The sequence below is a fragment of the Amborella trichopoda genome, chromosome 7 (genome assembly GCF_054954075.1).
Source record: "Amborella trichopoda isolate Santa Cruz 75 chromosome 7, AtrichopodaSantaCruz75HAP2 v2.0, whole genome shotgun sequence".
Lineage (NCBI taxonomy): Eukaryota > Viridiplantae > Streptophyta > Magnoliopsida > Amborellales > Amborellaceae > Amborella > Amborella trichopoda.
The window spans coordinates 29,528,003-29,600,091 of record NC_142342.1 but is presented as its reverse complement, the minus strand read 5'-3'; the positions used below and the strand labels follow the sequence as shown (position 1 = coordinate 29,600,091).

At 37.5% G+C, this 72,089-nt stretch overlaps 1 protein-coding gene across 38 annotated transcripts; it reads right to left on the bottom strand.

Annotated features, from left to right (window-relative positions):
* Window positions 1–29,666: 29,666 nt before the first annotated feature.
* On the bottom strand, window positions 29,667–62,086 carry LOC105420545 (uncharacterized). 38 transcript variants are annotated; one of them, XR_016059877.1, is made up of 7 exons: window positions 61,711–62,086; window positions 61,041–61,152; window positions 59,299–59,489; window positions 42,365–42,746; window positions 42,134–42,256; window positions 33,797–33,984; window positions 33,250–33,688 (listed from the first exon to the last, which is right to left on the bottom strand). XR_016059877.1 is itself a non-coding variant. In XM_088872775.1 (5 exons), exons 3-5 carry the CDS (start codon window positions 32,822–32,824, stop codon window positions 31,274–31,276), a joined length of 642 nt encoding a protein of 213 aa, XP_088728901.1. In that variant the 5' UTR covers window positions 32,825–33,688; window positions 59,299–59,489; window positions 61,711–62,086; the 3' UTR covers window positions 31,188–31,273. The 38 variants fall into 38 exon arrangements, 2 of the variants coding, with proteins under 2 accessions (XP_088728900.1, XP_088728901.1); XR_016059867.1 differs by lacking the exon at window positions 61,041–61,152 and adding an exon at window positions 36,592–36,741 and having other exon boundaries at window positions 42,109–42,286; window positions 42,365–42,606; XR_016059866.1 differs by lacking the exon at window positions 61,041–61,152 and adding an exon at window positions 36,592–36,741 and having other exon boundaries at window positions 42,134–42,286; window positions 42,365–42,606.
* Window positions 62,087–72,089: the final 10,003 nt, after the last annotated feature.

Below are 72,089 nucleotides of genomic sequence, written 5' to 3'. Positions count from 1 at the left end.
TTTCTTTGCATCATCTTTCTCATGCAGTAACTCAGAGTCGTAGCACCTATAGTCTTTGTTCTCTCTCTATGACACCTTCTCTCTTTTCCGTACGTTAAAGTCTCGGAGCCGCAACACCTGTGGTCACGTCTCTCTTTGCAGCCCTTCTCTCTGTTTTCGTGCGTTAAAGTTTCAGCGCCGCAGTGCCTGTGGTCCCGACTCTCTCTACTCTCCTCTCTTCCCCATAGAAACCCAGAACCACATTAAACATGTCGCCCTATCATCTTCTCCTTTCTCTTCTCTACTTCTTCTTCTCTATTCACTCTCAATCGCTCTAACCCTTGGACTAGACCCCCAAAGCCACCATATAATTATCAATTGGAGGACACCCTAAAAAGTATACCCCAAAGATCGTTTTTTGTGTGTGGATCCAAGTGCTCTGTGGGAAAGCGAGAGAGCTGAATTCAAACTGCGCTACAAGGACAATCAGAGGGCTTTCGAGATGATCTAAGAGGGCGAATTTCCCGGATGCGTCCCACGAACCCAACACGGCAAGGTAGGTGCTCGACCTCTTCTTTTCCGATTAAACTCTCTCTTTGTTGGTTCCTATCTGCACTACAAGCACACGCACGCACACACGCGTGGGCCCTACGATTTTTTGAGAGATGATTCCTCCAACAGGGTCACACTTATAACCGGACCGACCAGAGACGACGAGAAATCAGGCCCAACAAATCACCCATAGGTTAGCCATCCCCCGTAAGTTAGCTATCACTTGTAAGTTAGTTATACCATGTGTCTCAAATCCCCAAAGAGCTCAATTAATCAAAAGTCAAAGTCGGGGGCGAGCCTAGGAGCAATAACTATGATCAAAGAGTGGGATTAACAACGAGCAACTAAACCTTGTCTTGTCGTGAGCATATGTTCAAAAGTCAGGTTATGGTCAGGGAAACTTGTTCTAATACCACTTGTTGGGAATTAGAGCCTTTTCGCATAAATGCAGATGCACAACGGAACATGGATATATGGAATATAAAATTTGGCAAAGTTGATGTGCGTGTATGAGTGGCAAAACATGCAAATAAAGCAAATAAGAAATAAAACTTACTGACACCAAGATTTTACGTGGTTCACCTTTTCAAGTTACATCCACAGGAGAAAGAGGTAAATCATTTAATAGCTCAACGGTTACAATAGTCTTCCAAGAAACATACTTTCTTAAGCTCACTGATTTCTTCTAGAGACTTTCTATCTCTAGGTTTTCCCTCTCTAAGGCTCTTCTCTCTCTCGGAAACTTCTTTTCTTTCTAGAGGCTTTGTCCTTATAAAAGAAATGTTATCTCTTTCTCTCTGTTTACTTTTCTTCTCTCTCTATAAAGAAAATGCTTAAGAAGATTATCACTGGCTCTCTTTCATCTTCTTCTTCTCTTTAAGAAAAAAGATAACTTGCTCTCTCTTCTTTTTCTCTCTCTGAAAAAGATAATTCTCTATCTTCTTCTTCTCTTTAAGAGAATGATAACTTCATATCTTTTTTTTCTTCTTCTCTACAAAAGAAGGCTTCCTATATTTTTCAATACATCAGGAAAAGTCCACCCAAAGAAATGGCCCAAGAAATGTGCATGCCAAAAAATGACCGAAGAAAGGTGGCTTTGGTTAAAACCCATGAGCAAACACAACCCACCCATGTGAGGGCCTTTTACGATGTGTTCTCTCTCTAGAATAGATATGGTGGAATCTTTTGTCACTCTATTTAGCCTTATCTCATTTCATGTGGAGACCACATGAGGATATCACTTTAGAATAGTCAACAACCTCTCAAGATTTTGCCTTTGTATAGGTCAATGGTATATGATAATTATGAAAAGAATATTCTATAACCTCCTAAAAGATGACTTTTCTCTATCTCTTTTCAACTAAGAGATAAGATGATATCTCTACCAGTATCAATCATGTGAGACTTCCCATTTTCATGGGATAATGATTTGGTCAACAAGTAATCCCCTTTTGACTTTTTGAAATTGCCCTTTTCCAATTAGGCACATTGGTGCCCCTCCCTCATGGGATGGGGCTCTTAACAGGGATGTGGCACTCAATATGATTAGATGACCCTATGGAGAGAGAGATTTTAGGATAGAACACCTATTGAAGGGGGATATGGGGGCAAACTACTTAATCGATTTGAACTCCATGTCTTCCTATAGTTCTTTACTTTGAATTTAGTTAGAAATACACAGAAGTCTAGTTAGGATAAAGAAATTTCGCTTTAACAAATACTTCATCCGAAGTTTGGATTCAGTATTTTGGATGTACATAATCGAATATTTGAATAAAAGTATTCTACCTTGATTTAAGGAGCATGGATGTAAATGAAATAAGGGAACATTTGACCTTTGGAACTCCCCTGAGTCTAATTTTAATAAAAAAACCTTGTAATCTTGACACCATCAGAAGTGAATTTTGTTTCCCCAGAGTGTGAATTCTCTAGTTCATGTTCATTAAGAGTCTATTTCTCATTTCCTTATCAAGAAACACATTTCGGATATATCAATTTCTAGTAACCCCAAAGGAGTTTGCCTTTCTTACCTACTTTTAGCTGAAATCTCTTAGAGACCTAAAAATAAATGCTCTCCTTTAAGTCAAAAGAAACTCATGGTTGCATCCTTCTTGGATTATCTTTTTTAGAAAGAAGGAAATGTGGAGGCCATTATAACTATTTAGGAGAAATGGAGCTGTTTTTAGAGGGAGAGAGACTCATTGATAGTAGAGAGATGGTGAGGTTTGGATGAGTGCTACGAGCTCATATGTACCTCTCAAGGGACATGGCAAGCAGGTATGAAGACAAGATGGGAGCACTATGTTCAAGATCCTATAGGTTAAGGATGACATGGAAAGAAAACCTTTAAAGAGGTGGTAGGAGGTCATGGATCCTCCTTCACCGCAGTAACAAAAAAGGAATGGCATGGGACAAGAGGTTTTAAAGGACATGTAGGAAAGCAGGGGAGCTCATTACACAAAGTTTACAATGGAAAGGTAATGGTGTTAGGAGGTGAAGCATCATTAGCTTGGAGAGAGTTGCTTCAAAAGGCTTTTATCTGCTATTTCAGTCCTCCCATTGAAGGATTTGAGCGTGCTACCAGATTGGTGCAAGAGAATGTGGGGTTCCGCTACCACATGTAGGATTATTCCAAATAACAGGGCTTGGTCATATTTAATGAGATGGAAGATGCCAAATGCATCTTTAAGCAGATATTTTGAAAAGTGAATGGCTGCTTAATGACTTTGGAATGGTGGACCCTTGGAGCTGAACAATCTTTCTTGCAACTCCTAAGTTTCTGGCTTAAGATGGAGGGCAAACCTATTCATGCTTGGACCAAGGAAGTATATTTCGATATTGGATGATGAATGGTGGAGGTTGATTTGCAGTTTTCAACTAGCTACTACTTTGGGAGTCTTACGTATTAAGGTAAAGAAAATGCTAGGAAAGACTATTCATGAATCCTTGATCCTTAAAATAGATGATGATTTATTCAAGGTTTTAATTACTAAGAAACATTTGAATGATGATCGGGAAGAAGCAGCTCCCATGGTATGCTCCTTTGTCAATAGAGATACCACCAGATTGTAGAAGGCAAAGACTAAGCTAGCCCCTCCCAACAACCATGGCTGGATGGTGGTTTCTAGAAAAAGAAAGAGGTTTGGATTGCACTACTCGAACTGGTTTCTTCCTAGGAAAGGTAATTTCCAGCCTAAGAAGATGGTTTGGAGGAATAAAAATGGACATCCCCCAACCAATCACAAAATAACTTCCAGCTCGAAACCAACCAATCAATTTGTAGCCTTTAGTTCGAGCTCAAATTCAAATTTGAATCAAAGAATCCCAACACATTCAAAGGGTAACCCAATGGATATTAGCATTTGGGACCCATATGCATTAATGGTGCTTCCCAACATAACACGGAGGGACAGAGGTACAACTCAGGTGGCGCCTTACTTACTTCTACAGCGAAGGTGCAACCTGTTGTGCGCGAAAGCTCTAAATCTGATGGATTAATTTATGGCAAATAAAGTACAAGAAATAAAACATGAAATACAAACCACAAGAACACAAAGATCTACGTGGTTTACATTAAAAGGGTTACATCCACGCGAATGATAAACTGAAATCCACTATACCAATGAAATTTTCATTAAAGATTTTGGGACATAGAGTTACCTCTCTAACCTCGACAAAATCCAATCGAGTAAATCCCTTTTAAACCTCCTCTCCCAAATGACACCGCTGTCGACCTCTCATCTCTATTCCATAACTAGACCACTGTCTAGGAAGAGACCATAACTAGACCACTGTCCAGGAAGAGAACTTTGAGAGCAATTGAAACTTTCTCTCACTAAATGAGAAAACAACACAAAATCTCAATGGGGGCTACTTCTCTACAAGAAACTAGCATCTCAATCTTCAGGAGTCTACAAGAGGCACCATTGCAAAGCTTCTCTCCATTGGAAGCATTCTTACTTCTTTAAGGAGACCTTGCATCTTATGCACAGGCGGGTCCTAACCCCCTCTCTCTAGAGGAAACCACCTTTCCCATATGGTAACCCAAATTGGGCACACATATCATTCCTCTTTCATCTATATATATAAAGTTGGGAATCCACACTAAATAGGGAACTTCCTATAGGTCTTACATATATCTAAAAAAACAAGGGATATATCCAAAAGTCCTAATATTTTCGGATTTCTATTTCCTTTAGGAAACTTATCAATATCAATCTCAATCCCACATAATATGGGATTTTATTATATGTGTGATTTTAGATAACACCAAATCTAACAATTTCCATCTTGATATAAAAATCACCTACTCATCATGCTAACATCCATTGCATAGCTTCATAAACTCTTCATCTTTTGCCAAGTAAATTTCTTCACCATTATTGCTTAATAACGGTGTTTGCCATTATATTTCTACACCTTGAACCTTGCATTGGAAACCTTTACTGCCATATTAATAGCCCCAAACCGGGTTCTGATACCACTTGTTGTGCGCGGAAGTTCTAAATTCAATAGGTTGATTTTTGACAAATAAAATACGAGAAATAAAACATGAAACACATACCACAAGAACATAGTGATTTATGTGGTTCACCTAAGAAATGCTACATCCACAGGCACTACAAACTAAATCCATTACACCAATGAAAATTACATCAAAGATTTTGAGATATAGAGTTACCTCTCTACCATCGACAAAACCAAATCGAGCAAAAACCTTTTAGACTTACTCTCTCTAATGGCACCACTGTCGATCTCTCATCTCTATTCCATATAGACCACTATCTAGGAATAGATCATAACTAGACCACTGTCTAGGAAGAGAACTTTGAGAGTAACCGAGACTTTCTCTCACTTAAAGGGGAAAGCACCAAAATCTCCATGAGAACCACTTTTGTACAAGAAACCAACCTCTCAATCTTCAGGAGTTTACAGGAGGCATCATCTAAAAGTTTCTCTCCATAGGAAACTCTCTTCTTGCTAAGAATAGATCTCCATAGGAAGCTCTCTTTTCTTTAATAAGAAACATTGCATCTTATGCACAGGAGCTCCTGGCCCCCTCTCTCTAAAGGAAACCACATTTCCTATATGGTGACCCAAATAGGGCACACGTATTATTTCTCTTTCATCTTATATCTATATATAGATGTTATATATATCTAAAAAACCAAGAGATATATTTCTATCTCCTTTAGGAAACTTATCGATATCAATCTCAATCCAATATAACTTTCCTGGAGAGAAAGTTTGATGAATGGCTTTCAACATATGCACATTAAAGATACGAGACATGCAGCTCTAGATATAAGAAAGAGGATGGCAGTCTTTAGCCATGAGCCCTACTCGCATCACATCATTGAACCGGTAGGTAAGAGGATGGCGGTCTCTAACCCTGTTGACCTGGATTCCCTTGATGGTGTTTCAAAAATTCCATTCACTAAATGGAAAATTGAAAAGGTCCTTTTTGTTGCAAGTGCACCATGCGTAGCTCCTGTCATGTTTACATAAACTTCGGACTCTTTTGCTAATGATATTCTCCAAGATTAAAAAACTACTGCTGAGTAAGTCAATCTAACGAGTGGAGGTATGATCAAAAGATCGTAACGTGATTTAAGCAATGCAACTTCAGTTTAAGGGTGTTATCAGAGTGGTGGAGGAAGCTGTGGAGTAGGACGAGATGCCAAGAAGGGAGAAACCAGAAGGAGGCACAAATAATTTTTTATTCAAGAAAGGGAAATGCTGATGGAAGGCCTTCCATTTGATCCCATGTATGCAGGCCCCTCAGGGGTCACTACTACTCAAAATAAAGATTGCCTCATGGCATATTAGGAGATTGGGGGGAAGAAGAAATAGGACGGCTCTGCATTTGGTTGTCTACAAGTTTAAGTCACATATCCTCCTTTTGCAAGAAATGAAGATTCCCCCCCCCTGATGTATCTTTTCTAAAAATTTTTTGGAGACTAGGTCCATTAGATTTTGCATTTTTTAGGTTCTAGTAGTAGATTGGGGACGGTCTAAGATCCTCTTGTCCTTTCAGGATCCATTTTGAATGTTTCTGATATAATTTTGTCTATGTGTTTTGAGCTGGAACCCTCATTTAAATAAGTGCTTTCTGTTTCATATGGACCTAATGATAATGCTACTAAAGAAGGCTTTTTTTCTGCTTTATTAAGTTTAATCCAAAATATAAATTTGCCTTCGTGTGGTTTGGGTGATTATAACCATGTCAGATCGCCTCATGAAAAAGATAACCTTAATCGAATTAGTCCAGCCATTACAAAACTTGAAAAATTTATCCAAGCAAATGATTTATTGGATTTCAATTTGTTGGGAGCATCGTACAAATGGTCCAATAACTCGGCTATTATGCTTTAAATGTCCAGAATCAATCGAGGTCTAGCAACATTAAGCTGGACAAAAAGGTCTTCCTAAAACAATCTTGAAAGCACTCTTGCAATGGACCTTTGATCACATGCCTATAATGTTGTACACATAAGGAGATGAATTTGGGCCCGCCTTTTTTAGATGTGAACTAATGTGGTTGCAAGATAGTGCACTTATAAGAGTATTGATCAATGGAATGGGAAAACATTCGAGTTACAGGATGGAGGGATAATATCATAACACAAAAACTCAAGGGTTTGAAATATATACTCAAAACATGGAGTAAGGAGAGGTTTGATCCATTCTCTCATAAAATTAGTCAAGTCACAAATGACATACAAGATCTAAACATCCTTGAATAGGTGAATGGAGATCTAAACAAAGAACAAACAAGTGACAGGGATAACATGAAGAAAATATTGGGATATCTCCTTAGTATGAAAAAAAACGTATTGTTCTAAAGATCGACGCCTAAGTGGATTCAGAAAGGTGACAATAATACCAAATATTTGCATGCAATTACCACTTTGAGAACAAGAACTAATAGCATGAAAAGGTTTTCTTTACCAGGGATTGGAGACAATGACTTGCCAGTCAAAGAGAGAGCCATTATGGATTTTTTCAAACACTGGTCAGTAGGAGCCTAGATTAAGCTTCACCCTTAATATTATTCCTTTCAAATGATTTCTACATACAGTTCATATGAATAGGAAAGGGAGTTCGCAATTGAGGAAATCAGAGAATCAATCTTTCAGCTTCCTAGAGACTAAGCATTGGGACCTGATGGCTATCCTGTTGCCTTTTTCTAGGAATTCTGGGATGTTATCAAGAATGATTTGGAGGCCTTTATTACGGAATTTCATCAAAGGGGGATTGTTAAGAAGGCCATTAATTCAGCTTTCGTAGCCTTAGTCCCTCAAAAAATAGTGTCATGTCATTATAAGGCGTCAGACCAATTAGCCTACTCTCTTTAGTTTACAAGATCTTAGCTAAGGTGCTTGCTAACAGATTAAAGAAAGGTATTAATGAGGTGGCCACTGGTTCGCAGTTAGCATTTATAAAAAGATCGTCAAATTATGGACAACATACTTTTAGCCAAAGAAATGAATCGCTTGGTTAAAGGCCAAGGACTTAGGGGGTTGATGTTCACGATAGATTTTGAGAAGGATTATGACATAGTGGAATTGGATTACCTTGTTTGAATTCTTCAGCTTATGGGTGATAGATGGTGCAAATGAATTCAAGGCTCTCTTTCTTCAACCCATTTCTCAGTCCTTATTAATGGTAAGGTGATTAATTATTTTAAGGCCTCGAGGATTGAAGCAAGGGGGCCCCCTCTCCCCTTTCTATATACTTCAGTGGGGGAATCCTTTAGTTTGATGTTGAATGGAGTGGTAAGTAGTGGGCCTTTTGTAGGGGCTCCCAGCTTCTAACTTGGGACTAATTATTTACTTTGATTCTCTAAAGGCTTCTCTGGACCAGGTAAAGCACTTATGGTTGTTCTTCAAATATTACGATCTTATTTTGAGAGATAAGATTAATTTTCCTAAAATAAAGCATTAATTGTGATGAAGTAGTGATAAGGGATTGGGCATCTTGGATGGGATGCGGTTTCGATAATTTGCTAGTTAAATATTTAGGCCTGCCTCTAGTGGATAGCAGGTTATCATTTGGAGATCGGACTACTTAGATTAAGGCAACAATGTCCAATCTTCCAGTTTATTATTTTTCTCTTTTTAAAACTCTATAGCAATCTTTGGAAGACTTGGAGTTGGGGACCAGACAAGAAGAAATATAACCTTGTAAAATGGACCAAGGTATGTTTGTATAAGAAGGAAGAGGGGTTTAGGCATCAGAATATTAAGGCCTTCAATGAAGCCCTTATGACTAAGTGGTGGTGAAGACTAAGTTCAATGAAACTACACTTATGGAAACAGGTGCTTTAGAATAAGTATGGAACTGATCAAACAAGATTCCTGACTAAGGTGAAGAAAGGAGGAACTTCAGTAGTTTGGAGGGACATTCAAAAAGTGAGATCTGTGTTTTTAATGCATACCGGGATGTTAGTTGGGGATGGGAGAAAAATAAAATTCTGGACTACAAAATGGATCGGCAACCACACTAAAACTCTTGTTCCTGTAAATCTATAGGATTGCTTCCAATAATGCATTCCTAGTAAGAGAAGTACCATCTGGTGAGGGGCACAAGCCGTGTGGGAGGTATTTCTTATATACCGACAAATACTGCTTATGTGGTGTTGCAATATATAGAGATGTTGTGACTATGCGTAGACATTACTACTTCCCAGAAAGAGAAGACAATTATATTTGGGAATTGGAGCCAGAAGGAATATTCATGGTCAAATCCTTATATGTTTTACTTAGCCATAATAGGTAGTTTGTGTAGAAAGTCGGACCCTCCAAAGTGTGGGCTTTGAAGGTACCACTTCGAGTTAAGGCATTCCTATGGCTGGCAAGAAAAGCATTTTCCATTGAGCACTACAAAAAAGATGAATGATTTTAGCCAATGCGTGCATCTTGTATAGGAAGGCTTCTGATTCCAATGATCACCTTCTCATGCATTGTGATTTTGCAACAAACTGTGGTCACGAAAAATTCAGTGTGCATGGATTATGCCAGATCCATAAATCAGCTGATGGTGCCCATATCTTCAATGCCTTTCTCCAAGTTAGCTATGTCACGAAGGAAAATGATAGTGGGAGCAGTTTTATGGAACATTTGAGAAAAAAGAGAAATTTTAGAATGATTAAACAGAGGTGTAGGTTTCTTGAAACATTAAAGAAAACCATTACGTGAGCTATAATGACATGGGTGCTAGCACAAGAGGGATTAAAAAATGTCCCCAAGGAAGATTTTGAGATGACCTTCAATCACTTTTGTTCCTCAGGAGACAGAAGGTCAGAGAGGTAGAAACCTGAATCCCCCTCCTTTATAGTGGGTGAAATTGAATTTTGATGGTAGTGTCAAAAATAACGAAATGTAGGAAAGATATGGAGAGGTACTAAGGGATGAAAAATGCCTAATTATTTGGACAATAAAAGGTCAGCTACCACCTTGTCAGGTGATAGAGGCAAAGCTCTTAAGTCTCAAATACGCAATTTTAAACCTCTATGATATTTTCAACCAGGTCATCATTGGAGGAGATTCCTCCAATGTCATGAAATAGTGCACCATTCCCACTTCTAACCTTTAGAAATGGACAAATGCAATGTCTGAAATTCAAACGAAATTAAGGGGGAGACAGGTCATATTTTCACATATGAACACACACAGGAATTTATTTGCAGATGCTTTAGCAAAAGTTGCTTCAAGCTCATAACCTAGTTGTACTTTTCTTTTCCTTCTTACTTTCTTTATGTTTTCCTTTTCCTGGAGGCCTCCTCTTGTAACTCTTTAACCACTTAATCAAACTTTAGTTACAATTTACAAAAAACAATACTCATGTTTGCATTTAGATTTTCCTGTTGGAGACCCTTGTGCCATACTCGTCAACCAATAATAAGCTATAGATCTCTAAACAAGGGCCTGCCACCACTATGGAGCTCACCCCTGGATTCAGCCCACTTAAGGAATCACCAAGAGCAAGACCCAACTATAACCAAGAGGGGGTACTGTGTTAGAAAGGGCCACCTCTTAAAGCAAGATGTTGAGCTTGCCCTTGATCAATGGGGTAAGCATAACAAGGTGAATGTCACCTTCCCCAGCTCAGCCATTAGAAGCACTCAGGAGGTAGCCCATGCCTTTATTAGTATGGTTCAAAGGGCCTTGACTTCACCCAAGTCAAGGAGACCAGCCCTTATTAGTATGGTTCCAAGGGCCATGACTTCACCTAAACTCAAGGAGACCGGCCCTTATAAGAGCCTCAGAGTCTCCATGATAGCCCAAAACCCTGGCTTCAAATTTCGAAAGCAATGCATGCATGTTTAGGTGGAAGTTTTGACACCTCCTAGACTCTGCCTTAGTCCACTTCTAAAAAAGATTAAACCTTTCCTTAAATATACTCCTTAGGATAAACCAGGCACCCTAGTGCAAGATCTAGACAAAGTATCAAAATTATAACTTAGTTCGATGCTAGGGCACTTGTACAACCCAGATTTCATTTGCACACAGTTAACCTACCTTGACATAAACCCTTTGCTATGTGGACATGCTCTGGAGTGTCCATCTTAACAAATGCTTAGTGCTCTCCGGTGCAAGAAATACTTTTTCAGAATAACCCATATTTTTCATTGGTACACCTTGTCAAATACCCCCATTAAATTATTTAAACTCACAATTAATCAAAATAGGTATCATGAGGACCAGAGTGGCCTTGCATATTCTCAATGAATAACTATAATCCTCTAAGGTCACTAATCACTTTAACATAACGTGAAAGGGGTACGATAAGTATACAAGTGATTACCGAAGACCAAACCACTATGTTATACCGAAGACCACTATGTTATTCCACTGCTCCACAAGTGTTGTAATTGCTAGGCACATTAGTAATTACAACAGGAGGAGCTCACAAATTATCTATAAAAGCAATGTGAGAGGCAACTGGTGTAACACAAAAGAAAGAAAACAGAAGAAGCTCCTTGTATGCAAATGACATATAGTACTTTTCTCTATTTCCTTCCCCCTTGTTGAGCCATTTGTAACTAATTAAATAGAGGTATTTTGACCCATCCAATGTTAGAGGAAGTGAACGCGAGTAACAAGGTTTCTACAGGTGCCGTCAGATCAATCTACCCAGAAATAAATAAAGAGCTTTATGAAAGGACCATTTTCCTCTCAGGTGCCATATGTGCTTTTCTTGAGTTGATATCTACATAGTTTCAATTCAACTTAGAAGCTCGGTAGCCTAATAGGAGTTGGTGTTCTAGACCACATGGAGAGCTCCAATCCCTTATGGGATCACGCTTCCCCTGAAGTGGCTCATGGAGCCCAATTCCTTCAAATGGCCTGCCTCACCCAGTAAATTAACCGCTGATTTTGGCCCCTCGTTTACAACCAAATCTGAAAACCTCGTTGAGTTTATATTTCAAATGGTTAAAATTTATAGCCAGCAAATTATGGTTCAAAGATAGATTTTGAATTCGAAAGATCAACCCTCTTTGAGAACCATCGGTAGAACCTGCTTCAAATCATGCAAAATCCATAAAAAGAAAAAAAACAGGAAAGTAAAAAAGGGAAATAAACTGGAAATTAATTAAAAAAATAACTTACTTGGGATCCGACACCCTTTGGCTGGAACCCGGAGTTGGTGGCCCGAATTAGACTAACACTTAAAAGTGTTTTTATCCCCAATCTTAAAGCTTTGTTTGAATGAAAAATATTTAGGGCATGGTCATCCGAGAGTTTTGATTTAGGGTTTTGAAGATTATAGGGAATCGGGTGTAGATAATTGGCTTAGGGTTAGATCACCTAGAATTAGCTTATAGTTGGATCACCCAGGGTTCCCTAGCTCTATGATTTCTAGGGCCCCTAGGGTTTCTAACTAAATGGATTTTTTTGTCTAATTTTGAAGGATTTTTTCTTTTTAATTTCTATTCGATTTTTGGTTAATATTTTCCAATAGATTTTTTGTTAGTTTTCTAGGATTTGAAGGTCTCTAAATTGTAAGGATTTTTTGTTGCGAATTATGAGAGGCTAAAAGGGGGAGTTTGCATAGGCTTTAATTTAGGCACTAACCCAATTGGTATTAGGTCTTTTAATTAGCTTAAGAATAGGATTCCTATGGATAATTGGTCTAAATCCAATCAAAATCCCCCCAAGAATCAGTCAAAACCGACCCATTTGACCCCTAAAACATCTGGGGGCCTTTAAAAAAAATTTAGAAGATTTTGGAGGCCAAAGAGGGCATCAACATGCACTGCTTTGCTAGGCCCAATTGAGGTCAGTGACATGCTTCGCGTCACTAGATTAGATCAGCCCCTACCTGGTGCACGAAATCCTATTGAATCCAGTAGTGGTGGTCTAACCAATTACAACACATGTTGGCATTCTTGATTGATCATTCTATGAGATTTCTAAGTTGTTCTCGATCAACTTAGACTGATCTAGACAAATTCTAATAAGATTGAGTGGTTTAAATGGATTTGGGTGGATTTGATAGTTTTCCTAAGGATAGTAGACTACGGGGTTTGGTGTACTAAGCTAGTATGGTCCTTATAGAGCAGGGTTACAAGTTTCTGGCAATTCCTTGAGCCTAAAATTCAGATGGGTATCAACAGTTGCTCATCTTACTATTTTATTTGAGGAACAGGTGGGCATTAAAAAGTTAAAACACCAAAGTTACCAGAATTAAAAGAGTGAAAGGTCATTCATTCGAATACCCAGGTTATCTATCCTAGCCTTTAATCCCCAACACTTTGTGGCGATGATCAATCATTACTTGTTCACCTTTGATCTTCTGAGCTTTAACTACCAACCCTTCAAAGCGATGGTCAGCCATTGTTGGTTTCTAACCCTTCACCTTCACTGCCACTGCTTCGAGGCGATGGTCAACAATTGTAGGGTTTCGACCCTTAACGGCCAACACTTTGAAATGATGGTTAGCCGTTATCAATTTCCTCAGCTTTCGCGGCCCTTAACCACTAATGCTGGAGGGCAATAATAAGCTGTTGCCTACTTTTCATTAGCCTGGGTATTACTTTCCAATCGAATATATGAATTTGAATAGAACGATTTATGGCAACAAATTTTGCCCAATTTAATTTTCATTAGGGAAAGCTCTCTATGTTACCCCTACAACATAGAAGTTCTATGTTCTTTCTACTATCCAGCCGACCATTTTTTATTAAGAAAGTCATTCACCGTTTGATCTTAGATCCGACGTCTTCAAGTATTTTATTTTTAATTTTTTTAATACAATTTTTTTTTTAATATGAAATATGGTACGTGCCATCTTCCCATTGGGGCACACCTATAAAAAATAATAACAATAATTTTTCGATAAAAAATAATGACCAAAATACTCATTGATACTTTCAGAAGTATTTTGGTCAATTTATTTTATTGAAAATATATATTTTTTATATTTTTCGTTAGTGCGAGTTTAATGTAGGAACTTTGATTCGAACTTTCATTAACATTAGTATATCCTCATCTCCTTGTGCTAGGCTACTTCTCGGTTAAACAGTCACAGGCGAACCCTCCAACTTCTTTGTTTTGGAGAACATTTTTAGAGATTATTTAAAAACAGGCAGAAACGTTTGACATAGTACCTCATATTGATTTTAACAAAAAAAAAATTAAAATTAAATGGCAAGCTTTATATGCTTCTTCTACTGCATAAAACTTATATACTTCCCTTATTTTGAATGGAGGGCTAAGATTGCCCCAATCACATTATCACATCTCTACACTATTTTATTTTTAATTTTTTTTCTAGAAATTTTTTTTACACCAAATTTTAGATATCCAATCCTATATTAAACTCGCACTAGCAAAAATTTATTTTTAATATTTTTTATTGGTGCGCCCCAATGAAAAGATGCTATGTACCAAATTTCATATTCATACAATTTGTATAAAAAAAAACTAAAAATAAAATACTTTGAGATATCGGCTCTAAGATCAAACGGTGAGTGACTCTCTTGTTCAAACTTGAACGGCTGAATAGTAAGAAAAACATAGATCTTCTATGCTGTAGGAAAAATATAGAAACCTTTCCGTTTTGAAATTACACAACACGATATTTCAAACCATCCATCTGGGAATTGCTCTAAGATGGCGCTTGAAACAAGTAAGAACCAGAAACATTCAACTCATTTTGTCAGTTTTTGCCATCAAAAGGGGCTGAAAGGGCCTCTAAAGCCCTAAACGAGGCTCTTGAATTTTGTTGCGTGAATTCCACTTGCATCACCCACACTAGGATATGTGGCTGATGCCCCACGTCTCTTTATAGAAATGAGGCCCACAACTCCGTTTCTCTCTAGAGGACAGGGCCCACGCCCCATTCTATCTAGAAGACAGAGCCCTACTCTCTCTCTAGGGAAGATAGAGCCATACGCTTGATTTTTATCTAAAAGACAAGCTCACACCTTAATTTTCTAACTTCCATTGACAAGACCGGACCCGAGATTTTTTCTCTCTAATGAGAGTGGAACGAGGCCACGACCAACGAAATATGAATATGTATGGCGGAGCGTCTGATACGTTGGTGGACAACGACTCAAAGTTGGACAAAGTGATCTAGCACAATATATATAGTTTTTATTTTTTATTTATTTATTTATTTATTTTTTTTTTTTTCACATCGATATCCAATTACAATAAATTCAACTTAAAATAAACAAGTAAATAACCAAAAGAAAATTCTTTCATTTGCTGCGACTAATCACAACTTCTTTTATTCAATGAATAAAACTAATACAATGCTTTGTAGAAATAAAAAATAAAATACTGTAAATTATAAAGCATGATGCCGAAAGATTACCTAACCGGATTTAGTACAGTCTACACTGGGTCTCCTCCTCCAATGACACACGTGATCATTAGTCAATCTCAGAGCTTCCAAATATGAAAAAGCCCTGGCTAAACCCCTTCAAAAAAATATGATAGCAAACATTATTTGATCCAGCCAAGGGCACAAGGGAAAAGTTTATACAGAGCCGAGGCTCTAAACCATCAAATTGGTGCCCTCCTCAAATATTTTATTAAAAGAGGTTTTTTTTATGCCTAAATATCATCAAATTGATCATCTCGACATCAAGATGTATGGACATGAGTAAAATATATATTTCGAGTTTTGGAAATAATGTATCTTGTAAAATATTTTTGGACCGTCAATATTCAACATTTTCAAGTGTTCATAGATCAGCTTGATCTACACTATTTTTAAGCTTTAATTTTATAATTAAAGATAAAAATATATTTTAAAGCTATCACAAAGATTTCCAATATTAAAACCATATTTTTCGATACTATTTGAAGGTGGGCTCGAATTTGATGGATTAGAGCCTCGGCTCTATGCAAACCACACCCATGGCACAATGCCTTTGCTAATTTTATGAATGTGGCATGCCCCCCCCTCTATTGTCTCTTATGGGGGCATGTCCCTTATCTCTCTTTAGAGAGATGTGACCTTAGAGAGAGAGAGAGAAGAATTTCCTAGAGGTTGCATGCCACCTTAGAGACTTTAGAGAGAGAGATAAACACTATGTCAGTCACTAGAGAGTCCCCCAATGGATGTGCTCACTACCAAAGCATGATGAAGAGGTGCAGACTCAATATTTGAGTGACATCTAAAAGTTGGTGCTATAAAAGAGTGAGAAGAATTAGGATAAATGAAAATTCTAGTTTCTACACCACAGATCAAAAGCGTTCCTCTTGATCACCGAAGTTGAGGCCTCAGCTTCCACCTCTTTACGTGCAAAGACACGACCTTGAGTTTTAGAAATCCGAATCTCTTAAGACTCATAGAGCATATTATGTTTTAATTGACTTTCTCAACAAGACATGATCTATATTATGTGCATAGTGGGCCCCATGCACATCCCAATTGGGTCATGATGGGTCCCATGGGCCTTCATCTATCATATTTATTTTTAAAATAAGAAAAATGATTTTTAGTATTTGAGAAATAAACTTTATTTTCTTTGATTATTTGAATACTAAAAATTCAATATTTTATATTTTATAAATTCATTTGCAAAAATAAATTATTCGGAGACTAAAAAATTTTAAATAATCATTTTAAAAATCAATTATCATCAAAATAAATAAAACCAAATAAATTTGATGGGAATATGATTCTTCTCGATTTAGGAATTAATAATTATGAAGCACTTCGTCTTCTACTATGAACTATAATCCACACTTACTTTCTTAAACTAACTCAGTTGTTCTCATAGCCCACAAACCATTGCAATGATTCATGATTTGCGCAACCAAAGTCAGCCAATAGGTAAGGAGATATAATCTCAATCTATGAATTACAAGTTCTCTTTAGAGACGAATCCATGGTCACTTAGACTGGTTGCAACCATAACTCTAGATCATATATAGGGGTAATCTCGCGCACACGTGCATGCTGCATCCTTCTTGATATCTTGCTTTTTCGATACAACTATCATATGCACATACCGTGCGATGGTTCATTGATGAGGCTTTGGCTCTCGTCTGTAGAGGCCAACCATCATACACAAGGGTCACACAGTCCATTGGCTCACTCCTTTGGGCAACTTCAACCTCATCAAGGGATAACCCATAAAGCCTCATCCGTTGTGCTTTATGCCTAGGTATTTAGCGGTTTTCCAACTTGATTGACCTAGCTCGTCAAGCCAAGTCTGAGTATTGGAAAGTAGCATTTTCTTATCTTAGTCCCTTTAGATCATAACCTCTTGGTCCCTTAGACCACAATCTCTTGGTCCCTCAGGGTCATAATCTCTTAGCCCTTCATGACTATACTCCAACTGAAGTTCTTTGATCTACTATTAGATGTTGATTACATGCTCTCATAAGGCCTTTAATTGCCACAAAACCCTACATCTCTCACTTGGCCTTGGAAGACCTTACAATCTCTCTTCCATACATTTTCATCCCCCCATTATACACTTTCTCAAGCATTTTTCATTTATTATCTCTTATTACATTAATTGTGGCGAACTCTTTCGTCATCAATCCTTTCACAAAGGATGTATTGATGCAATGCCTATTTGTCTTTGTTGCTCGAATCTCATCCCGAACGTGGTCGTAGTCCATCTTACATGTCGCATTGCGAATCATGGACCAGTTGTCGTAAAAGATCATCATGTAACCCTCAACACATGAAGTCGCATCTTCAGGGGCTCAAAGGAGTTCTTCAATCAAGTTGCTCCCTTATGTAGCCATACAACTAGCGTCACACATCCGGATTTCATGAACGAACATTATAATATGTGTTCTAACTAGCCCGACAAACATAAGCAGGTGCTCCTGCTGGATTGTTGAGTTTATTTGGATCTTTCATAATAGAATACCTATATATATGAATATCCAAGCAACTAAAAAGAATCATAGGGCTGTAGCAGCACTCACTCAATTATATTATAGCACAGATAACATATACTTTCTCAGCATTTTCATGCATATGCCATGAGGTAAGGCTAATGTGAAAATAAGTAACTCAATGCCCATTGGTTTCGCAATATGCAAAACCTTCATGAACCATAAGGTTCACTCACATCAATCTTCTTAGTAGTAAACTCATACAATCCAAGTTATCAAATCCACACAGCATGTGTCAAGGAGGCTTACTAAGATGGCATTCCTTTGAAATTCCTTATAGTTCATGGTCTTAGATAATTGAGGATTCTAAATAATTAAAAAACATGGGTCCTTTTATTAAAAATTTCTTGACTTGGTATATATTTTCACAAGTAATAATTAGAAAATTGTATGGCGTTTTAGAATGATTTTTCACAAAGATTTCGTGGACCTTGCAAGACGATGGGGTTTTCTCAAAACCATATCTATAAACTTACGTTTTTCACAAATGGTCCAATTTAATTTTAAAATACATGCTTAGTCTTCATAAATCATTTTACCACATTCACATTTAGTTACTTACCAAGTCTTGTTTATAGCCACAAAAAAAAATCATAAAGTCCATCTTATGATTTTATCCAAATAAAACATGACTAAATAATGGTTACTATTGATAACCTAACAAACACTTCTTCTCGACAAATATGGAGACCTTATCATGAGATCATCATCACATGCAATAAATCATAGGATGGTCCCTAAAACCATGTTCCATCGGAACAGTCCCTTTTTGCTTACATATTTGAATGAGCCACACCCATCTCTCATGTTTGATACTTAGGTTCATAGTCATTGATCAAACCACATCTATATATGTGTATTACTATCTTAAGTAGTTAACCACATCTCCATGTGTATTACTACTTTAACTAGTTCATACAAGCACAAGGAGGTACTAAAAAAAAAAAAACATCGTGCTCTTTCAAACTTGCCAGCACCTATCAACAAATGTCCATACACTCCATTCATTCATAAACAAACAACCAGGATATAATCAAAGAAGTATATAAAACATAAATAAAAATTTATTGAATCATCTTTCCCTATATGACTTCATTATGCAATATGAGATATATTTCATACCTTAAAAATATATAGTGTGGTACATAAGTTTTTTTTATTCTTTGTTTTTCCTTGTTGATGAACTTTTGTGATCTTGGAATAGCATACAACTGATGAAGAAGCACTTGGTCATCATCTTTTACATGTCGATGAAGCATCCACCTCTTCGGCCTTTGTATTCTCCCTTACAATATATGACGAATACCTTCTCTATTTCGTCACACCAAAATTCACTATCTTGATTTTTTATTTTTTACTGATTGCATGGTTTCTATGCTGCTACTAAGGCTTCTATACATTGCTTCATAATGAATAGATACCAAGATGTTTTTACAGGTATTGTGTTTTTCTTCTTTCTACAATTCTCAGATTGAGCACTCTTCACATAGCGTGTCATATCTCTCCAACTTTGTATCACCTCTCTTTGAAGTTTTACTGTTATAAATCATGCTCATGGCAAACTGTACGACTTTTAAATGGGCCATAAAAAGACTGCCATTATGAGGAGTACAAAGCTGTGCCTTAACTTGCCATATCTTTTAATTTACTGCAGAACAAAAGATGAATATCTCATGATAAAATACAATATCTCTCAAATCACAAAGAGTTTATATCTGAAACTTTTCGAGTATTGAAATAGACTAAAAAATACAGAGTAGTGCTCAATGTCATCCCCAAATAATACCATTTAGTGATTCTACAATTTAGTAACATTCACGTCAACAAAAAATTGGGTTGCACATCTCTCAATAAAATAATTATTTCTCTCAATTCACAAAGGATTTCTTCCTCAAACCTTTTTTGTTGAAAACTAGGTTCAAAATCAAACCTTGAAATCACAATGTGAATCCTAAATAATTTTTTCTTTATAGAAACAAATAGTTTATATTTATATTACAAATAGGTCATACTGTAGAATTTAAAGATGAACACTATCTAGCAAAATTGCCTTTCCTCTCTATCCTCATAGAATTTCACTTTCAAACTTATTTTATTTGAAAGTAGACACAAAACGTTAATATGTATATGTCTACAGGCCTCATATGACTATGTTCGGTAGGCTTGAAAACTATAGATATTCACATCTCAATGAAACACACTAAACTGTAGAATTCATTATGACTTCTCTCCAATCTAAAATTTTAATTCCTTATCTCTCATGGATATTTCTCTCAAATAATTTTTAATAAAAACTAGACTCAAAATGGCAGTCTAAAAACTTATTATGCTCCCCAAAACATTCTTTTAAGAATGGAAATAAAATCATGATTTTTATGTCACTGAAACAGTTTTTCATTATAAAAACTAGTGTTTGTATACCCTTCAATAAAATAACTATACCTTGTAAGCCACAAGGGTTTTCTCTATGAAATTATTTTTATTTGAAAGTAGACTCAATTTGATGACTTATCGTCAAATTTTAATTAAAACTAAAATCATTTGATTGGTGGAAAAATTCACGGAACTCAATTGACAGTTCTTGGATTTTGTACGTTCAAGACTGATATCCTTCAACGATGAGTCCATAAATCTCAATTCCCCTAGGATTTCCCATTGAAATTTTGTAAGAAATCCCTCCAAAAAACACAAAATATTATGCATTATATAAACACTTTATTATCTTTTTCATATCAATGTTCCAAAACAGTACAAAATACCCCATTTTGCAGAGTGTTTTTTCAGTGTTTGAACATGCCAATAATTTTTTTCGAAGTATATCACTTGACTACAAAGTCATTAGCTTTCTTATCTATGATTCCCAACTCACCAAAAATAGTGAATTAAAAAAAATAGGGCAGCAAGTAAATCTATATCTGATATCAATGAAAATTAGATAAGGTGATCTAGCACGGTGTATATAGTTTTTATTTTTTTCTTTTCACACCTACTAGAACACTTACAATAGTCCAATTACAATAAATTCATTTCAAAATAAACAAGTAAATAACCAATAGTGGGTCTCACTTGTTATCACTAATCACAACTTACTTTATTCAATGAATAAAATTAACATAATAGTTTATAAGAATAAGAAATAAAATATTACAAATCATAAAGCAAGATGCCCGAAAATTACCTCAACCAGACTTAATATACCCCACATCGAGTCTCCTCCTCCCATAGTGCATGGAATCATTGGTCAATCTCGGAGCTTCCAAATATGAGAAAGCCCTAACTAAACCCCTTCGCAAAAATATGATAACTATAACTATTTGATCTATCCAAGGCATCAATGCCTAGGGCAATTTTAGGGGAAGGGGGTGCCCATCTCTATAGTTTCTTATGGGGGCGTGTCCCCTATCTCTCTTTAGAGAGATGTAACCTTCAAGAGAGATAGAAAGAAGAAATTCTCAGAGGTGGCGTGCCACCTTAAAGAGTTTAGAGATAAAGAGATTTTTGGTATGAAAAATGAAGGAGAGGAGGCCTCTATTTATAGACTTTTCAAAAGGATAGGGTTCTATGATGATAGTCATTCTTGTACGTTGATCATGACCAATTGATCATAGGAGACCTATTGGGTGAAAGATCCGAGTCATTCATTCTTTAGATGAACCATCATAATTCAAAGGATGATTCATAACCTTATTTATCCTACCAAATAGAAAATAAGTAAAATATCAAAAAGCATATGTTTAGGTAAATATCTATTTTGTGTAATTCTAATCCTTTACTCTTAGGACTCATATAATATATTATGTTTTAATTGACTTGCTCAATAAGATATTATTAAATCAATAAATCCTAAATAAGTGGAATTCAAAATTCTAGAGAATTCCTTGCTTAAAGTGGGGGCGTGCCAACTAGAGCTCCCATAGGTTGCCCCACTCACATCCCATGGGGTCCTGATGGGCCCTCATGAGTGTTCATATGTCATTAATTTTTAAAATAAAAATTTGATTTTTAGTATTTAGAAAATAAACTTTATTTTTTTTATTATTTAAATACTAAAAATTGAATATTTCTTATTTTATAAATTTTTTTTGTAAAAATAAAATATCCAGAGACTTACAAAAATTTAAATAATCATTCTAAAAATCAATTAATATGAAAATAAATAAAACCGACTAAATTTGATGGGAATATGATTCTTCTACGTTTAAGAATTAATAATCTTGAAGCACTTCATCTTTTATTATGGACTATAACTAACACTTGCTTTCTCAAACTGGCACAACAGTTTGCATGACCCACTGACCACTGCAGAAGTTCATGATTAGGCTACCAAGTCAGCTAGTAGGCAAGGAGATATAATTACAGTGTATGGATTACATATTCTCCCCTAGAGATAAACCTATGGTTACCTAGACCGAATGCAACCACAGTTCTATGGTGCATAGGGGTATGTCTCTTTTTTCACACATTTATGATATTTCTTTGTTTATAAACACCAATGGCGAACGAGTAAATTTTATTTTTAAAATAAAAAATATTTTAGAAATAAAAAACTAGTTTAAAATAAAAGATAAAAATATTTGTTTTGTATTTTTTTACATTGAGTTATATAAATTACTACTTCTATAAAATGAAAGTATTATTTTATTTTAAGCACCAACGAACTTTCTAGATTTCTTCCTCTCTAACTTGTGGTTTCTCCGTCTTCAAGCCAAGCACCTAAAGATCTTCATCTCACCTCATCTCCAATGTTCCCCTATTCCCCTACTTATGAAAAGCCAATTGGGCACTCCCATCTCTTGTGTTTTATGTTTGTTCCACCTATTATTCATGTAGTTGGTTTGATTTGAACATAAATATTTCTATTTCTTGCCCTTGTAAGTTTTAGATTGTTTACTTGTGGATTTACTTGTGGATGCCTCGGTATCTATTGTGGTGTGGTTTGGAAATTCTTTTAATTTTCAATGAATGACGACCATGGGTGTTGAACTTTGAATATTATTTATATGCTGATTGATCGTGATTTGTTAATGTAGACGATACGTACTTTCATAATGATTTGACCCAGCATTAGTGGGTTCGGTGAAATGAACCGCCTTGATAGTCTTTAAAGTTCATAGTACTTTGCCCAACAGAGTGCAGAAGTTGTCCTTGTCTACATTTTTAACACAATCTTTTGAAAGATGTATTATTGCCCTTGTCTTGATCCACAAAGTAATATTTTTGGTCTATTAATTTGTGAGGCTTTATTATTGTTAGACATATGAATTGCCGTATATGTAAACATAGACGTGAATGATATAAATTTCAATATATATATATATATATTTTGTGTAAGTGTCGTATCTAGATCACATTTATTTGAGTTCACATTTTTTGACACTCACATCTGTATCTTAAATAAATATGCATATCAGATTGTATGTAACATAGGCCACAACCCACTCTCTCTAACTTGGAGTTCACTCTGTTTAGATTACGGCCCACTCTCTTTCCCGGGCCACACCACACGCGAGAGAAAGACTCCCTTCACTCTATCGAGTCATTATCGATGCCTAGAGGGGCCCACGACTCTCATAGGAGGGCAAAAACCTTTTGAAGTGATCATTCCCCTCTCCTTAAATAACTCTACAAGGGGGTATCATTGTCTACTTACATAGTCCTAACATAAATATAGAGTGCTCTGCTGTGATCCTCAGAGGACTATATCGATGGGAGAGCATAATCTGAAGTATATTTCTTAACCCTACTCACTAATAAGAGGAGAGAGAATCAAATAAAACATATTCTCTTCATGATTATCCACAAGAGATAGTTTATCTTTCGTATGGTCACGATCATAATTGTCCTTTTAATTTGAAAATGTAAGAGTGTCATTGAATAACACAAAATTTCAGAAAACAAATTTTGAATTTCATGACTCACTCCAATTCATCCAATTTGATATCGAATGAATAGAATAATTGTGACTTCCATATACGAATAAATAAATGATCAAAAGATATTTTCATCGATTATAACACATTCTCAAGCAATAAATTCAAAAGTAATTACATGCCAACAACAAGTGGTAAGGGCTAGCGACAAGAGACCACATCTCCAAAGGCAATGTAAACTCAACCAATAGGATCCCTTCACCTAAAGAAGTTGGGTGGGTCAACCAATGGGAGCCCTTGACATACTAGAGGCCATAGTGGGAGTCTCCCACCTAAAGAAGTTAGGTGGGCTTTATAATGAGAGCCCATTGCATGTCTCTCTCTATAATTGATGGGCCTTACTCTCATTTGATAAGGCCAACTGGAACCAGCAGCCTCTCCCATCTCCTCTATAATAAGGACGCCTCAACCTCATTTGAGGGGTACTTTACAAGAAGTAAAGAGACAGGAGCTCTAAAGTTTTTATCAAAAGCAAAGCCCGAGGTGAAGTAGTGCGCCATTTTACCTGGGATTACGACTCTCAGGTGTCGACAAGGCGAAAGCAATGACCCCGCAGCTTTACCAACATCAAGAAGAAAAACTGAACTTATGAGGACTCTTGGCATGGAGTTCAGTACGGCTGGCAGTGGGCCGGTTGGTGTGGCGCTTGGCACTAAAAACTAGGGCCTGGGCCACGTTGTACAATTGTTTGAGGAGAGGGCTGGGCCAGGCTTGGGCCAGGGGTGCGATAGGGTCAGCCTCTTGGGCTGGTCGAGACTGTTTTTCTCTTCTTTCTTTCTTTTTTTGTTTGCTATTGTTGTATTTGGCCTTACCCTATCACGCCCAGCCCAATCTTGACAAGGCCCGGCTTCTTCATCCCTGGTCTAGGCCGGCCTACAGCCAGACTTGGCCCGGCCCGTTGCCACCCGTAGTGGCTGGCTTGTTTTAAGGAAGGGGCCATTCAATTGTCTATTTACACAAGATGCAACCGGCCCTACTTTCTGCCCATTTATTTCTAGCTCTTCTCCTCCTATCGGTTTCCCTTATAATTTAAGAGGTCGTTTGGATACTGGAAATATATTGTCTGTGAAATATATTACTGGCGTAATACATTATTGTGTAATACATTACATGCAAATGAATTGTTACTGTTTGGATAATATTTAGATGTAACATAGGAAATACATTGCAGTTAGATTACACGGTTTAATATGTATTTGTCTACATTGTATCTTAAATTTGCTCTTACATTGCTCGTACTGGATATAGCAATTTAATATGGAAGTGTCTCATTTTCGCTTGTCATTATGCCCCACAAAACGGCAAGATATCCTCTTTCACTTGGAGAAAAAATAAAAAGTTTTATCCCTGATTTTGATAACAAAAAGTATACAAAGAGACTATTTACTTTTAATACAAGGAGATCACAATCACTTTTGTTCGTTATATTTCAAATAAGGTGGATGTGAATGTGCCATTTATGAGCCTTAAAGCTCAAAAAAGAAAACTTCGAACTTTGTGTAAAAAAAAAAGTATTTTGTAAAAAAGCAAATGACCAAGATACCACTAAAACTGAGGGCTATTTTGGTCATTTATTCTATATGAATGATTTTGCATATTTTTTACATATGCACATCAATGAGGGACATATCCTCCAAATTTCATCATCACCATTCAATTTTGGGAAAAAGATCATTTGATGTTTTGTGTCAAATTCACAAAATCCAACAGTTGGAAAAGGAGAAAATCCACAGTGTCTCATTTTCTTGGGGGATTGAGACTCTTCCATTTGAGGGTGGAAGTCCACATTTCTCATCATCGAGAGTTGCCAGGCTTTTCAAAAAAATGGGTAATTTAATGTAGCGACCAAACGCCCTCAAAATTTTTTTGGGAATACGTTTTCCCACCTATAAATCAAAACTTATATGCGGGAAAACCCTCCACCCATCCCACCCTAACACTAGGGGCTCGTTTGGTTCATGTGTAACAGTTTGCATATTTATAACAATTTTTAAAACAATTCTTTGTGTAAGAGTTTTCCAATCGTGTTTTTTTTAGGTTTGGTTCACACGTCTGAGATTCCTGTGTAGCCCGTTTCTTATATTTGGTTTCCCATTGATAAATTATCCCCCAAAATCTCGACTAATGCCTATTTTTAATCATTCAATTGCAGTGTAGATGATTAGATATCAACGTCCATCCAATTAAGATGTTTATTTTTAAAACATTCAATTTATATTATATTTAAAGAAAATAGATTGTCTAAATCTTGGTTCACTTTATTATATTATACAAGCATCAGGCCTTGGTTAACTAACCCACGATTATTTTTTAATCTATACGTCTTCAAGATGGTAAGCCTCCATCTACGAGGTAGAATTTACCTGGAACAAATATGCCATGTATGTCAATGGGTGCATTGTAATAAATTTCATAAGTTTCAACTAAAGTTTTACTTTTCCTTTAAAAAAATCCATTTGGTTTCTCATATGAAATCATTTATTAAATTGACAAAACAAGCATTCTTAGAGGAACATGGCAATGGAAATAATCTTGCAGGTCATAAACCTCACGCTGTTGCATATGGAAGATGCACGCCCTGTTTTCATATGAATAGATTTTGATATTGCAGTTTGGACCTCCAAAGGTCTGACAAAGAATGATTGAATAGTTTGATGCCTGTCACACCTTTTTTTTTTTTTTTTTTTTTAACGAAGCTACCGTTTAATGCTTTTCATCTTTACATCTGCATACTATTTTGATAAATTGAGTCAAAAGTAATTAGAAAATTGTATCTCACTAGCTACAAGGAATAAGCACCTCCTGGACTTTTCCAAAGTGCAGTTTGTATAGTAAATTTATATTTTCTTAAAACTCCTCCTCTTGCAAGAGAAGCTGCTCCCAATTTTGAGTCTCACTAAGATTTTTGTCGTACCTTTGAAGGTCTAAGATTTTCTCTTTCCTCCCTATTTATTTTTGTTCTCTTAATTCCAGCATTGTAATTTCATGTTATTGCAATAATTTATCGATAAAAGCCCTGAACATTGTAAAGCAAAAATAGAAGGTCTAATACTTTTTATACTTAAACACCATGAAATTGATAATCCAAAACATATTCCCTCATTTGTGTCATTAAAAATTTCTAAAAAGCACAAACAAATCAAATCATCCTTAATCCAATATATATCAGGTCAACTATTTCACTTCAATTCTTTAGTTCTCCAATTTTCAGGAATGTTAGGTGCCGTGCCCGAAGTTTTCTTCTTTTTATCAATTTCAATTTTGCTATAACATTGCCATTACAAATCATATTTTAAGGCAACAAAAACTCGATGAATAATCAATAGGGAAAATTTCGTATAAAACTTTAATTCTTTGTATTATTTCATGGTAGATCTTATTTTCGTTTTTCTTTCAAGCGGTATAAGAAAAGCCCTAAAGATTTCACCATACTGCCTCATCTCTTATTTTCATCTTTTATTGACTTTTGATCATAAAAATTAGCCCCAACAAATATTTTTATTCAATTTCAACCCAAAAACTTTTTTAATGGGTGGAAAGGGAAAAAGAATGCAAAAAAAGTTTTTGGGATGAAATGGTATAAAAAGATTTGTTGGAGCTAATTTTTGTAGTCAAAATTTTATAAAAGATGGAGATAAGAGATGATGGGGTACAGTGAAATCCTTATGGATTTCTTTATGCTACTTGAAAGAAAAACAGAAAGAAGGCCTACTATGAAATAATACGAAGAATTAGGATTCTGTACGAAATTTTCCCCAATCAAAATATAACTCGTACATACAACTTACGAGTTTTAATAGTACAAATGGTGTAATTCAAAAAACATTATAGTGAAAATATATTAATAAAAAAGAGAAGCATACCAAATGGAAAAAGTAGCCATAACCCATATTTCCTTTTTCTCTTTTACTTTTTAATATAAGGAAAGGACTAAAGAAAATCATATAATAGAACTGTAGAAGAGCAATAAGCATTAAAAAAAAAAAAAACCAAATTCACCAACACAATATAGAACTGTAGAAGAGCAATAGTCATTAAAAAAAAAAAAAAACCAAATTCCCCAACACAAATCCTCACTAATTGAGCAACCAAATTTTTTGTAAAATTAACAAAATTGATAAATTGACCAAATGCAGCTAAAAAAGCGAATATAATATTAAAAAAGTGAATAAACAATGAAAAGATTCACACCCAAAATCAGGCCTCTCTTTGAAGTAGCTCTAAGCCTCCATTGAACACAAAAAATGGAGTTTCCAGAGCTTGCAGAGCCAGCTCCACTTGATCATTATCCATTGACCAATCCAATAAATATAAATACAAAGTGAGTTTTAATCGAATTACTGCACAAAACAAATAAATCTTGATTTTTTCCCTATTGGGATCTTATTGCAATAGAACTAGGAAGTCAAAAGTATTCTATAAAAAAAAAGCTGCTTCCATGGGGGAATAAAAATCTAAAAGCAAAAACCAAGAAAAATAAAACAGTAAAAACCAGTACCCAAGATTTTTTTGACAGGTTCAAATATAATTTCTATACCCAACACAAAAAAAAAAAAAAAAAAGCAACAATCTCATGGAGTCATCAACAGCCTCAGCTTGTGGATCTGTGAGAAGGAAGGGCATAGAGGGTTGAGAGAGAGGTAAGGGAGGCTTTCAGAGAGAGCAAGCAAGGCTTTGAGAGAGGGGCAGGGCTTTGTGAGAAGGTAAGACATAGAGAATTGCAAGAGAGGGGCAAGGGTGGCAAGAGGGCTTTGTGAGAAGGCAGAGCTTTGACAGACTTTGTGAGAAGGTAGGATGCAGAGGATTGCGAGAGAGGGGCAGGGGCTTTGTGAGAACACAGGACGCAGAGAGACATAAGGGTGACGGTTTTATTATTTGTCTGGTTTTTTGTGGTTTCAACCCTGCGGCAAACTCAAATGAAATATTATTTCAGACTTTATGAGAAGGTAGGACGTAGAGGATTGCGAGAGAGGGGCAGGGACTTTGTGAGAACACAGAACGCAAAGAGACATAAGGGTGACAGTTTTATTATTTGTTTGGTTTTTGGTGGTTTCAATCCTGCAGCAAACTCAAATGAAATATTATTTCAGACTTTGTGAGAAGGTAGGATGCAGAGGATTGCGAGAGAGGGGCAGGGGCTTTGTGAGAATACAAGACGCAGAGAGACAAAAGGGTGACGGTTTTATTATTTGCCTGGTTTTTTGTGGTTTCAACATTGCGGCAAACTCAAATGAAATATTATTTTAGACTTTGTGAGAAAGTAGGATGCAGAGGATTGCGAGAGAGGGGCAGGGGCTTTGTGAGAACACAGGACGCAGAGAGACATAAGGGTGACGGTTTTATTATTTGTCTGGTTTTTTGTGGTTTCAACCCTGCAGCAAACTCAAGTGAAATATTATTTCAGGTCAGAGGGAGTAATGGATCCTCGAGAACTTACTCTGCACCTTGTGGGATGGGGATTTCTTTTCACACAATTTGCTCCTTGGGGTGGTAAAATCCTTTCTAAGGAATAAGCTTTCATCAACTTTATGTATGAACCAAGCGTGCGTACCTGCATGTTTCATATGAAAGCTGTTTCATGATGCAAGTTTACTTTTCATATGACCCAAGCGTGTGTACCTGTATGTTTCATATAAAAACTGTTTCATGATGCAAGTTTTCATATGATCCAAATGAGCCCTAGGTATACCTACTCACCCTCACGCTAGGCATGTTGTCTGCTTGTTTGATAAGAGTGATGTCAATTCATGTCTTTTGTCCATTGTTTATTGTAACTGTTAGAGAATAGGGAGAAAGAAGGCTTACTTTGAGAATTTGTAGTTACGCACACAAAAGAGCTCAATTCAACTCAATTTCTTCACTCTACTTAAACAAAAACATAGTACATGTATATATAGACCATTTAGGAGCTTTCTACACTCTTTCTACACCATTCTAGTGAAGTTTTCCCTCGCATAACTTACAACCTATATGCTTGGACGAAATTAGAAGATTATATCAGAAAATTCTAGACTTCACTCATTCCCAATTCAAATTTGCATGCATTGCATGCTTTAGACTCCTCTCTTTCAATCTTGGGACTCTTCTCTCTCAATATTGGAAATCCTCTCTCTCAATATTGGAATTCATCTCTCTCAATCTTGGAATTGTGGTTTTGAAACTCTACACGATTCTTTTACATCATTCCAAAATTACCCTTAAAATAACTTTTCCAAAATGTTCCTTATATTTAAATCTAGGGAAAATATTTCCATGGACCCCATTTTCAACTTGCATTTCTTCTTGAACCCAAAACTTCAAAACCTATCTGGTAACCTTTCAAATAACTTTATCTATTTTTATCTCAACTTTTAACCCAAACAAGTTAAAAAAAACATCTTTTTTTAATACTCTCTCTCCTCACGTGTTTCACACTCTTTCCTCATGTGTTTTTCTCTCTAGACCGTCCAGGAGCTCAGCGGGAAACCTTACGTTGTGGCCGGAAACCTTGAGTTTTGGCTACAATCTTCATCAAAAACCTCTCTCTTCAGGTAGGCTAAAAATCCAATTGTTAATGGCGGCGGTCATAGGCTGCTCTGCTCTATATTCGAGGACCAATACGGTGGAAAATCAATTGTTTCATGGATTGAGATCTCATATGAAGGGATTCAACCTTTCATCCTCAGCTACAGCAAAAACAAGAACCTCGCCTTCATCTTTGAAAGAAGCTTTCTTGATTCATGGTTTTGATAGGCCTGAGTTGAAGAAGGTATTGACGAAAGGTGATACTAAATCTTCGCTAGTTTTGGAGGATGAAGTGATGGCGTTGCTGAATTTTCAAGATTATTTGGAAAGATACAGGGACTTCACAGAAAATGGTGATGGCCCTCCTTGCTGGTTTACTCCATTGGAGTGTGGTGCTCCCTACAAATCCCGATCAAAATTCTAGCTAAAATGGTGGAACTCCAAGCTTCTTTGGGTGTCTTATACTATAAGCCTTTTATGGGACACCTATACAGCAAATATATCACACAAGCAATAGGCTCGGCCAAAATTCCTTTGGCATTTCTTTTTCTTTTAACATGCATCTTGCCATATTCAAAACAATTCTATTCTTTCTTTGCCCCACACCATTTTGTTGTGGGGTGTAGGATGTGGTCATTTGGTGACAAATTCCATGTTCTTTACAAAATTTTTGGAAAGCATTAGAATTATATTCTCCACTTCTATTTGATCTTATCATTTTAATTTGAAAACCACTTTGTTTCTCCACAAAAGCTTTGAATTCGTTAAACGCTTCAAAAATCATGTTTTGCTACTATAATCATCAATAAAGGTTAGAATGTACTGACTTTTTCCATGTGAGATGGGCTCAAGTGGTTCACACACATCCGTATGCACAAGTTGGAGAGGTTTGTTTTCTTTTCTTGGTTTACCACTCTTGAAATTTTCTCAATGTTGCTTTCCCACAATGCACCCTTCACGTACTCCATTGTGTTGCTTTATCCATGGCAAACCATTCACCATTTTTGCTTTTGACAACAATTTCAAACCACCAAAATTAAGATGCCTAAAACGAAAATGCCATAACCATGAATCATCATTCAAAATAGATTTGAGGCATTTCACATTTTCACTTTTGATATTCATTGGAAACATTCTATTCTTAGTCATAATCACTTTGGCAATCAAATTGTTTCTTTGGCCCCTCAAGTAAAGGCTACCATTTTTCATAAAAATATTATAGCATTTTCTAATATTTGCTCCACACTCAAAATGGTATTTTTCATGTCCGGCACATAATATGCATCAGAAAAAATTGATGACTACCATTCTTCATTTTTATCAAAATTTTACTTTTGCCTTTTAAGGGTATTTTTGATAAGTCTCTAAATGTTACATGCCCATGACTTAATTCATTCAATTCCACAAACAATTCCTTTCTACCACACAAGTGATTGCTTGCACCAGTGTCTAGATACCAAATATCCATTTGATTATCATTCTTATCATTATAAACTAATAACAAAGTTGGTTCTCCTTCATCATTTTTCTTTTCAACAAAATTAGCTTTTTCAAATACATAATTTTGGGAATGGTATCTACACTTGGAACTATAATGGCCATACTTTTTACAATTATAACATTGAATTATAGATTTTCCATACCTTGAATGATTGTATGGCCTTGAAAAATTATCTCCTCCTCGACCTCTTTGAGCTTGTGGGTGGTTTTGATCTCTCACACCTCCATAGTTAAAGTTGCCTCTACCACATCCTCTCCTTTCATTGCCATGACCTCTTTGGCCTCTTCCTCTACGAGATTGTTCACTCTTTATCTTCACTGTAAGCTTTGTTTGTAGTGCATGCTCCAAAGAGCTTTGAGTTCTTTTTTGCAATCGTTGTTCCTGGGCTTGCAAGGTACCCATGAGTTGATCAATAATCATAGTCTCTAAATATTTTGATTATTCAATGGCTACAACAATGTGCTCATACTTACGATCTAGTGATCGTAGTATTTTCTCCATTACTCTTACACATCTATATTTTCTCAATTTCTTCTCACTTGGTTTACAACAACCAAGACCCTTGAGAAGTATTCCAAAATATTTTCGGATTCATTCATTTTCAATGCCTCAAACTCTACCCTAAGAGCTTAAAGGCGCACTTTTTTCACCGTTTCAACTCCTTTAAAAGAATTTTGAAGAATCTTTCATACCTTCTTTGAATTTTCAGCAGAATAAATTTTCTCAAAGCTGCTCTCATCAATTCCTTGGTACATAAGAAAGAGAGCTTTCTTGTCCAACCTTCTCGACTCCTTTAGCACACTTCTTTGATTTTGATCTAAAGCGGTTTCGTCTTGTGGGGTTGCCGGTTCTACATATCCCTTTTCAACAACATCCCAAGCATCTTGAGACCCCAACAATGCCTTCATTTGAATATTCCAATTCTCATAGTTATCTTTGGTGAGAAGTGGAATTTTTGGTTGGATCAAGAGGGCCATTCTTAAGCACTTTGTCTCTGATACCAGTTGTAGAGAATAGGGAGGAAGAAGACTTACTTTGAGAATTTGTAATTATGCACACAAAAGAGCTCAATTCAACTCAATTTCTTCACTCTACTTAAAAAAAAACATAATACATGTATATATAGATCACTTAGGAGCTTTCTAGACTCTTTCTATACCATTCTAGTGAAGTTTTCCCTCTCATAACTTACAACCTACATGCTTGGATGAAATTATAAGATTATATAAGAAAATTCTAGGCTTCACTCATTCCTAATTCAAATTTGCATGCATTGCATGCTTTGGACTCCTCTCTCTCAATCTTGGAACTCTTCTCTCTCAATATTGGAATTCCTCTCTCTCAATATTGGAATTCATCTCTCTCAATCTTGGAATTGTGGTTTTGGAACTCTACACAATTCTTTTACATCATTTCAAAACTACCCTTAAAATAACTTTTTCAAAATGTCCCTTACATTTAAATCTAATATCCAAAATACCCTTGAACATAATCAAAGCTTATTTTTAACAGTAACATCCAAACATCTTTTGATTTCTCTCAAAATTTAGAAACATTCCTAATAGAACCGCAAAAAGAGAGAGAGAGAGAGAGAGAGAGAGAGAGAGAGAGCGTATTTTGTGGGGACAACCTTTATTTGCTCTCGAAGTTAGTTGACATGGTATGTTTCCTACTCACGGGCAGTCGGTGTCCCACAGTTATATTACATATGTTGCATTTGACTTGCATTCTTTATCTCAAGGTTGCATGCCAGTTCTCGACCTACAGTCCAAAGCTTATTCATCTTTTTCGGAGTCACTGCAGAAGAAGAAATCAGGTCGAACTCTGCCTTTGATAATCACCTGGCAAATGATATCACTAAAGCTAGTTATATATATTTCAAAAAGTATGTTTTGTCATAATAAAATACAAAAGGAGAAAGATTCATTGCTATTAGTACATCTTTATACCCTTAGTTGATCCGAAAGCAACAGTTCCACACTAAGAGTATAGGGTCTAGGTCATCCTCACATCTTCAATCTTACTTTCTCAATAAGCTCTCTTCGGAGAATCTTTCCAGATGCTGATTTTGGTGCACTTTTTTCACAAAGGTCACCCTCCGCAATCTTTTGAATGATGCAATCACGACATTGATCAACTGGCCACACATGCAATCATCTAAATATAAGTGCTCACATTGATGTACCGCATTTATCCGACATCCATAATGAATGCACAAATGTGTGTGCGCGTGTGTGTGCACATTTGTGTATGGAGAGGACTCACACGTGGCATAAATTCAAACGTCCACCAATGAATCCTAAGGGGTCCAAAGTTATTAACCCATTGCCTCGTGAATTGGAGATCTTCATCTCAGCCCTTGGTTTCTAAGTTTTAACCATAGTTATGCTTTATGCATGTATAGTTGCATGTTTTCCGACATGCAGAACATTTGGGGAGTCTGCGCACTCTATACATGCAGGTGTAGAGAAAAACATACAAACACATATCAAGTGGAACTACATGCATCGCATTCATGACTAGAAGTCTGCATGCACCTGATCACACGATATTTTTATGTGAAAAAGTAGAATAAGAATTTGAAATTCGAAGTAACTTGTTTATCTGCTTTGGTACAAATTACTGGACATCTTTTTTAGTGAGGGAGCTTCCTTGGGAGCGATACACATATGCAATAGAAACCTCCCCTGCTTCTGCATTAGGAAAACTGCAGTAGGAAAAACTCACACACTAGGAACAAATTAATAAACTAGTAATCAAACTTTAATAGCCCTGAGATGGCACCACTCTCTGCTCCCCATTTCCCCCATAATGAGATAAAATAAAACTCAAACCCATCAGTGATAAATGTTTTCTCTACTTCTTTTCAATAGGAACTGCAACTTACGGGATGACAACAACATCCAGTATTTCAGGATCAGAAAGAAGCAGTCCCTCAATCTCCACATGTGCAACTTAGAAAAGGATCACGACATCAACAACTTATGTCTTACAAAAATATGCATTTACCATTTACAAACTAGCCAGGAAAAAGATGGATGATGAGCCAAAAACAGAGAAGATCTCGATAAGATAAAAAATGAATGAGATGTCTCCACTCTAGTATATTCTACAAACTAAACTACAGGATCAAGCTCATCTCTTATGCCCAAGAGCAACGGCAAAGAGGAAGATAAAGCATTGTTATAACTGTACCACAAGAATGTTCACAATAACCAATGTGATTATAGATGTATATGTACCCAACTTATTTTTATTTTACATCAATACCCATATTATTCACTATTAAGGGCCTTGTCCTAGATAAATGCTTAGTCCGAAAATTGCTTGGACCATACTGATCACACATTGTAAAGCCAATCTAAAACTTACATTTTATGTTGTTTCCGATATGTCATGAGCAGCAGAACAAGTAATGTGACAAAGAGATTCCAAAGCTCTTTTATTTTTTCTATTTTTTGGTTTTGGTGGGCGGGAGGCAGAGGAGGCGAGAGTGAAAAAGAAACACATTACGAAAGATGCGGGAGCCACGGTTTTACAAAGACGACACACCTTCTATTGCCCTCACGTCTGCCAGATGATTGGCCATTCATGGGACATGCTGAAAAGTGATTGGCATAGCTTGACAAAGAACATGAATTTCATTCATGAAGTTCTCTAATATCCAAGGGGGGTGCAACCTCCCCCTTGGCCCATTGAAATTTCATTCATGATGTTCTCTAATATCCAAGGGAGGTGCAACCTCCCCGTTGGCCCATTGAATAACATTTAAGGAGTCTCCTTCAACTTGGAGAGAGCAAGTGAAGGATATACAAACTAAGTGCACCCCTATGAGAAGGACCAATGCTTCAGCCCAATTGGGCCCCATCTATGCACTGCGAACAAACCCCTAGGATCCCTAATGGCAACCTCAACATCTGATGCACCCAGATTACCTATGCAGCTCCCATCAAAATTTTCAATAATTATAGAAAACTTGAAACTTTTATTATCTTTTATAATTCAATATACTAAAATAACACGACAATACTCTGCAAATACAAAGAAACAAAGGAAAAATTAAAGGCAAATGATCACACAAATATGCAATCATCACTTTCCCTTTGGAACAGAACACTACTCTAAAATATAAATATCAGATACATTCGCCCTCTAAATTCATGAAACTTGAGAGACTACCACCTCTCATCCCTCTAATGATATTTAGAAGTTATACAACAGAATGCAGAGCCATGTAGAATTTCTACTAACAATGCGAAGACCTCCTAGAAAGCCCACCCAGAATTTCAAGATTCTAGTTTCTTGATTGCTGCAAACAAACCCCCAAAACCAGCTGGAACTGGTTTTCCTTTAGCAAAGCCATGAGAATTTATCTTGAGAAGGTTTAAATTGAATTCTGATGACCTATGATGCTTAGCGCACCTTACAAACTAAAACATCTGATGAGAATCAGAGATGCAAGGGAATTGTGGGGTATGCTTCTACCCCTCATTAGCATATAGAGAGAAAGGGTATCTCTGTTCCCAGTAAATCAGAAAATGGAATCACTATCAGAGGAAGGATGTGCTTGGGTGTATGAGACAGTATTCCTAATAACAAATAACATGCAAAGATGAGAGATTTGTCCTTTAACATAAAGCAGGACTTTTGGGAGCTTAATTTAATTATATATCATTCAGCTGGATCTCATCATTGCTTTTGGCATAATGAGCCATTTTTTAAAAGAAGTCTGATGAAGTCATACCATGATGTATATCAACACTTATCCAGAGTGTGATATGTGCTTAAACTCACATCTCGTACTGGGATTACACATAAGTATTCTGGTCGGGCTGTATAACAAATAAGGGATCCAAAACAGAGTCCTGCATAACTTTAGAAATAATATTGCACCCTAAAAATGAGAAAAAGAATCAGCTTCCACATAAAGAGAATTCTGCACTAGCAGAGCATGGAATATAATGCAGCCGTTGAAAGTTTAGTATGAAACCAATAATCTCATTCACAAGTGTATAACTAAGTTTTACATTGAAAAATGTTATTCCGAATAGCATCTAAAATAAAGAAAACAATTTAACTTAACAAATATTATAAACAGGTCAAGTCATGGTTGACAGAATATTATGATTGTGAGCATAACTAGGAGTACCCATCACTGAGAGAAATTTATCAACCTGAAAGCAAGCTGAGAATGAATGATATGCATAAACCAAAGCTTTAGGGTTTTACAATTTGTATTCATTTTTTATGTCCGTCTTCGTCCTAAGGGATATTTCATTCATTATTGTTTTTTACAATTCTACAACCCTAGAGGTATGTTGGCCACAGCTAATATGAAAGAAATATCATTTTCGTCCTTCTCAGACTATTTTCTCTTTAACAGCACAACCTCTAGGAGAAAATTACATACAGTGGAAATAATAGTTTCCAATAGCATATATCTCAAGACCTGGAAAACTAACTTGGAGCTAGAGAATCTGTCAACAAAGTACATGCTAGTATATATGCCATAAATTGGAAATAGAGACCACAACTTTAAAAGACGTCCGCAACTCATAATTCCTCTTGCGCATGAGATGATTAAGGTCTTTCATTTTTCGGTTTGTGCAGGTCAGTGGTTAGGGCATTGATGGCTACAACAAAATTTCCAAGGCTCGACTTCGAGCCAGACTACCCAGAATAAAGAGAAGGAACTTAAAAGCTTATCCAAGCAACTCGCTTCCTTCACAAGATATAGTTAACAATATCCAGCTCTCAGGATAAGAAGATAGCAGTGAATTGTAGAGGTAATTTACATCACTCGTACAAGAAACATAGAGACCATCGACATTATTTCTTTTCATGGCTAGGAATCATGTCATATTGATATTCCATACTTAGGATACCGATAAATGATAGAAGGTATTGTATACTATATGAGAAATTCAATCATATATCGTATGCATTGCATGTATAATACAGTACAGGGACCAGTCATCTACTGCCCATTCGCATCGACAGATAGTAGACATGTGTCGTTGCATTGATGCACTTACAAGCGAACACTAGCTCATTTGTACCATCTGTTGCAGAGAACTGACAGAGAATGACTGTTCTCTGCAGCATATATTACACAAGGAATATTTATAAAACATTTTCCTATGATAGGTTACCTGAAATGCTTTGTACTTGATAAGCTGTCTAATTCTATCAACGAAAAAAATCTCCCTTCATCATCAAAATATCCAGGATCCCCCATAAGAAGCCATCCCTCTTGACCATTGTGGACTTGGTGGCCTGTGAATTTTTGAAGTAACTTGCCAAAATATTTAGCCAAGGTCGATGAGTTACTTGAGTCAGTTTAAACCAGTATGCCGGGACTGGCCTTGGCCAGGGCGAGTTACTCGGCGCAGTCCTAACTTGGCTGAGTCGACCAAAGGCCCTAAATAAATGTTAAAAATATAGGAAAAGATATTGCAAAATAAAAAAAGTAGTAAAAGTAAAATAAAATCGAAAACAACTTTAAAAAATTAAAATAAACTTAAAACAGTTTAGAAAATATTGGATTTTAAAAAAAAATGATTTACAGTTAGGGAGCAGAAAAATAGCTCGTGATCGGCCAACTTACCGAAGCAGAATCTGGGAAAAGAAAACAATGGAAGCTGTTTATTTTATCTTCTTTTATTTTTGTCAATCAACAAGAAAGATCAGAAGGGCTTCAGTCAAGTAACATGAAGGTGCAAACAAACATGCAAAACCAAAACAAAAGAAAAAGACGCAATAGACATACATAATATAAAGTTAGAGACGGAGAAAGTCTTGATTGAAAGAGTTCCCTGAAGACCCTTCGGAGTGAGGAAATGTGCCTAATTCCCGTGCACGTGATATCATAATACCACCACCTTTTCCTGTGTCTTAAAAGTTTCCCATGAGATATTAACAAATCTCTGAGGGGCAGTCTTTTTCTTGTCAAGCCTATCTAATGCCAATGGGAAAATGTCCTTCAAAGCAGTGTTTGCAAAACCGGCATGTTAGAATTGGAACCGGGTGGTTAGATCCCTACCGGTGGGGTGGCGACTCCTGTTAGGGCCGGTTTTGGGAGTCTACTCAGTAGCTGGTGAGCTCCAAAAAATTTGGGTACAAAAACTTGCCGGTTAACCCCTGAACCTACGGTTTTTTAGCAAAACCAGCCGGTTTCTGCTAACGGGACGGGTTAGCATATATAACGTCCGATATAATGTAAATAATGGTAGAGTAGTAAATAACGGCCGTTATTTGGAAACCGAGGCCGTTATTTGTAGCAGCCATTCTAAAATCCAAACTTTCACTTTTTTTATCCATTATCGTACCTTTTTTTTTTTTTTTCTTTTTTCATGATTTATTGCTGTAAATCACTATCTATAATCTATAAAACAAAAAATTTGGATTGAAACATCGAAAAACAAGAGTTTCTTGGATCGAAAGGTTTTTGAAAATTTCCGCCATTCTTTCAATAATTTCTTCAATACCTAATGGTTCTTAAAGAAATTTGGTGGTTTTGATAGATAATTGAATTATTCATCAAATTTATGTTTCAATTTGTTCAGAAAACCAAATATTATAGGTTGATTTTGGCCTGAAATGTTGTTCAAAGAATCTGTATTCGATCAAAAAACACAGTTTTTTTATCTATTTATTTATCCTTTTTTATTAAATTGAGTTGTGGATTTTTATGATCAATGCTTGATCACTCAAATAAAATAGGTATCTCTATTTATGATTGATTAAATGCTTTTATATGAATTTTTTTGTTGCACTATATCATGAAATTAAATTAAATTAAAATACCGAATATTTTTTTTGATGAATATAGAACGTGTTTTTCTATTTTGCTTAATAAAATTATTTTTAATAGAATTATTATTTTATTAATAAAATTATGTTTTTTGATGAATATGGGAAGTGTTTTTTATTTTTTTTAATAAAATTATTTTTTTTGATAAAATTATTTTTTTAATGAAATTGATTCTTGTTTTTGATAAGTGCATGATAATGTCGCTCGATTTTTTTTAATTATGTTTTTTAAAGTGCATGATGTAGTTTTATTTCTAATGATGGAAATGAGACATTTTGTTTGTTTAAGTGCATGTAAATATTTTGGTTGCCTTACGTTCAATGGAACACTACACCATCATCTTGTATGTGCATGATTAGTCCGATTCTGATTCGAATTTGTGAAAAGACCTTGTGAAAAACTGGAAAAAAAACCTTAAGATGCAATAGAAGCACAAGGGCATAAGCACACTCACCTCAACATCAAAAGAGACACAAATGCCTACAATATGAATGGTGGTTCCTAACAAGGCCCTGGTTTTTCATAATATCAATGATGAAAATTGTAGAAGAAAATGTCCTCTTCATGCAATTAATTATAAAAAAAAGAAACAAAAACCATTGATGCATGTGGCTAGCCTAGAATTCGATTTCTTTTCTGGGATTTTCTAGGATAAACATCACCCGTTTTCCAATACGTTCATTAGAACCCCAAAGTCCTGCCCTTCTTGTTACTTTACGTACACGTTATATATCCCAACGTATATGTGACAAAGAGAGCGTTTTAGTAAAATTTCCTCACTAAAATTTAAAATGAATTCAAAATTATGAGGGGCATCTCAACCAAAACCCACTCTCTTTCTATAAAAGCCCTCCCTCCAATATAACCCTGACCTTTCCCCCTTCCGTCCCCCTGTTTCACTCCCATGTAAAATGCTTTTTTGACAATCCCTAAAAAGGTTAGGGTGTGGTGAAGGACCAACCATTTGAATGGACTTTGATGGGTTGGGCTGAAAGTGTTAGCAGGTGATGGATATGGCACATGTCCTTTGATCGTCTTACTAACCAGGAAGGAGGGGGAAGGAGAGAGAGAGTTAGGGTATTTGAATTCGCTCCAAACCTTTGTGATGGAAGCATTCGCTACTTATTTATTTACGTGAAAGCCTATTAGGGGTATTTAAAGTTAAAGTATATGGCCAGAAGGATGGGGTTTGGGGTGGTTATGTAGTTCTAATGGTAACCCATTGGAAATTGGGCTTGCTGCCGAAGGTTAACCCATTGGGAATTGGAGGTGTTTCCCAAAAAAAATCCCATCTTTTGTTTCCATAAATGATGTGTTTAAAGAGTGGAACAACATCTCAAACTGCAAATATGCATAAAAAACCCCCCAAATCTCCTAAACCAACCTCTCCTCTTCATTTGCAATTCACGAAAAGATTAGGAGGGCTTGTGACCAGTATTTTCATGAATTTTGAATTGCAAGATATTACTACATATCTTCTAAATGACTTTAGAAAAATTGGAGATCCACGAGAGTCTCTAAAAAGCCCATTGCAGACCATGCATATAATCCTTTTAAGAATTTCCATCATAAATTGTTCCAATCACAAGACATCAAACCCCATAATCCATCCATTCATTAGCCACCTCAAGAGGATAGTATATTATCTGTTCATATACCTTGTGCATAGAGTTAAAGCAAATTATCTGTTCATATACCTTGTGCATAGAGTTAAAGCAAACATTAGTCCTGTTTGAGATACCCAAACCCCTAAAGCTGCAAAAACAAAAGTATGATACTAATGCCTATGAACACAAACAATCAGTACGATGGTGCGAAACACAAGCACATCCTCAAAGATGTCATTACATCAATTTGAGTGAGATGCACACATCACGCAATAAAGTTTATCTAAGACTCATGGCGAAGGATTCACCTATTTGCCCTCGGGTTATTATAGGCGTCGCATCATGTACTTTTAGATTTAGAGAAGACGTAGAGCTCAAGAACATTCTAGAGAGAGAAACTATCTTGATCAATTTTCATTAACAAGGAATGAAACCCTAAAAGAGTTTATATACAAAATACAAATTTAGTGTAGATCACATTATCCCTACACAAATATACAATGACAATAAAAGACAATTGAAAATTATGAAAAATATACATTTTATTTTTGTATACATATTATTACCCCCCCTTCAAGCTGATGCGGACATGAGTAAAGCATTAGCTTGTCTACTAGAAAATCATGACGGTTCCGAGTAACAGATTTAGTAAAAATATCAGCCGCTTGCACAGTAGAAGAAACATAAGGGAGAGATAATGTACCATCAAGTTAGAGATCACAAACATAATGACAATCTACATTAATATGCTTGGTCAGCTCATGAAAAACTGGATTAAATGCAATCTTAATCACACTTTGGTTATCTGCATATAAAGGTGTGAGATTTGAAATAGATATACCAAACTCATTAAGAAGAGCACGAACCCAAACAATCGCACTAGCAACAGGACATGACACGATACTCAGCTTCAGTGCTTGACTTGGAAACAATGTCCTGTTTCTTGCTCTTTCATGATATTAATGTTGACCCAAGGAATACACAATATCCTGTAGTAGAATGGCAAGTATCGCGATCACCTGTCCAATTTGCATCTGCATATGCACTGAGATCTAAAGAGGATGTGGAGTCAAAGAATAATCCATGAATGGAAGTACCTCGAACATAGCGTAAAATTCGATGAACTGCTGATAGATGTGGTCATCAAGGATCTGAAACAAATTGGTTCACAACATGGACATCATATGCAATATCTGGGCGAGTCATAGTGAGATTGATGAGGGAGCCGACGAGTTTGCGAAACATCATAGGCTCAAGAAGAGGATCTCCAACATGTGCAGAAAGTTTAACATTGAGTTCCATGGGTGTATCAACAACCTTCGCATCATTCAATCAGGCACTGGAAACAATATCAAGTGAATACTTTTGTTGATGGATGTAAATACCACGTTTAGAGTGAGAGATCTCAAGGCCAAAAAAATAAGATACTTCCCCAAGATCTTTCATTTGAAATTCTTCTTGCAATCGTAGCTTCACATTCTTGATGGAATTGAAATCATTAACAGACATAAGAATATCGTCAATGTATAATAAAATAATGCAAATTCCATGCTTTGTGGTATGAATAAACATAGAGTGATATATTTACTTTAAGTGAAGACAGTTGCAAGAATGACATCCTAAAAACGCTCAAACCACGCACGGGGAGCCTGTTTGAGACAGTAAATTGCTTTATGAAGTCCACAAACCAATGATTTATCTTGGGGAACAAACCCAAGTGGTTGACGCCTGTAAACTTCCTCTTGAAGATCGTCAGTAAGGAATGTATTTTTGACATCCATCTGTCATATGGGCCACTCACGAATAGATACGAGTGCAATAAAAGTACGAACAGTTATCATCTTAGTAACTGGAGCAAAAGTTTAATCATAATTGATGTCATGCCTTTAGGCATAACCCTGAGCAACTAATCGAGCCTTGTGCCAATCAAGAGTGGCATCAGCTCGTAACTTCACTTTATAAACCCATTTACTACCTATAGCATGCTTATCTAGGGGTAATGAGACCAAATCCCAAGTGTGATTTGCTTCTAAAGCTACAATTTCCTCATTCATAGCTATACGTCAGCATTGGAGGTTAGATGCCTAAGAATAAGAGGATGGCTCATGAAACAATAGATCAGTAATGGTTGTAGGAGAACAAGTATGATATGGGCTAACCACTGGTAAGTTAAGACGATCAGGTGGAACGGGCTTTCAAAGTGACTGCCGTAGGTGAACAGGACCGGTAGAAGGATCAACAACTGGAGGTGATGCATGATCAGCACTTGACAAAGACGGCTCATCAGAGTTAGTTACTGAATGTGGTAATCCTTGATTTTCATAATAATGAGAAGGAGGAATATCGAAACTAGGAAAAAAAAAGAAAACTCAGGTCCATGTGTGGTTGAATTAGGGTGTGGGCAGTGCTGCTGAAAAGGTATGTGCTCAAAAAAAGTAACATGCCAGGATATTCTAATACGATTAATTGAAGGATCAAAACAACGATATCTTTTTTTATTTATTGGATAACCTACGAACACGCATTTGACAGACTTAGGCGAGAGTTTATCAAGGGTAAAAGATGGTAAAAGCACATAACATGTGCACCCTTACACACGTAAATGTGAGTAATCAGGGGGTTTTTTAAAAAGCTTTTGAAATGGTGACACATTTTGTAAAATTGGTGTAGGAAGAAAATTAAGAAGATAGACAACAGTATACATCGCTTCAGCCCAAATATTCTTTGGGGAATGAGAGCTAATAAGAAAAGAACGAGTGGTTCAAGAATATGGCGATGTTTTCTTTTAACAACTCCATGTTGTTCCAAGGTATGAGGACATGAACGTTGATGAATAATGTCATTTGTACGAAGTAATGCTTGAAATTCATTGGATAGATACTCCCCTCAGAATCAGACCTAAAAGCTTTAATATTTTGCTCAAATTGATTTTTTATCATATTATGGAAGTCTTTAAAAATACTAAATACACTTGACTTGTAGTTGAGAAATAAATCGAAGTATATTTAGAAAAATCATCTATAAATATCACATAATAAGAAAATCCATTAATCAAAGGAACCGGAGCAGGGCCCCAAACATTAGAGTGCACTAAAGAGAAATGATGGATACTTTTATTATTGCTATGAGTAAAAGGTTGAGCAAAGTGTTTTTCCAACTTGCAACTCTCAAAAACAACTTCTTATCAAATTTTTTATGAGAGAAGACAGTAGGTAAAAGCCTAGAGTTTAAAAGAGAAAGCATTTTTTGAGAATGTGGGTGTCCTAACCTATAATGCCAAACATACCAAAGAGAATTTGATAAACTTATTTCAAGAAGAGAAGGGGAAAGATGACAAATTGGCAGAGCTTGTGAAAGATGGGAAGGAGCTTTGTTGAAACTAACTATGAAAAACCAACTCTGCTTAGTGCCTCTCCCAATCTCTTTCCCGGTTGCTAGATCCTGCACCACACAACCTTTATTAGAAAAAGAAACAAGGCACTTGTTATCAACTAACTGGCCAACAAATATTAAATTCAAAGGAAGGTTGGGAATATGATGAACATCTTTCAATGCTAAAAAGTTACCAGATGGATCAGAGACACTAGTATTGCCATAGTGGGTAACATGAAGTAAAGACCCATTAGCAGTAAAATAAGTTATATTTTCAAATTGGGGTTTTATCGAGGATAATGTGAAAGTTGTCCTGTCAAATGATTTGATGCTCCTGAGTCTATGATCCAAGTATTTGATAAAGGATTTGAGTTACCTAAAAAACCCATGGCAGCTAAAACCTGAGCAAGTTGTTGAAGTGTAGTTGAGTCAATAGAGTGAAGATATGGCATGAATACAGGAGTAAAAGATGTGGCGGCAGAATGAGAGTTACTGGAAGTGGCATCCTCCATGCTGATGGGACGAGGAATGAAGACGATTGCAGCCCAATGAGTCTGACTGGGGACAGGAGGCTTCCCACGTGCCTGAGGGCGTTTTCGATAATCATTTATTACATGCCCGAGCTTCTTACAATAATTCCAAAAAATGTGCCATTTGGACATAATTGGTATCCTTGTTAGGGAAATTGGATGTGGCTAAGGCCATATCAGTGACATCTTGTGAAGTGAATTTGAAACCCCAAGAGAGCTTAAGCGAGTTTTTTCAGTAAGGATATCTGAGAGGCAGTCATCTAATAGTGGAATGGGAGTATGATGAAGGATTGATGCTCTCATGCTTTCAAACTCTGAACCCAACCCTATAAGAAAGTGAAATAAACGAGACCGATTTCGTGCTTTAGTAGCAGCTTCAGTAGGTGGCTCTATCTCCATCGAGACCATCTCATTCCATATACCCGAAAGAATATTAAAATAATATTGAATTGATATGTCCCCCTATTGTGTTTTCATGCTTTCCTGTTCAAGGGTATACAGATGGGCAGTTTTTGCTTGAGAATAAATCTTTTGTAAATAATCCTACATTGCTTTGGCATTAGGTTGATACATGAGGTTGTGCTCAATTTTGAGCTCAACTGAATTCATAATCCATGTCACAATAAAGCTATCTATGGCAAGCCGGTAAGCCAATCACTACACCCATTCTCTTCCTTAAGCTGGGGAACAGAACCATCAATATAGCCCCATATAGAGATATGATCGAATCCTTGTTACTCTGATACCATGTTAGATTTAGAGAAGATGCAGAGCTCAAGAACAGTCTAGAGAGAGAAACTATCTTGGTCAATTCTCATTAACAAAGAATGAAACCCTAAAACGATTTATATACAAATACCAATTTAGTGTAGATCACATTATTCCTATGCTTTTCTAGTTTTGAGATACACCAATCAATTCCTATGGTCATACCCCATCCTGGAATTCTAAACTAAAGCATATACATACAGAAAGAAGGATGACATAAATAAAATGCACACAGAAAACAAGGTAATCTACAATCGTAATGGCATTAATAAGTGGTCGAACTAAAAGTGAGTGAGTACTTGAGCAAAATAGGCCTTTTTCAGACAAGAATATAGAACACATACAACTGGAAATTAGAATTATTGAGTGCTAATTTTCCTTAACATTCACAAGACCTTATTTCTTCAAAACCGATTAAGTGAATTGCATTTGAGAAACTATTGAATATTGCAAGCACAATAGGGCAACAACTTCCCTTCTTCTAATAATGAATATTGTATGCACAATTGGTCACAAAAACCTCGTTACTGTAATTTAAAGCTCAGTGATCCTAATAGGATTATTAGAGTAAAACCAATGGTCTGTACTAAACAAGATATAGATGAATTTTCAGAACAACTAAAAGATCTCCTAGAAAAATGATTAATTGAACCTACAACTAGTCCACATTCTAGTCTTGCAATTATGGTTAGAAACCACTATTAAATAAAAAGAGGAAAAGTTGGAATGGTCATTAACTAAAAATGGCTAAACCAAAATTTAGAGTTTGATGGTTACTTTATTCCAAGAAAAGATGTGTTAGTTAGGCAAACTAAACATGCAAAATACTTCTGTGAGTTTTATTGCAAATCAATTTTCTGGAAAATCAAACTAACTGAAAAATCCAAACCATTAACAACGTTTAGTGTCCCTTATGGATACTATCAATGGACTGTTATGCCCTTTGGATTATGCAATGCATCACAGATTTTCCAAAGATGGATTGACAACATTTTTTCTGACTTTAAAGATTTCTGTGTTGTTTACATTGATGATATTTTGGTATTCTCTAAAACAAAAAAAGACCACAATAAACATGTAAAAATAATATTTGATAAATTAATAGAAAATGAAATTATCCTTAGCCCAAAGAAAATGAAAATAGAAAAAACTTCTATTAATTTTTTAGGAATGTTTTAGACCAAACTAGAATAAAACTTCAAGAACATATTATTTCCAAGATCAGGAATTTTCCTGAAGATTTAAAAGATAAAAAACATCTTCAAAGTTTTCTTGGTTAACTTAATTATGGAAGAAACTTTATAAAAGATTTATCCAACAAAGAAAAACCTTTATTGGAAAAATTTAAAAAGAATAAACAATTCTTTTGGTGTGAAAAAGACTCAGCAATTATTAAACAAATAAAACATGATTTATTAAATATTCTTTCTGTTTACACTGGGAAGCGATTTTAAAAGCATTTGAAAATAATAAAGAAATAATATGTGGTTACAATTCTGGAAAATTTAAACCAAGTGAGATTAACTATATTACCTATGAAAAAGAGCTTATTGCCATAAAAAATGGCTTAAAAAGATTTCATATTTTTCTTGCTCTTGAAAAGTTTCTTATTAGAACCGATAATTACTCAGTAAAAGATTTTTTTAAAAATAAAAAGGAGAAGAAAATCCCAAGAGAATCAGATGGTACAATTTTATATCTCAATATACCTTTGAAATTGAACATATTAAAGGTATTAACAATGTAATTGCAGATTTTTTTAGCAGAAAAAGGCCTTAAACAATGAACTATGGGAGATAAAAGAAAGGGTAAACACCCTTACTATCTCCTCAGAAAAAGGAAAAACTTTACGAAAGGATCCCTAAACCAGTGAACATTCGGTTTAGAGAGCCTAGACAAGCCTTTCAGCCGCATTAGCATTTTGCTCAAAACCCAAATACTCAACGGTTATCTTAAACAGATATTTTGAGATTACAAGAGCAATTATTCTTATCCCAAACTAAACAAGTTGTGAATTTTTATTAAAACCCAAATATCACTTCTGAGTTCTATCATGAATTAAATGCTCTACGGAAATCCCGTATTTCAAAAACTAAAACACAATTTAGAAAAAACATGAGAAAATTTTCTGAATTGTTAGCAAAACAATCAGTTAAGACCAGGGATTTGGAAAACCTGTCTTTTCAGATTATTAAACAAATGGACAGTGAAACATAATTTGCTAATGAAAAGATGAATAATTTTCTAAAAATTTCAGATGTGGGACCTGTGTCTCATTCTATCAGTTGTGGAAAACCAAAATACCGGTACTTGGATTAATAAGATGGATTCTTACACCAAAATAGGGAGACAGAGAGAGAGCTTTAGAATGAGACTCCGGTCCCTTACTGAGAGGGGTATCCTATATTTATAGGCGAAGAGTTTGATCCGGACTTCAAATAAAAATTTCAACTCCACTGAGGTGATGGCCTTTGTCGATAATTCGATGCTTCTTCAGATGGTTACTGTTGGCTACAGTAATTGGTCAGGTGAATCATCACAAAAGAATAATATTTTTACTATTCGATATAGTTCCTATGGATTCGTGTATTGAATAGTATTTGCAGTCGATCATACATCTCATGATCATTTGGTAAGTCTCACTTGTATAGTGGTCTTTCAGATAGTGCATGAAAGAAGATTCATTGTTTTGAATAGTTTTATGCAAAAACTCGTGGAGTTTTGTATTCATTGCAAGGTAGACCCTTTTTTCTTTTTTTTAGCATTCATTGCAAGGTAGATCTTTTTTGTTTTTTTAGCATTCATTGCAAGGTAGACTTTTTTACATTTGTATTCATTGCAAGGTTGACTACATGCATATGCATATATTTTATTAAAGAAAATATTTGCATACTGTCTTCTTTATCCAGAATGTACGGATTTAGTCTTATCTCGGGTCCCATCTTGCTTACGTGTGTCAGCCTTCCATCATATTTTGTATATTGGCTTCGGCTACATTATCGAAGCTGAAGCTTGGCACTGGACTATTTAGTCCTTCTGGTTTATCAAAAAGAATTAGATATTGTGGGATGTCCAATTAGTGTTTTATATAATTGTCTAGGAACTCTTGGACTCCAACCAACTATTACTTAATTCTTTTATAGGATACTTCAAGATTTGTTATGAACAGTTTTCTACCATCCGTAACATTAAACCAACTTTCATCATTTTCAAGTAAATTTTTGGTCTGTTAAGCTTCATTTTTTATGATCTCAAGGTTTTCCGAACAGTTTATTGAGCAAAAAGAGAAATTAATATCTGTGGCATTTCTCAAAAGGTAAATCTGATAGGGTTGAGAAAATCTTTCTCGGCTAGTTCAGCCTATTGTACTGAACATTTTTAAAGTAATATAATTATAAACCTTCCAGTTTTTTATAGTTTTATAAATCATAGTTTTGATCATCATTGGAAAATTTTTAAAATTTATCGGATCTTAATGGTAAAAAAGGATTTTATCCACAAGTCCCCATTAGATTGGTTCAATTTCTCAATCATCATGATTAAGAAAAAAATACAATTTTTGGGTTTTTGTTGGATTCATAAATAAGATTACCGTTATACTCGGTTAGTATTCTGGTAATATTTCTTTCGGGCTTGTTTAGCCTATTTTCAATATGCTTATGAAAAATGTCATATGGGAGTTCTAGTTTTAGTTTTTCATAAAGACAAATTCTTTTAATTATTTCAAAAATAGGATATCTAGATTGGCTATCCGGGTGTTCTGAAATTTCTAGAAAATTATTTATCTTTTCATAAGAAAATTCTGTTTCCCAATCCATTTGTTTAATAATCTAGAAAGACAGGTTTTGCAAATCACTAGTTTTAACTGATTGTTTTGCTAACAATTCAAAAATTTTCCCATGTTTTTCTAAATTGTGTCTTATTTTGTGAAATATGGGATTTCCATTGAGTATTTAATTTATGATAGAACTCAAAAATGATATCTGGGTTTCTGTAAAAATCCATAACTTGTTTAGTTTGGGATAAGCATAATTACTCTTGTAATATCAAAATATCTTTAAAAGATAACCGTTGAATATTTAGGATTTGAGCAAAATATTGATGTGGCTGAGAGGCTTGTCTAGGCTCTCTAAACTGAATGTTCCCTGGTTTAGGGCTTCCTTCATAAAGTTTTTCCTTTTTCTGATGAGGCACTAAGGGTTGTTTACCCTTTCTTTTATCTCCCATAATTCCTTGTTTAGGGACTTCCCCTACTAAGAAAATCAGCAATTACATTAATATGATCAATTTCAAAATGTATATTGACATATAAATTTGTACCATCTGATTCTCCTGGGATTTTCTTTTCTTTTTTTATTTTTAAGAAAATCTTTTATTGAATGATTATTGGTTCTAATAAGAAATTTTTCAAGAGCAAAAAAAATATGAAATCTTTTTAAGCCATTTTTTATGGCAAGAAGCTCTTTTTCGTAAGTAATATAATTATTCTCACTTGCATCAAATTTTCCAGAATTGTAACCGCAGATTAATTCTTATTATCTACACATGTAATATTTGGTGCTCTGATACCACCGATTTGGTGTTCCACAAATATACAGGTAAACCCCAGTATTTCATCCTTTAAAGATGCATTTTATGGAATCATATACGGCATCTAGAGATGTACAAGCATACTGGGTAGACAAAATTGGTCAAAAACTCCTCTTCAGATATTCTCAATTTGACTATTGTGAACTACTACGGGTGTATAACTATAGCCAATTTGACTATTGTGAACTACCACGGGTGTATAACTATAGCTACAGTATTTCTTGTGGTGCCTTGAGGAGCAAAAGCATCCACAGATTCATTACTCACTCGATATGTCTAAAAGTGACAAAATTGGAACAAATACATGACATCTCTTCCAAGACATCTTCCAAGACATCGGCCATCACCTTGGCTATTTTGCTGTTCTGGTAACTTAAGCTAACAAACTAGCAAAATGACCTTCCACTATAATGTTTTCTAGAATTGACACGAGATGTTGAAAACATATTAACAATAACGAGCCTTCAGCTTCATTCCATTCGCAACATGGTAATGGCACTGGGTAAGTCATGCATATCCTGAGCTCATAATCTCAGCCCAACCACCCCCGCCCCCATCCCTGCAGGTCCAGCATTACCTTACACTGATATCAAAATTTTGATCTATTAAGCTTCCATTCGGGGTATCCATGTCGTACAATATGTGTTGTTAACCCATTCCTTGCACTAGAAAAAATTCATGAAATGTGGACTCTTGCAGTTCCATTGCAAATATCTCTTCCCTTCAATTATACACTAAATTATTTGTAGCCAGTTAAAAAAGAATCTCAACATTTGCAAATCATAAGGCATGATGACCATGTAGCTGTAGGCAATGTAGATAATTCACCATCCAGGGATCTAGATCTGCAAGGGTCTTGGGTGCATTGCCTACGGGGTTGGCGGCCAACCAAGACAGTGATTGCAATAGGCGTCTGCCTTTTGCCAAAGGCAGGTGCCTGGACGGGCATCCAAGCAGACAGTAAAGTGGATGCTTGCTCAAATACTAGAGAAAGATTAATTTGCTTGAATGTTGTAGCAGAATAAAAAAAGCCGGCTCAGATGTTGTCCAACCACATAAGAATTAAGAAGCCCGATAGGGAAGAGCAAGAGATTGTGAAAGAGTTGAGAAGCCTAATCAAATGCTAGAGAGGAGTGAGATAGAAGGAGAAGCTCTCTAGAACGTTGAAGGATTACTTGGTTGCCCACCACATAGAAGAGAGAGTGAGGAGAGAGAAAGAAGAGAGAGAGAGTCACATGGGTTTTTCTGCTTTACATATGTAGGTATATACAGGAGTGCCAACAACTGTCCAACCTTATCACATTAAAAATAAAATAAAAAAACAACCCCCCAACCTAATTAGATAAACATGCATGAACTAACCCCCCCCCGGCACTCTACAACATGTATGCCCCCCTTGTCTAAACCCCTTTCTTTCCTCCTTCCCCGCCCTCTAAATGGATCCCCAAGCAACCTTCCTCCTCGCTACCATCCTCTCACTCTCCTCTCCCCCACATACATCTCCCGCCCCCCCCCCCGCCCCCGATCCTTCTTCCACCTCTGTTGGCCCCAACCTTATGTCCCTTCTTGGTGAACGTACCACCGAAACGCAAATTTCCTTCAGCTTTAGTCGGTGTTTTTCATCCCAGTCGTGATGAAGTTAGAAGCATCAAGAAAATGGAGCAACGCATCGGGAAGGAAACAGACCTCGACAGCCATAACCTTTTTGAAGGTTCTATACTATTCTGCTTCCCTTCAGAACACAGTGCCCTCTAGGCCATTCAAAGCCCCTCACCTCCTCCTTTTAGGGGTTGCAACCCCCACCCTAGAACGCTAGTCCCAAACCCTCAGGGCTTTTAGGAAACAAAAGATCTAGCTTAGGGGTTCCCAGATCCCTCTCCACACCTAGAACCCCAACACCCTCAGGCTCATCGGCAATGCATGCGGTTCATTCATTGCCATCCACTGAAAGTCTTTTGAGTTTCTTCCCTTGGAACTATTCCCTTGGCACTATTCAGCTGCTGATATAGGTTCTTGATTCTCAGCTCACCCTCCACAAGCTCTGGCAGGAGGTAGACAGATTTTTTCTGTATCTCCATCTCGTGGGCTACAGCCTCACCACCCTCCAATCGCCATCTACAGCCAAAGGAGCACGATAGGGAGCCTCCTGTGGATCGTAATCACAGTATCATGACATCATAACAAGCAACCAAACCCTGTAATAGTCCCATCAGAGGGCTCACTCTCCCTTAGCCCCTATCCTCCCTCATCCTCAACCTCATGCAATCCCAACGTAGGGTCCTATGCCTGACACCCATCTCCCCAATCCTCTGCCAGACACCACCACATCCCCCATGCAACAATCAGCGATGCCCTCCTCCCCCTCTTTTCCTTTCTCCCTCTTCAATGTCCCCTCTAACACCACATCCCCCGTGCAACATGCATCAGTGATGCCCTCCTCCCCCTCTTTTCCTTTCTCCCTCTTCCACGTCCCCTCTAACACCTGTACCGATGCAGCTCTCCGCCCCCCTCCCCTCCCGCGTTGTCTAAGACAGTCCCCCTAACGTCCCCTTCTCTCTGTCCTTCCTGCCTCTTCTGGATTCCTCTCTTCCTTCTTCTCTTTCTCTCCCCACTCTTCGTCCCATTGATTCTTCCCCTTCCCTTCCAATCATCCAACAAGGGTGGGGTCAAAGACCCTGCCAATTGGGTTGGGTTACCTTAGCGGCGGCAAGCGAATCGGGAGAGATTTAGGTCATCTAAGACTAGGGCTGCAAGCGAGCTGGAGCTGGGCCTGGGCCGGCCTTACCCAAGGCCTGGAAAGCCTGGAACTTGTTTTGGGCTAGCCCGATAAGGCTCGGCCTGGAAATTTTCAGCCCGGCCCGTTAAGGTCTGCCCCGGAAATAGGCCCTGGTCGCTAAGGCCAGAAAATTAACTCAGGAATCAGGCCCGGAAAAGTGTAAGCAGAGGCCCTGCATGACCCATTAATCATAGTAGGCCTGGCCCGGCCCTTCTTTTTTTTTTTTAACTTTCTCTGGGGACATTTCTTCTTTGAAGTAAGGAACAAAAAAAGTTCAAAGGCCCATTGAGCCAAGCCCGGCCCAATCTTATTAGGCCTCTGTCTAAGCCTGGACTCTTGCAACCCACTCATACCCTCTTCGTCTACATCTTAAATGAAAATACCATAACACATCAGTAAGGGAGAAGAGCCAAAATCTACAAACTCTTGAAACCAATGGTTTAAAAAGCATATCGAAGACCCGGATCGGGCACCTCAAAAATCGATCCGGATCAAGAATCGGTCAGATCAGTGTTTAAAAAAACACCGTGTCGAACCAGACTCGCCCGGTACGACTCAAGAATCGGCACATTCCGTGCTGGTCTTGGTATTTTATACGGAATCACTCAATTCCAAAGAAAACCGAGAGATTCTGTATAGTGAACCGTCGATTCACTGTATCAAATCGACGAGTCTCGTGAAGAACACGGGCTGCACAGTGTTCTTCACAGGTTTCTTCAAATTTTGTCTTTTTTTTATCATTTTTCTTTTTTTTTTTGGCAATGTGATCGAATATTCAGGCTTTATGCAGCTCTTTTCAGCCTTTGCATGTATTAAATGTTGGAAAATTTTCAATTTTTTGGATCATGAAAGTTGTGGGTTTTAGGGTTTCCGATTTTTCGTTTTGGTTCATGCAAATAGGGCATGAATCTATGAAAACTTTGAGGCATATTGATCGTAAGTGTGTTCATTAGAAATTTATGTTATGAATTTGTGATTATCTTTGAGAAAAACAGATTAATTTGGAGATTGAAACCACGGGGTTCACGAAACCAGATAAGAACTTTGCGTTTTTTTTTTTTCCCGCCATTTGATCAATTTCGATCCATATTTTGAAAGTAATCAGTTAAATTTGTAGGGTTTTAAATCTTTATCGTGTTTATTATCATTTATTATATTCAATTTTATTTAATTTACTCAAGTACAGCCTGAGTTTTTAGAAATACACAGTAATGTTTGAGAAAAAAAAAATTATGCTGTTTTTATTTTTTTATTTTTCCGCCTTTCAATCTATTGTTCACGATATATTACAAAATATGTGTTAGATTTCTAGGGTTTTGAATCGTTATAGTCTTGTGTATAATCAGATGTATTCAATTTGATCTGATTTATTCAATTTGAGTTTCATTTTTTAGATCTAATGACTGTTGTCTGTGAAGAACTGCGTTTTTTTTTTTTTTTGCTAAATTTAATCGATTTGATTTGATTTATTGGTGATAATGTGTTCATAATTTAGGGTTTTGATTCCTTATAGTGTTGTTTATCAAAACATGTACCCAATTGGATGTAATTTATTCGTTTGGAGGTGGATTTTTTATTTGAAAAGGCCGATGTAAGGTGGCTCTGTGAAGAACAGATTTTTCTTCTTTTTTTTTTGTAATCCATGATCGAATTTTTTGAAAATTTGTGATTTTTCGAAAAGATGAGAAAATCGTGACAAGGTTTTGATTATCATGAAGTATTAACAACCTGGCCTGTCCAAAATTACACTTAACCACATGATGGCCTGGCCCGGCCCTCTATCCCGATAGTGGCCCATTACCAAGCCCAAAACCGGCCCGAACTGGAAGCCCGAGGCCTGGCCCTGTCCATTGACAGCCCCATCTAGGACCCAACAATCCATGCCCTAGTTTGAACTCGTGCGTGGAGCCCTACCTTTGAGAGACCAACCTTTGAGAGACCATTGAATCATAGGTTTCGAACTTTTTCAACCTCTCCTCCCTCCTCCATACCACTTTTCGCATCCCCTAGGGTCCAAACCTCATCATTTGGTACCCCTCTCCTTTGGGAATCTTCTCGAGCTCCTCTTTCTACCACAGGCTTCTATAACCGCTCATTTTCCCTTTTCTCCCACTTCCATTATTGCTCAGGCCTGGTCCTCGCTTGCTACCCTTAAATTTTAAGTCTTTAAATAGATAGCCCTGTCCGAATGGCCAACTCCAATGAAAGGGTTTACCCATCCCCAATAGATGTGTGATATGTATAGCGAATGAGGAATCCAACTCTCATCTCTTTATCCATTGTCCCCTAGCCCAGGAACTATGGGGAGCCATTCTCCAAATTGTTTGGATGGCAATGGGTTACACCCCAAAGTCAAGCCCTCCTTCTTTTCAAATCCCTTCAACCCTTTCCTTGGCCCAAAGCAGGCATCATTTTGTGGAAGGCTTCGTGGTAGCCACTCTTTGGGTCATCTGGACAGAAAGAAACAGTCGGATCATTCGAGGAAACAGTCGGATCATTCGAGGAAAAAGATCCACTCGCTTGGCATTGTTTGACAAAGTTATATCCATGGTCGAGTCCCCCACAATGATTTTATCCAAGATTGGCTAGCTTTGCTACCCTCAAGGTAATACCGCATCCCTCAGGCCTCATGTGGAGACCGCCTGAACCAAGCCAGGCAAAGTTAAACTTTCATTGTTGTTCCCTTGGCAACCCAAGTCCCATGGGCATTGGAGGTCTTTTCAAAAAGGTCACATACTATTTTCGTTCTCCAAACACATAGGCCATTCAGATTCTACATATGGTTGGGGCCTTAGCCCTTCTCGGGGGGCTTAAGAGCTTTAATCCCCAGTGGGCGTCAAATGTAATCATCGACATTGACTCCAAGAACGTCATTCGTTGGGCTTCAGGTTGTTCCCCCTGTCCTTGGAACTAGCACACATTTTTTACGACTCCCATTTGCAGGCCTATGGTCGTTTCATGGAGGCATATCTGATGCAAAGCCAACACGGCAACAGACATCCTCACTAAGGAGAACACGGCAGTCAACATCCTCACTAAGGAGGGATCACTCAACATCACAACATGAGTTTTGTAGCACTCTTTCTTTCTTCTATGAGCTTCCTATGATGCGGGGCGCATCTGTTTTATGTTTTTCCCTTGTCAATGTCTCGTAGATTTTTTTACAGGGCTACTTCCTCGTGGGCAGCCTTTTCTTTTTAGTATAGAGCTCCAGCCTAACGGGAAGCTTATTTTTGTATAGAGCTCCCAGCTTGTGGGAACCTATTTTTGACAACTTGTATTACCTCCTCCTTTTTAATAGAACAGTTAACTCCTTAAAAAAAACAAAATTAATCTATCTTGGTCTTTAGCAGAAGACATTCTTGTATTAAGCAATTCTCTTGGGTGTATATTGACTCATATCAATAGAGAGGCAAACAATACAGCAGATGGGCCAGACGAAGAGACATAGCTATCTACAAATACAGATAAGTGCAGGTACATGACCCCTCCATGCATCTAGGAGATCAACCCCCGTCCCCCTAGATCTCTAGTCTCCCCTTTGCTTTTTTTCTTTTTGATCGTTATGCCCCGGTTTGTATGCTTTCTAAATAAGCACAACTTGAACTATGTTTTCACATTCTATAAAAGGGTTAATTATCTAAATAAAGCGTTAATTATCTAAATATAAAAAAAAATTAATTACGGATCATTTACCGGGGAAAGGCATATATCATGATGGAGCACCACAACAAATGAAAGATAGTATTTTCTTAGCCATTATTTTTGTATACCTCAGTATGCTGCATACCATGATGAATAAGTCACAACATAATCACCTCATTTCCATTATCTATGTTGTTCATCAAGATCATACTATAGCTTATCTAGTAATCCAAAGATCATTATATTCATGGAATTCATATATAATTAGAGCTTTAAAGCATGCTGATTTCTAGTATCTTGGATATAATATCGTTCAAGGTGTACTCTATAATAAGGATGCCTGACTGACCATCCATGTTTACTATATTCATGTACCTCAAACTATGAAACGTTGGGATGCCTCACATGAGGAAAATCACATGTTCTTTGTGTGTTTGGGTATGACTCGTAAGATCTCTGTACATGTCGAGTTAGATTGACGAAGTTAAAGAAGACATGCATGTTTTGCATCCATCAGCAAACCATCAATCCATCCTTGGTGTTTGGTAGACATTATGAAGGAAATTCTTGTTTTGAGCAATCCTATTGAAGGTATACTAAGTCATGTCAATAGAGAGGCAAATGATATGATTAGATGGGCAAATGAAGAGGAAGCGAACGTAGCTATCTAATCATACATGACGAGCCCATTGCTTGGTCCATGACCCCATTGCCCGCACCTACTAGATCTCCCCACAACCCCCCTAGCTCTCTTGTCTCCTCATTTCTTATTTTTTATTTTGGTTATTACGCCTGAGTTTGTAAGCTTCTTAAATCCGCACAGCTTGAAGTATGCTTCCACAATCAGCGAAAAGGTTATTTATCTAAAAAAAAAGTAAACTATAAATCCTTTAAGCGAAAGGGGCATGCATTATCACAGAGCACCACAGCCGATGAAAAAATAGTGTTTCCTTATCCGTCCTTTTCATATGACTATGCTCCATGCCATGAGGAATGACTCATACCATAATCACCTTATTGCTATCATCCATCTTGTTCATCAAGATCATACCCTAACTTATCTAGCAATCCCAAGATCATTATAACCATGGAATTCATATATATTTAGAGTTTTAAAGCATGCTGATTTCTAGAATCCTTGACACAATACTGCTCAAGGTGTATTCTGTAATTAGGATGGCTGACTATCCATCACGTTCCTACATTCTGTAGAACATCTAGATGCCATACACAAGGTGAGTCACAGCTTCTATGTGTGTATGTATTTGAAATCATAAAATATCCGATGAGCCAAAAAGCAATATTGCCTACCAGAACTCATCACTTATCAGTGGATTAGGAAACCACAAAGGCTTTAAAGAATATCCGAAGTATTCTCCTTGAACTAATAAAAATATGTGAAGCTTCAAAAAACCTCCAAATCCCCCAAGTATATAGTCCATTTAATGGATGGCATGGGTCTATCATGAAGGCACTTTGGAGAAAGTTTGAGCTCCAAATAATTTGCTCATTAGAGGAGAGTGATCCAAGAGCGGAGATGGATTTAGGGACCCACACAAGAGTGATGGATTTGGGGACGGACCATGGCTAAAGTGTTCGCCCTTGGGACCATGCAAAATCAAGAGCATGGAGCAAGATTGAGCTCCAAATAATTTGCTCATTAGAGGAGAGTGATCCAAGAGTGGGGAATATGGATTTTGGGTCCTATGTGGGTCTCACTAAATCAAGAGTGATGGATTTGGGGATGGACCATGGCTAAAGTGTTCGCCCTTGGGACCATGCAAAATCAAGAGCGATGTTCCTCACCACAATACTACATCACCAAACAAGAAATATAGAGGGACCCAAAATATGTTTCTAACATCATCATATAATTTCTTATAAAAATGGAAGAAACCCACTTTCATTTTCATCTAACTCAAAGAAAAAAAAAAAGAGAAAAAAAATTAAAATCCAAAGAAGTGAAATGCAAACGTTCTAAAGTTGTTTGAGGAAAATGGTCAACCGAAAATGAATGTTAACAAAAAGTTTGAGATATACATATTCTGTAATGGGCTTATGAGCATCTCCATGTATGAGAATCTAGTTGAAGTTAAAACAATTAAATCCAGAACCAAGAAAACATAAGATGCCAGAAGAAATCATTTTTGGAATTTGGTAACCTTCTAATTAAACAAAGATGTCCTAGTATAATCAAACAAAGTATGATTTGCAAATTAGGCACTTATGTGGTATTAGACAAATATTCATAAAGAAGTATGATATTCAAGTGCAGAGATGAAGATCATCCAAACATGATCTTCTATAGGAATTTCAATAAGGTAAAGAAGGATTTAAATGGAAGTCCTACCTTACATTATATTTGGTCCACGAATCCATATATCCCCTGACTAATTTAGGAGGAATAGACTTCAACGTGTCAACATTGACTATTCTAGCTTCAACACCTGGAAAAAGAAATCCAGTGGATCCAAAATAATGCTTTCCCTTCATTCTCATTTCAAGTGAAACAGTTCAACATGATTCCAGCATACCATACCCCTGCCATCATGGAACACATGAAATGTTGTCAACCAGTATTATCTCAAAGATTATTCTTCATCTGGAATAATATCTCAAAGCATGCATTCTTTGTGATCTACAGCGAATGCATTTGATATTAAATATTTGTTTGACTCAGAAATGACATCACTTTATAATTATACTGATCTATGAATTACAGGAAATCCTCCAGTAAAATGTTACAAAAAGGGAAAAATAAGGATAGAACAAACATAATATAACCCTGAAGAAGATAGAGCTATTCTTACAAGGATCAATTAAATTATGTAGCCTGTAAGAATTACCCATACATACTCTAACACCACCCCCAAAAACATGAATAGGTCTGGGGTAAAGACTTGACCCATTATGAAATATTTTAGATCAGCTATCAAGGTCTCATGAAGATATCTGCCGTCGACTGTTTCATGGTCTGATGGAAATGTAGGAAAGAATACGTAGCATCCTTCAAGTCTACTATTTTTAATAAAAAAAAAAGCAAATTTTATGGACTTGGTTTCTCAAGGACAGGTTGCCCACTATATTGACAACATTAGTGTTACAATGGATATCAGGTTGCCCACTATACTGACAACATTAGTGTTACAATAAGAGACCTGAATACCAGTGTTTATAAAATGGGGCGCCTTGGAGCATAGGCAGTGCCTTAAACCCTGAGCAGGTTCCCTCTAGGGGCCCTCCTAGGCTCAGGGAGGGCCTAGGTCTCTCCTGGGCACCATGTAATAATTGGGGGGAAGGGAGGGGGTGGCGGGTTGATGGGTGGTCAGGTGCACGGGTAATGGAAAAAATTATATTTATTTTTAATTTTTGTTCAATTTTAAAGAATGTATATTTTGATTTAAGTTTTAGGATTTATTTTTAAGATTTTAGTTTTTAAGAATTCTAGGAATTTATAGTTTCTTTTATTTCTTTCATTGATGGATCAATTAGGGAGCTTTAAGATATTTTAATTAATGTTAGGGAGTTGAGTTTCAAGTTATATAAGAATCCTAAGGTTTGAGCCCTATGTGGGAGAAAGCATTAGGGTTTCTCCAAAATTATGTGCTTCTTGCTGATTTTCTAAGTTTATTCAAAGTTCTCCATCATCAGTGAGAGGGGGTGGAGGGCTTAAATCATTGGTATTTTATTTAGTAGTTTAAAACATTGGTATCATATTCACTCCAAAGTCTCATTGAGGGTATGGCCCTTGATAGAGCACACTAGCATAATGGGATTCATGTAGCCAACATAAAATCGTTGGGATAAAGCTTTAATGATGATCATATCCTTCCAAAACTTCTACCCTCTTTTAGCATTGAATTTTGAACAGTGGCACACTCAATTATGCTTCGTTTACTTTCCTATTTATATGAATGCACTCAGAAACTGCTAGACATAGATGAACTGCACCACTACATGTGTTATAGGTTCTTTATGTAGTTTAAGTGTCATACCACCATAACTTCTCTATGTTGCATGTGATTTAAATGTACAGTAGTGGTATCTTCATCCTACTCATTTTTGCGTAACAAATATGCAAATCATAAGTACCTCGTCGCCACCATCTGCCGATTTCCTCATGGTATCCATTTATTCATAGATAAAGGACTCACTATTTTGTGAAATCCCAGTTTTGGTATCATCCGTTTCTACCATTCATGTTCTGCATTTATTCATAGATAAAGGACTCTCATTCTTGAGAAAATAGGATGGCTTCACAGCAAAAAGTGGAAGATAACTGGTACTTTCTAACCATTCTCATGTCCAAAATTAAATGAACTTAAATGCGGCTCACATTGAATTCCCTGTCCATATGAATGAAAAGATGAAAGAAGCTCAATTCAACACAAGTAAAATCGCTTCACAATATGCATAGCAACATAATAAAAATTCATGATAAGTGGTTCCCAGTTACATTTCATTCAAGAAAATACATGCCTTTTGTTTCCCGTGCAAAATCGAAGCGATCTAACGATGTAGATCACTTAGATCTGACACTTTAAACTGATAAATAAAAAGGAAAGCAATGGTAGAAAAGGTGGGACAAATCGAATTCAGATCTGCCCAGAAAAGCAGATCTTCTCTCAGATCTATGGCGGAGCGAACATGATCCAAGATATCAAAAATATGATTTTTAAAGAAAAACGAATTAATAAAAAACAAATCAAAATAAAATAAATCAGTAAAGAAATGAAGAAAGTGAAAGGGTTAAGAATGATACCAAATCGGGCAGGATGTCTTGGGACTCTCGAGCCTTTGGGGCTCACTCATATCAGAATCGGTTGCTCTTGCCCTTCTGGTCCAGGCCTCGATCAGCAAGTCTCTAATAGTGAGTTATGTCCTAAGGGTATATTTGGGGTTTCTCTCAGGAGGCCCAGGCTCCCTGATGTAATATCCAGGGTTTTCTCTCCTGTTGTTTACTCAGGTTTTTCATCTCTATCGGTTCTTTTTCCTCTGCTAGGGTTTCAATCTCTATCTCTAGTCTCTCGTCTCTCTCCCCAAAAAAATCTTTCTCCAATTCTCCTCCCCTCGGTTTCTCTCCCCATTCCCCCTAAATGGTCCCCCAAAAGACGCTAAAAAGGGGGAAATTTTTTTGGGGAGAATATCCTCCCGTAACCCACCAAAGGCTTAGTCAAAATGCATTTTTAAGAGATCTCAAATCTTGGCATCACGGGGCGTGTTGCCCAGGTGGCACCGGTTGTGTCGCCCAGGTGGCACGGATTGTGTTGCCCGGATGGCACGTGTAGTGTCGCCTGGACGGTACGAGTAGTGTCGCCTAGGAGGAACGCCCCATTTCGCACAAACAAAAAATGCTCTTGTGAAGCTTTCAGAGAAATTTTGGGTCAAAACCAATTCTTTTACTATTTTTAATGATTTTTTCAGTAAAACAGTGTGTTTTCAGGATTTTGGGTCAAAACAGGGTGCAACAGGGTTTCTGGGCTGTCGGAATGGTTCTTGATCCAAGGGTAAGTTGTGTGACCTATGGATTTTGGGTTCACTAAGTCAATGTGATCTTAAGGGTTCAGAAAAATCATAGAATTTGCCTGATTTAAAATGAGGTGTCAACAGTTGCCCCTCTTTGGCACTCCCTGTCCTCAAGGGACAGGCAAGTGGCAAAGAAGTAGACACTCTGGCATTCCATATCCTTAGGGAGGCAGGTGAACATCAGAGATAAAGCATACATTTTAAATTTCGTCCTGAAGTCACGTGGTCAGGGGGTATACCAACTATCCCTCCAAGTCATTGCGCTCACCGAGCTCACCTACCTAGGGCATCTTTCTCTTAGGGCTTTCGTCGTGAGATGTCGTTGAGTTACACAAGCTTAAAACTTGAGTTGGATTTTCTAGCCATGCCACTTAACTTCAAGGGCTTTCACAATTTGAATTTTTAACCCTGGCATTTTCCATGATCTCCTTAGGGTTTCCTATGACCGTCTATAGGGAAAGACTTTCTATTGGAAGAGAGTTGTTTGGCAGAATCCGAAGTGAGAGACGAGGCAGCAACACAGCAATCACAGCAAACGCAGTATTCATCATGTACGGGTTTCCAAGGTCCTTTGTTTTAAAAAATGTTTTAGAAATTTTGAAGGTAGGGGAGATTTGAAGTAGAACCCGGAGCAAGGACATGCTACGATTTTAACAAAGGAATTAAAGTTTTTGAAATCACAAGACATATAGTGAAAATTTTGAAAAGAGAAAGATATTTTGAAAAACAAGGTTGGTTAGCAGTTTTAACTCCTGCAACCATAGAGCCCATTAAGCAGTTTAATGTCATGCAGCGATGGACCATACACCCGACCTTTTTACGTCATATGGGGATAGACGTTTGAACAAGGTGGTTGTGCCTTGAACATTGAACAGGGTGGTTGTGGCCTGAACAACATTGAATAGGGTGGTTGTGCCCTGAACACATTTGATATTTTACGTCATACGGGGCTAGACGTTACCTGTCTCGATTCTTTTACATCGTACGAGTTTGACGTTGAATTGGATATACCCGACCTTTAGCGTCATACGGATCTAGACGTTTGAATAGGGTAGTTGTCCTCTGATCACATTGAACAAGGTGGTTGTGCCCTAAACACATTGAATAGGGTGGTTGTGCCTTGAGCGCATCCGACATTTTATGTCTTACGGGGCTAGGTGTTACCTATCTCGGCTCTTTAATGTCACATAAGTATGACGTTTTTCCTGTCTCGGCTCTTGAACGTCGCATGAGTTTGACGTTTTTCCATTGAAATAGGGTGGTTGTGCGCTGGATCAGACTTTGGTCAGCAGTTTAAGCTCATGTCACCGTGGAGCGTTTCTATTTTTTTTAATTTTTTTGAAATTTTTCTGGAAAATTGGTTGGTAGTTTAGGCTCATGCCACCGAGGAGCATTGTCTTTTTTATTTATTATTATTATTATTATTTTTTATTTCATTTTTTAAATTGGTTGGCAGTTTAGGCTCATGCCACCATGGAGCATTTTTTTTTGAATTTTTTTTTTTTTTTGGGTGGGCGGCACACAGGTCGCGTCGCCCGGGAGGCACAAGGCTTGCCGCCAAGGAATTTTTTTTTTTTTTTAAATGAGATGGGCCACATAGTTTGTGTTGCCCATATAAATTATTTATTTATTTATTTATTTTCAACGCTGAGGTGAGCAGCTGAAGTGGGCGAAACAGGTCGTGTTGCCTGAGCAGCACGAGACATGCCGTCCATGTAGGTTTTTTTTTTTTTTTTTTTAAATGAGGTGGGCGACACGGTTCATGTTGCCCGGGCGGCAAGAGATGTGCCACCCATGTAATTTTTTATTTTTTTTAAATGAGGTGGGCGACATAGTTCATGTCATCCGGGTGGCACGTCACGTGCCGCCCAAGTAAATTTTGTTTTTTTAAAAAAATAAAAAAGGTGGGCGACACGATATGTGTCGCCTGGGCGTCACAAGACGTGTCGCCCATGTAAATTTTTTTTTCTTTTTTGGTTAAACAAGGTACATAATTTTTATTTTTATTTTTGTTAAAGGAGGTGGGCGACACGAAATGTGATGCCCATAATTTTCTTTTCTTTTTTTTTTTTGTTAAATGATGTGCGAGACACGGTTCGTGTAGCCCGGGCGGCACGAGACGTGCCGCCCAGAATTTTTTTTTTTTTTGTTAAATGAGGTGGGCGACATGGTTTGTGTCACCCATAAAAAAAAAAAATTTGTTTTTTTTCTTTTGGAGAAAATGTGGGCGGCACGAACCGTGTTGCCTAGGCGGCACGAACCGTGTTGCCTAGGCGGCACGAGGCGTGCTGCCAAGCCCAGGGGTTTCACTTGTTTTGGGGTCTCACCCCCCTCATTTTGCTTAAATCAAAACTTTTCAGCCCTATCCTCTTGGGTTTTCCTTGCGAAAATTCCATTTCAAATGAACAACGGATTGATTGTCGAGGACGGACGGCAAGGAACGTCAGGGGACACTCCGATCAGGTCATATCTCGAGAACAAAGGGGCAAGAGAAGGTAAACCTCCAGCTTTTGAAATGTTTGATGAAATGCTCTAATGAATATTGGCTTGTTTTTTTTTTTTTTTTTTTTTTTTTTTTTTTGAGGATTGCACATTACTTGCCTCGCCTTGGGAGGGCCTAAAAAAAAATGATATTGTTTTCTAATTTTCGAAATAAAATATGACTTGGAACGATTTCATGGAATACTTTTGTTGCGATCAAATGTTTTTTGAAAAAGATGCACAGACATGCTCGGAATCTTCATTCGAAAATGCTTCTGGCATGCTCGTGAACTGTTCGGTTAAAAGCACAAACATGCTCGTGAGATGGTTTGAGATAGCCTTGGTGCGGATGGTTGTCCAAGGATGTGGACAAGTCTAGAATAGGCTAGGAATGAGAATGACCAAATTACCCCCGAGTGCAAATTCTGCTTTTCGAGGGTAATTTTGAATGACTATTTCTGCCCCCATAAACTAGGGATTGTCGAATGACCATATTACGCTTCTGGGTGTAAAATGACCAAAATACCCTTGAGTGCAAAATGACTAAAATACCCTAGAGTGTGAACTCTACCCGTTGCGGGTAATTTTGAATGACTGTTTCTAGCCCCATAATCTTGGGATGGTAGGATGACCATACTGCCCTTCGGGGTATAAAATGACCAAAATACCCTTGAGTGCAAAATGACAAAAATACCCTTGAGTGTGAATTCTGTTTTCCGAGGGTAATTTTGAATGATTGTTTCTGCTCCCATAAACTAAGGATGATAGGATGACACTTCTTGGTGTAAAATGAGTGCAAAATGACCAAAATACCCTTGAGTGTGAACTCTATTTTTCAGCTGTAATTTTGAATGACTATTGCTGCCCCCATAAACTAGGGATGGTTGGATGACCATACTGCGCTTCTGGGTATAAAATGACCAAAATACCCCTAGTGCAAAATGACTAAAATACCCTTGAGTGTGAACTCTATTTTTCGGGGGTAATTTCAAATGACTGTTGCTGCCCCCTTAAACAAGGGATGGTAGGATGACCATACTGCACTTCTGGGTGTAAAATAACCAAAATACCTCTGAGTGCAAAATGACCAAAATACCCTCGAGTGTGAACTATATTTTTTCGAGGGTAATTTTGAATGACTGTTTCTACCCCCCATAAACTAGGGATAGTAGAATGACCATACTGCCATTCTGGGTGTAAAATACTCTCGAGTGCAGAATGACCAGAATACCCCTGTATTGAGATGATGTTGATGATTATTATTATTATTTTTTTATTATTTTTATTATTTTTATTATTATTTTTTTAATTTATTTTTATGAAGCATGAGAACTTGATGGCTCCAGGTTGATGGCTCCTCCCCCCTCTCTTCTTTTTTTTTTTTTTTTTTTTAATCCTATATATATACATTTGCAAGAGTTCTTTGTTGACTGTAGATCCCATCTATTTGTTATTCGCAAATGAGCGGCGTTGTTGACTCCTGGGCAGAGGCACGCTCTTGCCTGGATTGGTTTATGGGAGGTCTGTCGGATCAGGCCTTTTAGCTTAGATCGTGCTTTGATTACGTAGTTATGTCTCTGATATAGACCAGAGACCTGTTCCCTTCCGCTGCGATGTGGCAAGCTTGTCCCTACCCTTGAGGATGTTACTCGGAGTCTTGGGGTTCGGAGTGAGGGCGGCCCTTTCTTGAGTATTCATGTGGGGATGTCTACCAAATATGCCTCTGACTGCAAGGAGTTACTAAGTATTTCTCTTGAAAAGATCAGCGGAAGGCACAATTCAGAGATCCACCTTGGGAAGTTAAGTTGGGAATTTACTAGAGTACCCCATCTTGCAGAGACGATGATGGGTGGCCGTGCTCCCCAGGTTTTCACTTTCTGTGGGTAGGAGACCATCCCTTAAGGGGAAGGCCCTATGGGAGAGGATGGTGCTAGGGCGAGTGAGTCGGTGCAGGATGAGTCTTGCCACCATTTGTCCAGAGGTGCTGCTCGATCATCAGGGGATGTAGAGGGAGTCGGGCGCGACATCCCCGATCTTGGTGATGGGAGCACATTTTTTGATGAGGATACGGTGCCTCCTCAGACGTCGCTTACTGATGAGGAGTGGCGAGAGCAGGAGAGAGAGAGGATCTGGGATGCTCATGAGCGAACTATGAACGAGGACGAGCCGGAGATGTTTCAGGAGGAGGTGGATCTGACCATTGATCATGGTCCACTTTCAAATAGTGAGATATATTCCTTGTGGGCCTTCCTTGCATACTTGTTTGGGGAGTTTCTATTTGTGCATCGATCCAAGGGTCGAGCCCATTTGTCAGTGGTTTGGGTGATCAAGCAGCTAGGCTACTTGGAGCGAGTGGCGTGGGGTCCAGCGATAGTGGGCTGGCTGCATCATCACCTTTGTAGTGTGGCTAGAGGAGCCCGCTACTTGGGTCGAGCTCGGGGAAATCCCGCTCGCTTCCTTTGAGCAAGCTGATTGTGTCACTTTACGCCTAGAGGCTGGCGACCCCGTTCCTCAAATTTTGCAAACTTCTGCATCGATGGAGGAGATAATCTAATGCCATCATCGATACGGCTTTGGGTCCCTCGAAGCTTGGCACATGCTCCTCTCCCAAGGCCAGGCCAAGGCTTGAGAAGTCAAGAGCAACGCATAAAGGAAGCGATTTCTGCATCACCTGAAGCCAAATTTGAAAAAGGGGATCGAAGAGGGCTCGGGTGTACTCTCACCCTATTTCAAAGCTGGATAAAGGCTTCAAGCCCTCCGTGCTTCATATCGGGGGGCATTCAAAGCCTCGATCCTCTCGATGCCCGTCCTCCAAAGTGGTCGAAAGTGATCCTCGAATCCCCAACAGGTGATAGTCCCTCTTCCACATCTCAGCACACACAAGGACTAGGATTTGAATACCTATTTGCTGACCTGGATCTGGAGGAGGTGTGCACAGTTGGCTCTAACACAGCTAAGGGTGCTCATCCACCAACACCAACCCAAGGACAGAATTGGTCGATCATTCCTTTATCTCGAGAATCATTAGAAGCATACCAGCGGCACGTTCAAGTCTCGGTGCCAAAAAACAGATAGGTGCGGGGTGGCCATCTAACCACCCTGTGCGACCGGTCCTCAACATTTCTCTCGCAAGTCCCATAAGGGACACGTCTTACGACATTTTAAAAACTATGAAAAATTCAAGACATGATAAAGCTGATAATAACGAAAAAGAATTTTCAAAAAACGGCATTCACTCAGATAGCCCAATAACGTGCGTAATACCCGAGATGATGAATTTGACGACCAAGATGAAGATCAAGAGGGTCAAGAGTCTGAAGAAATCTCTCAACCTGATGAACTTAGTTCCCATGTTGAACAATTCAAGAAAAGGTTTGATGGTGACTAAACGGCTATCATCGAAGAGACGATTGACGTAAACCTAAGAACTAAGAAGGACCCAAGGTTAACCAAGATTGGATCCTCCTCATCTTCTAAGAAGCGGGAAAATGTGATTTCCTTTCTCAAGGAATATCGCGATGTCTTCGCCTGGTCATATGATGATATGCCAGGGCTAGATCCCACATTGGTACAACATCACCTAATATTCAACGAAGGGGCAAAGCCTGTAAGGCAGAAACTCCAACGTCAAAAGCCTTGAACTCAAAATTAAAGAAGAAATCGACAAACTGCTTAAGGCGAAGTTCATTACTCCTGTTGACTATTCAGAATGGTTGGCCAACATAGTGCTGGTACCCAAGAAAGATGGGAGGATCCGAGTGTGTGTCGATTACAGAGACTTTAATAAGGCATGTCCCAAAGACAAGTTTCCTTTACCAAACATAGATGCCTTGGTCGACAACACTGCGGGTCACGAGATGTTATCATTCATGGACGGCTTCTTGGGTTACATCAACTCAAACTCAATCCGGAAACATCAACTCAAACTCAATCTGCAAAAATGTGCCTTTGGAGTTGAATCCGACAAATTACTAGGCTTTATAGTAAGCCAAAGAGGCTTTGAGGTGGACCCATCCAAAATACGAGCCATCATTGAAATGCCTCCTCCCCGGAACATCAGAGAAATCTGTGGGCTTCAAGGTCACATACAAGCCATAAGGCATTTTATTTCACAACTGGCGGATAAGTGTACACCATTCAATAGATTCCTTAAGAAGGACACCCCATTCATATGGGACAATGAATGACAAGAAGCGTTCGATCAAATCAAGGAGTACCTCACCAAACCTCCCAACCTTAGTCCTCCTAGTCTAGATAAACCCCGGTTCCTAAACATGTTAGTGAAAGACAAGACCATGGGGGTAGTGTTAGGACAATATAACGACCATGGAAAAGAACAAACGATATACTATATCAGCAAAACCATGGTCGATTATGAGACAAGATACACGGATGTGGAGAAACACTGCTTAACACTTGTGTGGGCCATGCAAAAACTAAGAACTTATTTCTTATCTCATTCTGTCAAGCTCATATAAAAAATTGACCCACTCAAGTACCTATTGGAGAAGACCATCCTCAACGGACATTTGACGAAGTGGAGAATGCTATCGAGCGAGTTCGAGATCGAGTATGTCACTCAAAAATCGATCAAAGGACAAGTCATTGCTGATCACTTAGCTGAACACGCACTGCCAAACAATATTTATGTTAGCACGGATCTCCCTGATGAGAACCTCTTCACAATTGAGGATTCGATTTGGGAGCTATATTTCAACGGTGCAAAGAACAAATACGGGTCTGGTATATGAGTCATACTATGCTCACTCGAGAAGATTTTAATGTTAACAGCCATCAGATTGAATTTCCCATGTACCAATAATGTTGCTGAATGCGAAGCCTTAATAGCCGGGCTTGAGAATGCCATGATAATGAAATTCTAGCAAATACAAGTGATTGGTGACTCATTACTCGTCGTAAACCAAGTTCAAGGGATTTGGAGGGTGAAAGAAGAAAAACTCAAACCCTATCAAGAAAAGGTGGAAAAGATGATCCTACATTTTAAGAAAATTACCTTTCAACACGTGACTAGGGAAAATAATCGGTTTGTCGACACCCTTGCAACCCTTGCCTCAATAGTCGATATTCCCCTAGAAATCACCTCGCTCCCATTCTACATCAAGAACAAACATGACCCTTCCCCACCAAGGATTGAAAAAGAAATAGAGCAAGAAAATGCGAACGATGGGGAAGTGTCTCTCGTGGCTTCAGATGCGCTAGTTAAGGCAAAACCATGGTTCCACGATGTTCTGTCCACCAAAAAGGATAAAGAAGCTCTCCAAGGCTTTCCATGGGGTTCTTAGTAAGAGGTGATCTCCTATTTAAAAGGCCCTTCAATGGCGTCATTCTACGATGCCTCGATCAGCCAGAAATTGACCAAGTATTAACAGAGTTGCACAATGAAGGAGGTCATTCTGGGGCAGCTGTCTTAGCTCAGAAAATCAGGCGCCAAGGCTATTGCTGGACCACCATGGCTGAAGACTGCTGGAAGTTCGTTAAGAGGTGTCCCAAATGTCAACTCTATGGAGACCTCATCCATGCATCGTCTGTATCACTCAACTCAATACCACCCGTATGGCCCTTCTTCATGTGGTGTCTTGATATCATTGGAATGATATCACCAAAAGCCTCAAATGGCCATCGTTTTATATTAACGGCTACCGAATATTTCACCAAATGGGTAGAGGCCGCATCATTTGTTAAAATTGAAGCCCAACATATTGCCCGTTTCATGAAGAATAACATTGTATTCAAATTTGGAGTTCCTGAGTCAACAATCATCACTGACAATGGATCCAATCTCAAAAATGAAAAGGTCACTAAGGTGTGCAAAAGGTTTGGGATAACAGAGAAATTCTCCACACCTTACTACCCTCAAGGAAACGGACAAGTAGAAGCCACAAATAAAGGTCTTCTCAGAATCATAGAAAAATAATAGAAGGCGGGAAGGATTGACACGAAAAGCTAAATGACATCCTATGGGCCTACCGGACAATTGACAAGACTCCTACTGGCATGACCCTATACTCATCGGTGTATGGTATGGAAGCAGTGCTACCCATCGAGGTTCAGATACCATCCCTCTGAGTGCTTATTCACAAAAATGCAGATGAGGAACAAAAGATCGAAGCATGAATCACTGCCCTCGTTGCTTTAGATGAAAAACGACTACGAGTAATACAAAATATCGTTGCTTACCAATGTAGAATCGAGAGGGCGTATCAATGGAAAGTTATTCCTCAAAAATTCACAGAACGGGATATGGTACTCAAGAAAATCTTCCACACTCCTGCAAATCTACACCCTTTAGGCAAGTTCAAACTTAATTGGGAGGGGTCATTCGTGGTTATCCAAGTGCATGCAGGCAATTCTTACAAGAAAAAAAATCAAGAGGGCGACGAACTCAATGACCCCATTAATGCGATGTATCTCATAAAATACTACCCGTAAGGGGCTAAAAAATGTGGTGAAAACCTAAAAAGGCATCACAAAAAAAAAAAAAAAAAGACAACAACAACAAAAAAATGAACATGGTGAAAACTGGAAAAGGCACCGCAGGTAAAAGGAATAAAAAAATATCTCCAAGAAGGAGCTTTCGATGCAAAGCATTTAAGTACAAACAAGTACTTGAAAGTTCCAATAATACTGCAAAAGCAGACCTTAAGGATGAAGACTCTTCCTAAACCTTGCAGGTTCCCAACATAACCAACTCAAAAAGATGTAGGAGGGTGATATGAATGGAAAACCGAAGTGATTTCGAAGAACCCTGGAAAACGTCGAGACCCTCCTAGAGGAAAGCCTGGCAAGAATTCAGAGGACTCTTCATGGATCCTCGAAGCAGAGGATGAAAGTTCCAAAGGTAAAAAGACAACTTGAAGACCTCTGAGTTCTCATGATCCCACAAGAAAACCCTTTCATCATCTTTGGGTAAAACATAACAAATAAGATAACCACCAAAGGGGCCACAGGTGGCAAAACTGTAAGGCCCGTCCCTTTTCAAAATGCTTATCAAATTGACTTTTAAATTATTCATTTTAAAAAACAAAACCTTTTTAGAAAGGACTTCCTCCATCACTACAAGAGGCTAAACTGTTAGTCAATCTGGCCTCGTTCTCAAAGCCAACTTCCTATGCC

Excerpts from the sequence above, each read along its gene's own strand:
- LOC105420545 (XM_088872774.1), bottom strand. The coding sequence starts at position 32,824 with ATGGCCCTCTTGATCCAACCAAAAATTCCACTTCTCACCAAAGATAAC. Across the intron at positions 32,229-32,539 it reads CTGCTGAAAATTCAAAGAAG|GAACAACGATTGCAAAAAAG; the intron begins GTATGAAAGATT and ends TTGCAAGCCCAG.